Source organism: Triticum dicoccoides, chromosome 6A (genome assembly GCF_002162155.2).
Source record: "Triticum dicoccoides isolate Atlit2015 ecotype Zavitan chromosome 6A, WEW_v2.0, whole genome shotgun sequence".
Lineage (NCBI taxonomy): Eukaryota > Viridiplantae > Streptophyta > Magnoliopsida > Poales > Poaceae > Triticum > Triticum dicoccoides.
Genome location: NC_041390.1, coordinates 314,631,043 through 314,701,594, shown reverse-complemented (window position 1 = coordinate 314,701,594; position 70,552 = coordinate 314,631,043). Strand labels below are relative to the sequence as shown.

At 43.1% G+C, this 70,552-nt stretch overlaps 2 long non-coding RNA genes across 2 annotated transcripts; one reads left to right on the top strand and one right to left on the bottom strand.

Moving 5' to 3' along the window:
- The first annotated feature begins 32,447 nt into the window (after positions 1-32,447).
- On the top strand, positions 32,448-37,894 carry LOC119316835. The gene is made up of 3 exons (XR_005153344.1): positions 32,448-32,617; positions 33,461-33,574; positions 37,558-37,894. It is a non-coding gene; the product is annotated as an uncharacterized LOC119316835 (long non-coding RNA).
- LOC119316836 lies at positions 36,273-38,193 on the bottom strand. The gene is made up of 4 exons (XR_005153345.1): positions 37,925-38,193; positions 36,634-37,215; positions 36,461-36,550; positions 36,273-36,371 (listed from the first exon to the last, which is right to left on the bottom strand). It is a non-coding gene; the product is annotated as an uncharacterized LOC119316836 (long non-coding RNA).
- Positions 38,194-70,552: the final 32,359 nt, after the last annotated feature.

The following is a 70,552-nucleotide window of genomic DNA, read 5'->3' as shown; positions in this document are numbered from 1 at the left end:
ACGCCGCCTCCGCCGCATGGCTCGCCCCGCCGCCTCGGGAGTCCGCGCCGCGCCGTGGCAGCACCCGTCGCCGCCTCCAAGCTCCCCGGCGAGCTCCGCTAGTCGTCGCGCCGCCTCGCTTTTCTCCGCCGCCATCCGCGCTCGGCCGCCGCCCTTCTCCTCGCGCACCGGCGCCGACCTTCACCGCAGCGCCGTCCGGCCATCGCCTCGTCTCCCTCCGGCCCCGTCGCCTCGTCCCGCGTCGCCGGAGTTCACTCGCCGGACTTCTCACACCTCGCCGGAGCTCCACGTTCGCCGGATCTGGGAGAGGTGGACCAGATCCACCGGTTCACGAACCAAATGCCTCCCTTCGTCCCGATCCGCTCCGTCCTGGATATCCCCGTCCGCCATTGACTTTTCCGAAGGTATAATTCCACTAAGTCCCCGAGTTTTCCAGATTTAAATGCCCTTGTTCATCATGCCATAACTCATCACCCGTAACTCCGATTTGCGCGTATAGCATATCAAAATGTTCGTGTCAGAGAGCACATCATTTCATCTCATTGCATCATTTTCATTTGAGTTCATCTTCATGCCCGAAATGCTGTTGGAAGAGTGCTATTTGAGTTAATTGTCAGATCTGCTGCTCCAAATAGCTATTTGTCATTTTTGCCATGATTGAGGTGTGCGTGATATGCTCCTGAGCTCTACATGAGTTTTGTTATATGATTTGCCATCTTTCCAACGGTGCCATCCATGTAATTTTGTGATGTGTGTGGTGACTAGCACAAACTTGCAAAGTAGTGCATTCGTTAATGCTGATTTCAGGGACTTAGAATTTCACCAAGTCCTGGATCTGTTTTTATCAATATGCCATATGTTCATGTTGTTTCCTAGTGATCCGTGCCTCTTCTGAGGATGATCAGTAAGGATGATTTGTTAATCTTGTAGTGTTCTATCCATCCATGTATTTGTTTGCAATTATGGAGCACCTATCTTGAGTCAATCGAGCTCTACTTTTGCTATTTCGTGAATCTGGGCAGATTGTCTACTTGTTAGCGATTTTGCCGAGGATGTTGTAGTTGATCTGTGCATGCTATGTTATTGTTCTTGCCATGTCTAGCTTGCATTATGTGTATTCTTGATGGGTGTATGCTTAGTTTGTCATGCCTTGCTCTGTAGTGAGTGCACCAAGCTCGTAAACATGCCTACTCGCTATCTGATTTGCATGTTCCAGTTTTTCTCTGAGATCTGTTTATGTTTTTGCCATGTTCACATGCTTGCAATGATATTTTCTGATCCCATTTGTCTCAAGGTCACTAAGGGACTTTTGTTAAGCTCTTTGAGTAGCTCCATGCCATGCCTTGCTTAGCCATGTTAAGTTCCTGTAGCATATAGTTTTCATGCTCCAAAGTGTGCTACCTGACCTGAAATTCCAGGCTTGTGTTAATTTCACTAAATCTGAAACCTGTTTACCAATTGCACTTTTGCCATGCTTGTTTAAACATGTTAATGGACGAATTGGCCATAGCTCAGTGCTCATCTTTTGTCAAGCATTATGAGTGGATCCCTGCCATGTATTTTGTTGCCATGTTTGAGTGTTGTATCATCATTATCTTGATGCATTTAGATGGCTACTTGTTGTTTATCGCAGACCGGTGCCATATTTGTTTTTGCTTGCCATTTCCAAACCGTGCATCCGATTCCGGTGATCTTTATATTGATTTCAACCGGAATCACCTCACCTTTCCAGTGGCACTCTTGAATTTCCAAGTTGAGGCCAGGTTCATTCATTCCCTTGCAAATCATGCATATGCATCACATACCGCATCCCGCATATCATACCGTGTCCATGTGTTGGTTGTTCACTATGTTGTGTGCTTCTTTCCGGTGTTTGCTTCTCCGGGTTGGTTCCGTTAACGTCACGTTTGTGAGGATCTATTCGTCTATGTCCGCTTGTCTTCTTCATGGACTCGTTCTTCTTCCTTGCAGGATTTCAGGCAAGATGACCATACCCTCGAAATCACTTCTATCTTTGCTTGCTAGTTGCTCGCTCTTTTGCTATGCCTATGCTGCGATACCTACCACTTGCTTATTGTGCCTCCCATATTGTTGAACCAATCCTCTAACCCACCTTGTCCTAGCAAACCGTTATTTGGCTATGTTACCGCTTTGCTCAACCCCTCTTATAGCGTTGTTAGTTGCAGGTGAAGATTGAAGTTTGTTCCTTGTTGGAACATGTTACTTGTTGGGATATCACAATATATCTTATTTAATTAATGCATCTATATACTTGGTAAAGGGTGGAAGGCTCGGCCTTATGCCTGGTGTTTCGTTCCACTCTTGCCGCCCTGGTTTCCGTCGTATCGGTGTTATGTTCCCGGATTTTGCGTTCCTTACACGGTTGGGTAATAATGGGAACCCCTTGACGGTTCACCTTGAATAAAACTCCTCCGGCAATGCCCAACCTTGGTTTTACCATTTGCACTAACAACCTACCACCTTCCCTTGGGTTCTGCAGACTCAAGGGTCATCTTTATTTTAACCCCCCCCCCCGGGCCAGTGCTCCTCTGAGTGTTGGTCCAAACTAGAGTCTTGTGCAGCGCCCCCTCGGGGAAACTTGAGGTTTGGTTTTAGTTGTATGGAGAGCTCATCTGAGTGTGCCCTGAGAACGAGATATGTGCAGCTCCTATCAGGATTTGTCGGCACATTCGGGCGGTGTTGCTGGTTTAGTTTTACCTTGTCGAAATGTCTTGTAACCGGGATTCCGAGTCTGATCGGGTCTTCCCGCTAGAAGGAATATCCTTCGTTGACCGTGAGAGCTTGTGATGGGCTAAGTTGGGACACCCCTGCAGGGATTTGAACTTTTGAAAGCCGTGCCCGTGGTTATGGGCAGATGGGAATTTGATAATGTCGGGTTGTAGAAAACCTGAAGTTGACCTTAATTAGAATGCATCAACCGCGTGTGTTACCGTGATGGTCTCTTTCCGGCGGAGTCCAGGAAGTGAACACGGTGTTGGAGTAATGTTTGACGTAGGTTGTTCTAGGATCACTTCTTTATCATAGTTTCTCGATCGTGCTTTGCCTTCTCTTCTCGCTCTCTTTTGCGTATGTTAGCCACCATATATGCTAGTCGCTTGTTGTAGCTCCACGTCATACCTTTACCTTACCCATAAGCTTAAATAATCTTGATCGCGAGGGTGCGAGATTGCTGAGTCACTGTGACTCACATATACTTCCAAAACCAGCTTGCAGGTGTCGATGAGTCCGTGCAGATGACGCAACCAAGCTCAAGGAGGAGCTCGATGAAGATCTTGTCCTTTGTGTTGCTTCGTTCTAGTTGATCAGTAGTGGAGCCCAGTTGGGGTTGATCGGGGACCTTGTCGCAGTTGGGGTTCTTCTTTTATTTTGGTTCCGTAGTCGGACCTTTGATTGTATCTGGTTGATGTAATGCTTTATTCATGTAATTGTGTGAAGTGGCGATTGTAAGCCAACTATGTATCTCTTTCCCTTATGTATTACATGGGTTGTGTGAAGATTACCTCACTTGCGACATTGCTTTCAATGCGGTTATGCCTCTAAGTCGTGCTTCAACATGTGGGAGATATAGCCGCATCGAGGGCGTTACAAAAACGTGTGAGAAATAAAATGGGTGAATAGTTTCTGAATAAGAGCTCAAATGATTAATGATCAATTCAAAGCGCTCGATAAAATCAGCTACGGGGGATGTCTGTTTAATGGTGTAAAATTGACGAATGAGCAGCTGATGTCGATCGCGACCAAATCGCGTAGTTAACAGGGCAGAGAAGGATTCCCAATCGAAGCTATTGAGCTTCTTTTGGACTGACTATAACCAAATGGCCGCAGCCCCCGAGAAGTTGAGTGCGGCCATGGGAACCCAAAAGGTTATGTAAATGCCAAACATGGAAAAATACTGCTCGCACATCGTTTTCCACATGTTCTAGTTCTCGCCCATGAATTGGGGAAATGAAATGGAAGGGTGGGCTTGTCCCAAGCCCGCAAGCATCTGACTAGCATGCGCAAAAGGAGAAGATAAGATTTTGATCTGACCGTTGGCCGGGAGGGGCGGCGGGATCTGGAACGACACCTCCGGCCTCCCCCGATGCAGGTTGAAGTCGTCGTGGTCCTTAGACCATTGAGGGGTGTCCTCATCGCCTCCCGCCAGGCCCAAGTTGTCGGAGGGCAGCACGGGCGGTGGCGCCGTAGTGTGAAGGGTTTGCGCGCCCCCGTTGGTGTCGGTGGTGGGAGGCGGGCGCGCCTGTTGGAGGACGGTGACCGCGCCGCCCAGATCAGAGACACGACGCTCCAGATCCCGCCGCCACGCTACGAGATCGTCGAGGTGGGCGGTGACCGCGGTGAGGGCCGCGGCGTTGGCCTCCATCATCGCTGTGAGCTTGTCGAGGTAGGCCTTTGCGGCTGGATCCATGGCTTCAATGATGAAATGACCTTCGCAGATCCCTCGAGTTTCGATGAGGTGAGCCAGATTGGGCGAAGGGGTGGTGGTGTTCTGGCGATTGATACCAGATGTTAGGATCAAGCGAAGGGAGAAGTCGATCGAATATCTCTCACTGACAATATAGTCTAGTACAAGCTTCGATTACAAGAATGGATCGATCTAAGACGAACTAGGGTTCGTGCCGCCGCCGGGTTCCTGATCCACTAGATAAGGGGAAAAGCGAGGCAATGGTGGCTTAAGTAGTGGGAGTAGTTGGACCGGGTTGGTTGTGCCATTCTGGGCCGAAGTAGCATGGGTTGCTTCGCAGGGCGCGGCTGGGCCGAGCCCGCGCCTCGTTGGCAGGTGGGGCCGAGCCGTCAGGGGAGTTAATAGGATGCATTAGTTATAGGTGTGATGAGCCTCTACTACAGAAGTTACAAGTAACGACAGCCTTGACTCTTGTTAAAGGATGGCTTAGGATTCCTCAACCATTGCAGCTCCCATGACTCCTTCTTGTCTCCTTGATCCGAGTGGTAATTCATTAGCCTAGTGGCGTGTGGTCGTCCGAGTGCCTTCGAGCTGTCCGAATGGACTTCCTAATGTATGCATCCAAATGCTGGCATGGTCCAGGGACCTACCCATTGTGGTGATGGGCACCATGTGCGTCCCGAATGATGGGTCCTTGACCCTACCTGTAATAGGTGACCTCATCATTAGCCCCCAAATCGGCTGGGGTTTCATAGGACAAACAAGTCGATCCTTCAGTTGAGTCTGAGTGCTACGGGAGCATTCAGAATATGTTTCTGAGACGTGGCTCATTGTTCCTTAGACGAAAACACGACAGATTCTAGACTACAGTTTTACCTAGGTGACCAGGTGTTGTTTATCGCCGAGAAAACCTCAATGGCATTCGCTTGTTTCTCGAAGGAGATAGACTAGGGGCCCGAGTGAGCACTACAAGAAATATGTCAACTTATGACCTTCTGTCAGTGACCCTCGAAGAATTTGTCATAAATTTATGACCATTTTAGGCCAATTGGTCAAAAAACTGTTCAGGGGGCTCCAAACCCTAAACCATTGCGACCATTTTGGTCAGAAAGGTCGTAATTTCCTTACACGAAATGGTCACAAAGCAAACAGTGCTAGTCCGTTGCCTTATTTCTAGTTGTTAATGACCAATATAGATGGTCATAGCCTTGTAGATTGTGGTGGGTTGTGATGACAAGGCGCCATCTCATCAGTTTTGCCTATGTGTCATGTCCATGTGGCAGTTTTTGCCCTAGGTTGTGAAGCAACCTATATTTCTATGATTCCCAAAATTCCCAAAAAAATCTCATAAATTCTTTGGGGCATATCTTCATCAAATATGTAAAAATCCTTCCTTGCCTAGTTCAAAACTAATTCAACAATATTCATTTTCCTATTCTGTTCACAACAACACTTTATGAAGGAAGTGCTAATTATATATTCTTGATTGCCCTCGGAATTTTTGGGCACTCTTTCCTATCCAAATCATTACCGCATGACAAAATTCAACTCCATTGCCTAGCAAATTTTCCTCGGCAAATTTCCAAAGTTTTTGTCCACCTAGAAGCATTGTGAAGGAAGTACCTTTTTTATATCTCTAAATGACATGAAATTTATACAGTTCCTTCATATGCCCAAATTATCACCCTCCTCCAAATTGCAGCTCAGTCAAATCATCTATGTGAGCCCAGGTTCAATTTATATTTTATGGCCAAATTGGCACGTTGCAAAGCAAGTGTTATATAGACCCCTCCTATTACCCTCAAACTTTTCAGGCACTCTTCCATACCCAAATCATTGCCACATGATAATATTAAGCTCAATTTTCCTAGTAAATCTTTCTCAGGAAATTTCCAAAGTTTCTACCTTGAGAGAAGCTTTGTGAAGTAAGTACTAGCTAGGCTTACCCAAATGATCTGAAAATTTACCAGCGCATGACCATACCTGTGTAACTTACCTACACCAATTTTTAGCTCATTTCATTCATCCAATCTCTCTCACTAGTTTTCCCAAGTTTTTGTCCATAGAAGAGCATTGTGAAGGAAGTACTACTTTGGCATGTCAAAATGATATCAATTTTCTACAATGCTTTCCTATGCCCAAATAACCATCCTCCACCAAATTTCAGCTCAATCCATTCATTATTTGGAGCCCATCTTCAACATTCATATTTTTGTCCAGTGTGGTACTTTGCAAAGCAAGTACCACCTAGGATCCTCCTTTTGAGCTGAAAATTTGTGAATACATTCTCCTTAGTAGATGATCATCCTCGTCCAAAACTCACGCCCATTGGCCATGTGCATTTCCCGTACCGCTAATCAAACACTTGGCTGCTTATTCATGTTTGAGCATCGATCGGTCTCCTCGTGAGAATCTTATGTTGTGATTTTCTTCCTAGCACGTACCTGGGGAGTGCCCAACCCACTAGACATGCCTAGGCCTCCTAGAACACATGGCAACGCCACCGCCACGCGGTGACCACGCGGCGGGCATGCGAGTTTACGCGCTCTAGAGTTGGGGGCCTCGGCCACCGCCCAAACCTCGACGTATCGCCACCAAACCATGTATTTATGATTAAATAGATACTTATGTACCTAGAAATGATTTTTGGAAAAAATAAATAGCAAACTATGAGGCAGCTGCAGTTCAAATTTGACCCGCTTCCAGCTGAATCGTCGGAAATTTGTCTTTTTCACGAGAGGTGGATCAAAACTTTTTGAACCCAACCATTTGGTCAATTGTGCATTAAATATGGCCTAGTGTTTTATAAAAATGATTTGGTACAATTTTGCAACAATTGTTTGGGAGGTCCTTCACAAAAAAACCTCCTTTTGGGCACTCGAAAAATGAAAAATGGTTTTTTCGTCCAAAGAAAATGAAAACTTCCTTAGGAAACATTGTTTGCCATTCCAATATGCACCCTTGTGAACAATATGAGATCATTTGAACAAACTATGCCACGAATGTGGCCATAAGATTGATCATTTGGCTTGAAAGCCATTGATCTCCATACGTCATAGCTCATTTCTGAGAACACTTTTTTTAAAGAATTGCCGTATTACAAGTTTGTTATTTTTCCTAGGAACTTGGCCACATATAATGACACAATGCGAAGGTTTCCCAATTTTTTGATTTTTTTTTGAATTTTTTATGCCCGTTTCAAAATGCGGACAAAACGGCGGGAATGGCCGTTCCTAGCTATTGGTTGAATCTTGGATTTTTTTGTGTTTATCTGATTAAATAGATACTTATGTACCTAGAAATGTTTTTTGGAAAAAATAAATAGCAAACTATGAGGCAGCTGCAGTTCAAATTTGACCCGCTTCCAACTGAATCAGCGGAAATTTGTCTTTTTCACGAGAGGTGGATCAAAACTTTTTGCACCCAACCATTTGGTCAATTGTGAATTAAATATGTCATAGAATTTTAGAAAAATGATTTGGTCCAATTTTTCAACAATTATTTGGGAAGTCCTTCACAAAAAAACCTCCTTTTGGGCACTCAGAAAATGAAAAATGGTTTTTTCGTCCAAAGAAAATGAAAACTTCCTTAAGCAACATTGTTTGCCATTCCAATATGCACCCTTGTGCATAATATGAGATCATTTGAACAAACTATGCCACAAATGTGGCCATAAGATTGATCATTTGGCTTGAAAGCCATGAATCTTCAGAGATGATAGCTCATTTCTGAGAACTTTTTTTAAAATAATTGCCGTATTACAAGTTTGTTATTTTTCATGGGAACTTGGTCACATATAATGACACAATGCGAAGGTTTCCCAATTTTTTGATTTTTTTTGAATTTTTTATGCCCGTTTCAAAATGCGGTCAAAACGGCGGGAATGACCGTTCCTAGCTAGTGGTTGAATCTTGGAATTTTTTTGGCGTTTCTCTGATTAAATAGATACTTATGTACCTAGAAATAATTTTTAGAAAAAATAAAGAGCAAACTACAAGGTAGCTACAGTTCAAATTTGACCCGCTTCCAGCTGAATTGGCGAAAAATTGTCTTTTTCACGAGAGGTAGATCAAAACTTTTTACACCCAACCATTTGGTCAATTGTGCATTAAATTTGTTCTAGTATTTTAGAAAATTAATTTGGTAAAAATTTGTAATAAATATATGATAGGTCCTTCACAAAAGAACTCATTTTGGACACATGATAAATGAAAAAATGAATTAAAAGAAGTCATTTCTCATAACTCTTTATAAAAATATTTGTCTTATTTCAATTTGTGATTATTCCTGAAAACTACATTCAAATTTGCTGACACAATGCAAAGTTTTTTTTTCAATTTTTCAGGTCATAATAAAATAGCTAACATGATTTAGCACCTTACTTTTAGTCGATTACGACCAATTTAAATGGTCAAAATATCATACCTGTATAATGCGTTTTGATTGGTCCAGAGGCCTCTCACGCGGATCGTGGATAATCACCGTCGGATGCTCCTGGATCCAACGGCCCGCATGTCGCCCGTCTCACCCACGTCCCGCACTCCTCCTCTCGCACCCTTCTCTCCCTTGCACTGACGCCCCTCTCTCCTCTCCCTCACTCGGATCTGATCTGAATCCACCGCCGCCCACCGTCGCCCACCCCCACCGCCGCCCACTGTCGCCCACCCCCTCCGCCGCCCACCCCCGTCATCAAAGACCCTCACCATCGAGCCCACGCCCCGACCCGCGCCCTCTAGTACTCGCCCGCAACCCTCACCCGTGGCTAGGGTTTCGGCCGCCACCCCTAACTTCGTCGGGATCTGCCAAATCCGGCGACGGCGAGGCCAGAGGTGGCCGGATCTGGCATCGGTAAGCCCCTCCCCTCCTTATTCACGCACTATCTCCTCCTCACCTCACCTCGTCTTGTGTTCCCTTTCGGTAGGTCAACATGGTTGTGGATGGGACGACAACGATGGCAGGAGGGGCGAACCTCCATGGGATGGGTCGCCACTAAGGAGATGGAGATCCTTCTCCATCCAATTTGGCCATCTCCGGCCGCCTCCTCCAGATCCTCGCCGACCACGGGCCCCTCACCGTCGGCAACACCTGGAACCATGCCAAGGTACCCTCCTCGACCCACTCGGCTGTCCGTGCATGTGTCAACGACCCCTAGCTCTTGAGCTCCATGTATTGCTGCGACTTTGTTCGTCCATGGCCGGCCAGTAGATGCGGTGGTATTAAGAGCTGATGGAACTGGTGCCCGGAAGCGAGTAGTACAGCTTGGCCTCTTCCTGTACTTCCTTCTTTGATCAGATGATGCTTAGACCAGGAAGATTGTAGCTTCTGCCCTCTTTTTAGTGCCTTAGCTTCTTGCATTTGGGAAGAAAATAAAGTGATAGTTTTACCCTTCTTCGCGCCTAGCCGTACTCTTGTATGTCAATACCAGCTAGTCTGTTACAGACTAGTGTCATGTGATTAGATGCAATATGGTGTATGTTCAACTCAGTGATTTCAGCCTGAGTATTTTGGTGCTAGTAGGAATTTTCTGCAATTAGGATTGTATATCAGGCATCTTTTAGTCCGTTGTCACTGAATAAGCTGAATGTGTATGCTATGACAGACACCTGGTGGTGAGGTAAACAATTGATTCTTGTTCATGCCACTTCTTTTTTAGATGCTCAATGTGGTTACTACATCACTTTGTTATGCTACTTATTCAAAGTGTATGTATTCAATGTCCTCCTGGACATGCAGTTAGTCTGTATCTGTCTTAGTGAAGACACAAGAGAAGACTGTTACAACAATAGTATGTGCTACATTTGATCCCGGGTTGTATAACATATCTATTACTGCAGGTCACCCATCCTCGAGGAGCAGAAGGAGGGATGTATCTAGCTGGCCATCAAGGGCCTTCTCTGCTCCTCTTCTTCCTTGACCATCGGTACCACCATGTTCTCGGGCTTCCAAGGCGCGCTAGCACACCACCGACATGCCTCATCTGCTCTCCGGGCTCGGACCAATCGCTCGACCCTTCGGGTACGCACGTCTCCTGCTATTTATCTCAACCCTGTGAGTGCCAACTTGCCTCTTGCCTGCCAAGAGTGTTGACTGAATTGCTTCTGATACATGTATGTGTGTGTTTGTGTGCAGCACAAGCCCTTCAGCAGCCGACGTGGGTTCAGGTGTCCCCTCCCCTGATGGCTATAAATCTACCATGCTCTGCTAATTCTATGCGAGCACTGTTAGGCGTTCGTTTGTATTTGCAAATTAGCAGCAGCTTGCAGAATATGTGCTGTCCAAAGCGTTGCCTTAATACAATATGCGTATCATTAGATGGTATCCATATGGAGATAGTTTAGCAGAGGAAGAAATAAACACCTATGTTTCTTGGTCCGTGAAATTGCATTGGAGAGATGGGTCTATTATATATAGGCGATACATTACACTAGTTGAATTTGACCACGCACCAACTCCAACAAGTGATACGTGCATGCTAATTGTTATTAGCTTCAAAACCTAGTAAATGCCTTCTTGCACTAGGTACACCCCTGAATTTTTGTCCTTTACAACCTGATCAATGTACAACCTGTTTGCTTGAAAGTAATTTTAGTTGATTCTTTGACGGAGCGCTAAGACTGCGTGGAACAGTAGTTTTTATTATCTAAAACTACCGTCGTGCGATTATGCAGGTGCCTAGTTTGTTTTTATTATTTTTTATTATATAAAGTACCTCCCTCGAACATTAGTTTGTCACCTTGTTTCCACTGATACGCAGGATATTGTTTGCTGCTTATGCTTTTCTAATCGACAGTATCAGGCAGTAACACATTAATTAGTCTCGGTTACTTGAAATCAAATCCATGATTTTTTTATATACTGTTTGCTCATAGTTAAGTATAAGTTAACCTTTCATGTTAAGGAAAACCTGAGAACACTTGCTTGTGAGAACCAACTGGACTTCTTAGATATATCCAAGTGAAGATGTACTGTTACCCATGGTCTTGTTCCTTTACCCATGGTCTTGTTTGTCCTGCAGGTTAGTGAGCAGCATTAGGAGGAGGAGATCAAGCACGACCACCAAGAGGCACCACCGCAACAGTAGGTAGCACGTCCATCTCTACCTCCCTCTCCCTCTGCTCCCAAACCTTTTTATTAGAGTATATTGAGTACATTCTGTCAACTTGTGTGTCAGTAAGAACAAAAACTAATTATCTAAGGTCCTGTTATTATTACCTATATATGACATTGCTACTGGATTGCCTAGTGCCCCTGTTCATGGTGGGCTAAACTTGTATTTGCTCCTGCTGCTGCGTTTTGATGATCATGAGTGTGATGCATTTTGATGATCTCCTTGTACCAGATGAGTCCGTCGATGAAGCGGCAGCGTCTCCTCTAGAGGGTGACGGTGGTGGCGGCGCCTGTGTGCGGCTTCGACTACAACCTCCTCTCCGGTGAGTCCTTCTCCTACCTCTAGCTCCATCTCCGAGCTGCTGTAATACCATGCTCTGTTTCATGGCCGTGGCTTATTTAGTCTGTGCTTGCTATGCCTTGTGTATTGGAGCCTAATTAGCTTCTATTAGGGGATAATCTACTGGTTATACCAAGATTTTACATGACATTTTGTTCTGCTTATTCTGCTAAGGTTGTTTGCAATGGTTATACATATGTTACACAATTTTTGCTGCTGGCTAATAAGCTTTAGAGATGGTAACATGGTTCTGCACTCTCAGGATCATCTTATGACACACAATCAATTTTTGGTGTGCTCAAATTTTTAATTTTAGTGATAAGGAAATATCCCACCTAGTTTGCTGGCTCTCTCACTTGAGTTGGTTTAATAGTAGTGGCCTCCTGACTTGTACTTAGTTGGGTAGGTGCTGGCTGGGAGCAAAAGTTTATATGCATGGATAATGGACTTGCACTAAATGGACACAAATAAAGGAGTTGAGTATTAAGTGAACTTGTTCTAACTGGAAACAATTTCTGTATGGTGTACATAAATATCGAGTTGATAGCTGATCTGTAGCAAATATAGCTGCGCGTGACTTCTTTACTTGGTTCCTCTTTTACAGGAGCTCCAGGCCTAAGAAAGTTGGAAGTGCGAAGACGTGAAGAAAAGCGTGAAGCCGTGAAGTGCTACTCAGCAAAGAGTTGTCTGTTCTATTTGACTATAATATTGTAATAGCTGGTATACCTAGGTTGTAATAGTCTACAGAAATTGCAGTACACTAATATAGTGTCATTTGACGAGTTTCACATGTTCTCTTGTTTGGAATATTTGATTATGAATGTGATTTGTTTGTGTGTGAGATGGGAACCTGACCAGTGCAACCCACTTATGAAATAATATGACTAGTTCGTAACTTTCTTATGTGTGGGATCAATATATGAGATTAACATGACTAGTGGGACCAGCTTCAAAATATATTTTCCAAAAATATATAATCAATAGACTGTAAAAGGCCGAAGCCTAGAGATAAAAAGGCTGAAATATTGGGCTTGGCCCATGTAGCCCAATAGAATTCATAGGAATGATAATAATAATAAAAGGCCGAATTGTTGGGCTGGGCCCATGTAGAAAATTGAATTGGACCGGGCTGAATCTTGTGCCACGTTAGACTGCCACGCTGGATGCCTACGTGGCCTGGGAGGTTGCTAGTGACCAAAACGCCACAGTAGACGTATTTTGGTCATAAACGTCTTCGACCATTCCAGAAGAAAGGTCGCTATAGTCAGTTTATGACGGCCAGCTTTTGACCTTATGTTTTTGGTCACAAAAAGGTCACAAATGGAAATTTGTGACCATTCAGTGACCAATAGTGGTGGTCACAAGTTGACATATTTCTTGTAGTGGAGGGCATGCCATTACAACTTGAGTGGCGATGTTGGCATGTGGTCTGACTCTCCGAAGAGTCAGCACTCCTTATCCTAGGGGAATGCTAGTGTGAGACTTCTACGAGTCCAAGTTTACGAGTCATGCGCCTTGGAGCCTACTGAGAGGGCCAAGTGAACCCGCAGAGGGGCGTCTAGCTCGTCACATAGCAATCCTAAAAAATACTTTAGTCGGGTGTTTAACGTGGCCGAGTGCACAGATCCTCGCGGAGGGTGGTCAGTCGGACTAACATGTGTCCTTTAGGAAAGGGATAACAGGTAATCAATCAGATTGATTCGCCCCGGAAATCACGGGATTTGAATTTGTGCGTGCCCGTGCAGAAGCGGTGACGATGTGCGTTAGTGGGGAATGTGGGGGCATGGCTCCGTGATTTTCGTGCACAATATCCTCCACGTGTTGCGCTTGCTCTGCATGATGCTCTGTCGTGCACGTCGTTGATCCGGAGATATGCGGCGTGAGATCCGGTTCACGATTTGCTCTGTGATATAAAAGATTTGACGACCGAGGCCAAGACCTGAGATCCCCTTTCTTCTTCTATGTCTCCTCTGCTTCATTTCTCCACTCAAGTGCATAGAACATCCGCAATGATGGCGAGAGACTCCACGACCAAGGCTGAGAATGCGAAGAAGGACGGGAAGGCCACCTCTTTCGGCTCCGGTGCGGCTGCCGGAGCTGCGGTGGGGGATTTGATCTCGTCGCGCGTCTTGGCTCGGCGACTGGAGGAGCTTGCGGAGGAGGGGCTCATCCCGCTTGACGAGTGGCGTCGCCCGGGTGCAGGGGAGGTCAAATCGGCTCCGCAGGAGGACGAGTGTGTCTTGTTAGTCACCTACATTGAGCGTGGCTTCTCTATGCCTCCCCACCCCTTTTTTGAGCATTCCTCGATTACTTTGGTGCGCAGCTCCACCGTCTCCCTCCAAATGCCATCATCTATCTTTCGGCCTTCATCTCCCTCTGTGAGAACTTTCTCGGCTGTCAACCCCATTGGGGGCTTTTCAAGCATATCTTCACTTGTCGGTCGATGACCGTCAAGAAGGACTCGTCGGCCGGTGCGAAGACCCATGTCACCCAGCTGTGCAGGGGCTTGGGCATCCAAGTCCGATGGGCAGGAGCGTCTTCCCGAAGATGAGCTTCCCCGATTCCGTCAAGGGGTGGCAGGGTGCTACCTCTTGAGCACTGCGTTGGTTTTCCCTTGAAGAGGAAAGGATGATGCAGCAAAGTAGTGTAAGTATTTCCCTCAGTTTTTGAGAACCAAGGTATCAATCCAGTAGGAGACTACATGCAAGTCCCTCGTACCTATACAAACAAATAAGAACCTCGCAACCAACGCGATAAAGGGGTTGTCAATCCCTTCACGATCACTTACGAGAGTGAGATCTGATAGAGATAATAAGATAAATATTTTTGGTATTTTTATGATATAGATTGAAAGTAAAGATTGCAAAGTAAAATAGATTGGAAACTTATATGATAAAAGATAGACCCGGGGGCCATAGGTTTCACTAGTGGCTTCTCTCAAGATAGCATAAGTATTACGGTGGGTGAACCAATTACTATCGAGCAATTGATAGAAAAGTGCATAATTATGAGAATATCTAGGCATGATGTAGGATCGAAAGTATGTCTAGAGGGGGTGATTAGACTACTTGACCAAATAAAAATCTAGCCTTTTCCCAATTTTAAGTCTTGGCAGATTTTAGCAACTTAGCACAAACAAGTAATCAACCTACACATGCAATTCTAAGAGTATAGTAGCAGAAAGTAAAACAATTGCATATGAAGGTAAAGGGAGGAGTTTGGAGGGAGCAAACGCAATGTAGACACGGAGATTATTGGCGTGGTTCCGATAGGTGGTGCTATCGTACATCCATGTTGTGGAGACTTCAACCCACGAAGGGTAACGGTTGCGCGAGTCCACGGAGGGCTCCACCCATGAATGGTCCACGAAGAAGCAACCTTGTCTATCCCACCATGGCCATCGCCCATGAAGGACTTGCCTCACTAGGGTAGATCTTCACGAAGTAGGCGATCTCCTTGCCCATACAAACTCCTTGGTTCAACTCCACAATCCTGACAGAGGCTCCCAAGTGACACCTAACCAATCTAGGAGACACCACTCTCCAAAATGTAATAGATGGTGTGTTGATGATGAACTCCTTGCTCTTGTGCTTCAAGTGATAGTCTCCTCAACACTCAACTCTCTCTCATAGGATTTGATTTGGTAGAAAGATGATTTGAGTGCAACGCAACTTGAGGAAGGCTAGAGATCAAGATTTATGTGGTTGGAATGGAATATCTTGACCTCAACACAAGTGTAGGTGGTTCTCTCTCAGAAAATGTATGTTGGAAGTGTAGGCATGTTCTGATGGCTCTCTTTGCGAATGAAGACTGGGTGGAGGGTATATATAGCCTCCACACAAAATCTAACCGTTACACACAAATCACCAAACTCGGTGGGACCGAATCATATAACTCGGTCTGACCGATTTAGTTCAAAATGTGAACATTAGGATTTTCGGTGGGACCGATATGTCAACTCGGTGGGACCGATTCCATTAGGGTTAGGGCATAACGTAATCTTGGTGAGACCGATTACACAAACTCGGTGGTACCGATTTTGATAATAGGCAAATAGAGAGTTGGTCAGGCAAACTCGGTGGGACCAATTCGCTCATCTCAGTTAGACCGAAACTTTACGAAGGGGAAACAGAGAGTTTGCATTGCAATCTCGGTGGGAACAATCGCTCATCTCGGTTGGACCGAAACGTTATGAAGGGAAACAGAGAGTTTGCAATCCCATCTCGGTGAGATTGAGATCCCTATCAGTGAGACCGAAGTGACTAGGGTTTCTGGCAGTAGCCATGTCAAGTGAACTCGTTGGCGCTGGATAGAAGATTTCGATGGGGCCGAGTTTGACTTTTGGTTTGGGACATATGTGGATATGAGAAAGTAGTTGGGGTTTTTTGGAGCATATCACTAAGCATTTTGAGCATGCAACTCATTAAGCAACACCTCGCCCCCTTTTAATAGTATTGGCTTTTCCTATGGACTCAATGTGATCTTGGATCACTAAAAGTAAAATGTAGAGTCTTGTGCTTTGAGCTTGAGCCAATTTTTTGTCCTTAGCATTTTGAGGGGTCCACTTTCTAATCCATGCCATGCGAATCATTGAGCTTTTCCTGAAATATTTATCTTCAAGTAGCATTAGCTCAATGAGCTATATGTTGTTAGTAATTACCAAAACCATCCAGGGATAGTTGCACTTTCAATCTCCCCATTTTTGGTAAGTGATGACAACATATAGATCAAAGCTTCGACAAATGATTATAAGATTGAAAAACATCATTGCTTTGAGAAGTATGTGATAAGCAAGAGCTCCCCCTAAATTTGTGAATTATTTAAAATTTGCTTTTGAATGCAAATGCACAATCGATTAGGGTCATGGGTTACTCTTCCATGTCACATACATCTTGATGGAACACTCAAAATGATAGAAATTAGAAGCATGCACTCATCACCAAGCAAGTGAATGATCATATATGGAATATAAAGGATAGCATCATTCAACCAAACATTAATGTAGCATATGATCAACCACATGATCACATAAGTATCTGATAAGGACATAAAGTATCTCACACAAGCACACAAAAAGTTCAACCAAAAGCAAGAGAGATAAAAAGCAGACACTCTCTCTCGAAGCCTATGATCTATACATATTTCTCCCCCTTTGGCAACAAGTTACCAAAAAGTTTGAAAATGCATAGTGCTATACGTCTCTCAGGCTTGGTCTTCGGGAGGTGGGTAGATAGAACTCCAAGGACAAAGGCTTCCGATGATGTAGTTGGAGCTAATGGAGTGGGTGCTGGAGGTGGCACTGGAGCTATAGCTGCTGGTGCTGATACTGAAGCTCTGACATCTGAGACTGGCACTGCAGCAGACCTTGGACCTCGTGGCACATGCTGAAAAGCATCAGTGGTTGCTTTTCCTTTCCTCCCCTCTACTTCCTCCTGAAGCTGCTCAACTGCAGTCTGAATCTCAGTCACCTTCAGATCAAGATCATAGAATTTTGTCTCCACAATCCTCTCCAGGCTCTCCTGATTCTGAGTCGGGGTGGCCAAGCCCTTCTCAGTCCTCATTGTAGCTTGAATCAGATAGCCTTACTGATCTTGCTTGCTTTTTAGGAAGACTCGAGATGCCTCTTCAACACTTGGCATCTGGGTAGCTTTCTCAACCTTTTCCTTGGCTCTCTTCTCCTGGACTTGAGCTGATGATGGTTCCTCCTCATTCATCACAACGGTGTTGTCTTCAAATTCAGGATATAGAAGTAGATGCTCCCTGTCCACCAAATAAGTCCCTGTGCCCATCTTAGAGTTGATGAGCTCCTAAATAAGTGGAGCATATCCACAACTCCTCTTTTAATCAGCAGCAGTCCTCTTGACCGTTTTGACAATCAAACTCATAAATTTGAACTTCTGGGGAACCTCAAAAATTTGCAGCATGTTGATGGAGTGTCCTCGGATCATCTTCTGATCTCCTGACTTGGGTAGCAATGTGTGCCTTAGGATCCAGTTGATCGTAGGTAGACCAGATAACAAGAAATGCACAGATCCAAGCTTGTGAGTTTCCAAGGCCTTATCAGGGATCTCCTTGTACATGTTTGCCATTGAGTTGTGGTCTTTCTTCTTGGTGGCATACACATCCAAGTCATATTCATGTTCTTTGGGGGCATTGATTAGCTTGGCCCATTCTTCAACTGTGGACTGGTACCTAGTACCCTCAGACATCCAAACTATCCTTCCATCTGGATAGAAGTGGGCAGTGGAGTAAAACTGCATGATCAACTCATCTTTCCACTTGGTGAGCTTTTGTCCAACGAATTCATCAACTCCACATGCCTTAAAGCTGTCATACACTCCAGGGAAGTGATCTTCATTTTCCCGGATGAACTCCCAGTCCACCCATTTCATGTCACACACTATGGGCTTCTTGTCAAGCAAAATTATCTCATAGAAATCTTGTTGTTCCTTTGTATGGAACATGTAGTCAACTGCAGTCCTCCTCCTAACAACATAGGGATCAGACTGTCTCCACAACCTCAATCCTGCATCTTTCCTGATGTGCATGTCCTCAGCGACTGGATGAGCATCATTATGGTCAGGAATTTTGGGCTTCAACTTCCTCAAAACAAGAGAATCATCTTCCTCTTCTTCAGCTTCAGGCACTGGGCCTTGTTCTTCTCCTCAGCAGGTATACTCCTTGTGTTCCTCTTGGGTTTTGGGGGGTTTTTGAGCAGCAGCCTTGGGAGCAGATTTGAGCTTAGATGGAGCAGCCCCTGACTTGATTGCATCTCCCATAAGCTTCTGAGCCTTAGGAGCCGGTGCAACATCCTCTTCCTCCTCCTCCTCCTCCCCTTCTTCCGAATCTCTCATAATGGAGGATCTACCAAGTACTCTAGCAGTGGTCTTCTTGACCCTTTCTTTTCTCTTCTTTCCTTCTCCAGCAGCCTCTCCAGTTGGCTTGGAGGTTTTAGTAGTTGAGGCTCTAACTTTTAAGGTTGGCACCCTCTTGACAGGGGCCTTCTTGCACAAGCCAGGCTTAGTTGATGCAACTGTGTCATACTCCTTCTTCAGCACCTTCTTCTTGGAGCTGACTTCCTCCTCAACAGCCATATAATCCTCATCTTCAGAATCTGAGGTCTTCTTCTTCCTTGTTCTGGTGGCTGTCTTGGGCAAGTTGCTTGGTGTGCTCCTACTTCCCTCATCAAAAGTGCTAGAGGGAGTAGTGCCCTCACTCAATTGTACCTGTTCCTCTGACTTGTTCTGGCTGTCGCTCTGGTCAGACATTTATGCAAACTTATTGACAGCAGACCCTGTGAATAGATATGGATGAGGTAGAGTGTATGAGCATCACAAAGTGCAGAGCTTTTTGCAAAAAAATGACTTAAAACTTAGTTTTAGTTCTTCACAGAAAGCATTTCGGAGCTACGATTTGTAAACTCGGTGATACCGAAGCAGCTTTTGGAACCTAAACTAGTGAACTCGGTTAGACCGAGTCACAGTTCAGTGGCACCGAGACTACTAGGGTTTCACAAAGAATCGAACTCGGTCACACCGATTTGCAGTTTTCGGTCAGACCGAAAGTGCAACTGCAATGGCCTAAGCCAAATCGGTGAGACCGATTTCTATAATTCGGTCAGTTCGAGATGAGTCCGGCGGAGACCTAACCCTAAATTTTTAAATCAAACCTAACCTAAGGGATTTTTCAGTGGATAGATTGATTGCATGCGTGGTCATGATCATGGCAAAGTAATGTGCTATGAATCGAAGTTAAAGGAATATCACAAAAGATCGAACTCATACCCTAATTCGGCGGAGTTCGCTACGGCGGCAACGGAGGGGCAGAAATCCGTTGACGGCGAAGGAAACCAGCGGCGGGAGGTCGCTGGTGGCGAGAGGATGATCCGGAGACTCGAGGCGGCAGAGCAAGACACGCGCGGGCTAAGAGGTTTTGAAGGAATTTCCAAAATCTCACCCGTGGGTATATATATCCCGACCCTGTCGGTGTGACCGAGTGGAACAACTCGGTGGCACCGAGATGCAGAATCGCAAGCGGTTGCTGCAACTCGGTATGACCGAAAAGTTCAAATCGGTTGCACCGAGATTGAAAACCTAGATCAACTTAGTGATCTTGGTGTGACCGAAATGGATGACTCGGTCATACCGAAATGCACAAAGAGGTTTTGGAAGTTTAAGTCTATGACGAATCGGGGACTCCAAGTGCTCCTCACACAGAGTGGTTCGAATCTGACTTGATCAAACTTTGTAATGTAGCATGAATAGAGTTTGAGACGAGAAAAGCATAGATAGCTAGAGGGAGTTCTTAGGCATTCTTGTCCATCCATTTGGCAAAAGAGAAAAAGCAAAACAATCAAAGCAACAAATGGATGTCCTCGAATGAGTAAAATATGCAACCAACATGCTCACACAATAAGATGGCAAATGAAATATGTGACAAAGCATGCACAATCACTCTAGCATCTAACAAGCAATTTGGCGATGACTAGGTCATCTATATATGAGTATATTGACTTAGGAGTCAAATGAGAACATTTGATCGTAGGTCATACTCATCATTTAAGCACAAGTGGGGTTGCCACTTTTACATAAAGCATTGTTGTGTTCACACCATTAGAGTTGCTTTAGCTCAATTGATTAGAGTAAAGCTCCCCCTAGATGTGATATCCCCCCTAAGAGGGATGAACTAACCTTGGGTTTTGTTGATGATGACTTCATGTAGGTGTTGAAGATGTAGATGCTCAATGTTGATATAGATCATTTGGAGCAATCCTTTGGAGTGAGTTACACTTTCAATACCTACACGGGTTAGTCCCACAAGGAACAAACAAGAATATCCATAGACATAGAGTGATGTTCACATAGGATGATGTCCATGAAAGGATTAGGTTACCTTGTCCCTTGTCTTACCAACAAGAGGGTTTGTGACTCCTTGAACTAGTGCAAGATATGGAAGTTGTTTGCACTCGTCCTCGCCAAAATAATATGAGTGAAGTATGTTGGCGGAGTCACCCTCAAGAACTCTCTAGTTCTTCTTCTTCGGGATCCACACCATCTTGATGGGAATCCTTGGAGTTGTAGTCGTACTTGATGAAGTAGAACTTGATGTAGTCTTGGGAACCCACTTGACCAAGGCTTTGGGAGCTTCCTCAAATGCATCAATCTCCTCTTGAAGCTTGTCCTTGCCTTTTTGCTTGTGGTCTTGTGGTGGATGATCATCTTGAGCTTGTGTTCCTTGGAAAGAAGTAGGATCATACTTCTCTTGTTGAGGAACAAATTTTGTCTTGGGGTATTCATCTTCTTCCCACTCAACTCTATTGGCATTGAACTTTTGTTCAAAACCAACACCTTGATTCTTTCGGTGTCTTCCTTGCTTGCGTACAATTTCCTCAAATTGCTTACTTCCGGCAAGGCTCTTGTAAACACCTTTCTCTATAATTCCCTTCAATAAGCTATTTTCTTGCTCAAGTGTAACTTGGATAAGAGAATCATTAGTGGAATCAAGAGAACTACTAGAAGCAACATCATTGGATTTAGCATGATTATTGTTACTACTAGAAGAAGAATCTTTCTTACTCTTGTTGCTAGATTTAACTTGTGGCATGTAAGTAGACAAGAGTAAATGCTTGGCAATGTAAGAAGAACGTTTCTTGCGAAGATCAACAATGATAGCTTTTAAGAACCCATGCTCTTGCTCAAGGTTGAGCTTTTCGAAGCGTAACTTCTCATGAGTCTTTAAAAGTTCTCGATGATTTTCCAAGGTAGTTTCATGAGCTAACTTAAGAGTGTTTAGCTCTTTAGTTAGACGCTCAATCTCCTTCTTATCATCTACATTCGTTTTGTCTTGATTAGCATGATTAATAGCAAGTTCATCATAGTTTTGATCACTAGAATTGTCAACAAGTAAATCATTATCACCTAGCAAGTCATCTTACTTTTGGGCCTTTAGCCATGAAGCATCTTCCAATTCCTTCATTTGGTGACTCAAATATGTCGTAGGAGTTGGTTGACACAAGTGCTAGACCGGAAACACCTTCATCTTGAGTATATTTGGAGTCGGAGTGATAACTTCTCTCAGAGTGATTGTCAGAGTCGGAGCTGGATACCCATTCACCAACGTGAGCTTGATGTCTTCGTTTTGTGTAGCCCCTTGATGATTTGTTCTTCCTTTCCGAACCCTTGCTTCTCCGTGATGTTCTTCGTTCATAGCGGTCATCTCTACTCATTCTCTCTCTTGGTGGTGATTCTTCTCTCCTACTCCTTATTTTGGGAGAATCTTCTCTTCTTTTGTAGGGAGACGTACACTCATTGGAGTAGTGTCCGGGTCTTCCACAATTATAGCAATTGTGCTCACGACTAGAAGATCTTTTGTCATTGTAGGACCTTGACTTGGAACTTCTTTCCTTGCTTATATTCTTGTAAAACTTGTTGAAATTCTTCACCATTAGGCTCAATTCTTCATTGAAGTTTTGTTTCTCACTTGATGATGTGGGAGCATCACATGAGGCTTTGTAAGCACCACTTGACTTGTTGTGAAGCTCTTCCTTATCCTTGAGTGACATCTCATGAGCAACAATCCTTCCAATGACTTCTGTTGGCTTGAGATCTTTGTAATTGGGCGTCATTTGGATCAATGTGCACACGGTATCATATTTTCCATCCAATCCTCTTAGGATCTTCTTGATGATGAATCTATCGGGCATCTCTTCACTTTCTAAGCCGGCAATCTCATTTGTGATGAGAGCAAGCCTAGAGTACATTTCAGTGACACCTTCACCATCCTTAATTTTGAACTTGTCAAGTTGACTTTGAAGCACATCCAATTTGGATTCCTTTATGGAGTCGGTACTTTCGTGCATATCAATCAAAGTATCACAAATTTCCTTTGCATTCTCAAGACGGCTGATTTTGTTGAATTCTTCGGGGCACAATCCGTTGAAGAGAATATCACAAGCTTGAGCATTGTATTGCATCATATTCAACTCTTCCACGCTAGCCTCACGGTTCGGTTCTCTCCCATCAAAGAATTCACCTTGCAAGCCAATACACACAATAGCCCAAATGGAGGGGTTATGTCCAAGAATATGCATTTTCATCTTATGCTTCCAACTAGCAAAATTAGTACTATCAAAGTAAGGACCTCTACGGTGGTAATTTCCCTCACTAGACGCCATACTCTCCTAGGTTGTGAAACCAAGGCTATGATCACCAAAGCTATGGAAATCAAGGCAAATGGAGACCAAAGCTCTCATACCACTTGTAGGATCAAAAGTATGTCTAGAGGGGGGGGGGTGATTAGACTACTTGACCAAATAAAAATCTAGCATTTTCCCAATTTTAAGTCTTGGCAGATTTTAGCAACTTAGCACAAACAAGTAATCAACCTACACATGCAATTATAAGAGTATAGCAATAGAATGTAAAACAATTGCATATGAAGGTAAAGGGAGGAGTTTGGAGGGAGCAAATGCAATGTAGACACGGAGATTTTTGGCGTGATTCCGATAGGTGGTGCTATCGTACATCCACGTTGATGGATACTTCAACCCACGAAGGGTAACGGTTGCGCGAGTCCACGGAGGGCTCTACCCACGAAGGGTCCACGAAGAAGCAACCTTGTCTATCCCACCATGGCCATCGCCCATGAAGGAGTTGTCTCACTAGGGTAGATCTTCACGAAGTAGGCGATCTCCTTGCCCGTACAAACTCCTTGGTTCAACTCCACAATCTTGACAGAGGATCCCAAGTGACACATAACCAATCTAGGAGACACCACTCTCCAAAAGGGAATAGATGGTGTGTTGATGATGAACTCCTTGCTCTTGTGCTTCAAGTGATAGTCTCCTCAACACTCAACTCTCTCTCATAGGATTTGATTTGGTAGAAAGATGATTTGAGTGGAAAGCAACTTGAGGAAGTCTAGAGATCAAGATTTATATGGTTGGAATGGAATATCTTGACCTCAACACAAGTGTAGGTGGTTCTCTCTCAGAAAATGTATGTTGGAAGTGTATGCATTTTCTGATGGCTCTCTCTGCGAATGAAGAGTGGGTGGAGGGGTATATATAGCCTTCACACAAAATCTAACCGTTACACACAAATAACCAAACTCGGTGGGACCGAATCATATAACTCGGTCTGACCGATTTAGTTCAAAATGTGAACGTTAGGATTTTCGGTGGGACCGATATGTCAACTCGGTGGGACCGATTCCATTAGGGTTAGGGCATAACGTAATCTCGGTGAGACCGATTACACAAACTCGGTGGGACCAATTTTGGTAATAGGCAAACAGAGAGTTGGCCAGGCAAACTCCGTGGGACCGATTCGCTCATCTCAGTTAGACCGAAACGTTACAAAGGGGAAACAAAGAGTTTGCATTGCAATCTCGATGTGACCGATCACTCATCTCGGTTGGACCAAAATGCTATGAAGGGAAACAAAGAGTTTGCAATCCCATCTTGGTGAGACCGAGATCCCTATCGGTGAGACCGAAGTGACTAGGGTTTCTGGCAGTAGCTATGTCAAGTGAACTCGGTGGCGCCGGATAGAAGATTTCGGTGGGGCCGAGTTTGACTTTTGGTTTGGGACATATGTGGATATGAGAAAGTAGTTGAGGGTTTTTGGAGCATATCACTAAGCATTTTGAGCAAGCAACTCATTAAGCAACACCTCACCCCCTTTTAATAGTATTGGCTTTTCCTATGGACTCAATGTGATCTTGGATTACTAAAAGTAAAATGTAGAGTCTTGTGCTTTGAGCTTGAGTCAATCTTTTGTCCTTAGCATTTTGAGGGGTCCACTTTCTAATCCATGCCATGCGAATCATTGAGCTTTTCCTGAAATATTTATCTTCAAGTAGCATTAGCTCAATGAGCTATATGTTGTTAGGAATTACCAAAACCACCCAGGGATAGTTGCGCTTTCACATGATCATGTATATAGGCATCACGTCCGCGACAGGTAGACCGAAACAATTCTGCATCTACTACTATTACTCCACACATCGACCGCTATCCAGCATGCATCTAGAGTATTAAGTTCATAAGAACAGTGTAATGCATTAGGCAAGATGACATGATGTAGAGGGATAAACTCAAGCAATATGATATAAACTCCATCTTTTTATCCTCGATGGCAACAATACAATACATGCCTTGCCGCCCCTGCTGTCACTGGGAAAGGACACCACCAGATTGAACCCAAAGCTAAGCACTTCTCCCATTGCAAGAAAGATCAATCTAGTAGGCCAAACCAAACAGATAATTCGAAGAGACTTGCAAAGATAACCAATCATACATAAAAGATTTCAGAGAAGAATCAAATATTGTTCATAGATAAACTTGATCATAAACCCACAATTCATCGGATCTCGACAAACACACCGCAAAAAGAGTTTCATCGAATAGATCTCCAAGAAGATTGAGGAGAACTTTGTATTGAGGTCCAAAGAGAGAGAAGAAGCCATCTAGATAATAACTATGGACCCGAAGATCTTGGTAAACTACTCACACATCATCGGAGAGGTTATGGTGTTGATGTAGAAGCCCTCCGTGATCGATTCCCCCTCCAACGGAGCTCTGGAAAAGGCCCCAAGATGGGATCTCTTGGGTACAGAAGGTTGCAGCGGTGGAAATAGGGTTTCATGTTGCTCCTGGATGTTTTCGGGTTATATGGATATATATAGGAGGAATAAGTAGGTCGGTGGAGCTGTGAGGGGCCCACGAGGGTGGGGGCGTGCCCGGGGGGCAGGCGTGCCTCCCTGCCTCGTGGACGCCTCGCTCCTTTCTTGACGTCTAATCCAAGTCTCCTAGATCACGTTTGTTCCAAAAATAACTCTCTCGAAGATTTCATTCCGTTTGGATTCCGTTTGATATTCCTTTACTGCGAAACACTGAAATAGGCAAAAAACAGCAATTTGCACTGGGCCTTGGGTTAGTAGATTAGTCCCAAAAATAATATAAAAGTGTATAAATAAGCCCATTAAACATCCAAAATAGACAATATAATTGCATGGATCAATAAAAAATTGTAGATACCTTGGAGACGTATCAAGCATCCCCAAGCTTAATTCATGCCCGTCCTCGAGTAGGTAAATGATAAAAACAGAATTTTTGATATGGATTTCTACCTAGCATAATTCTCAATGTAATTTTCTTTACTGTGGAACGAATGTTCAGATCCGAAAGATTCAAGACAAAAGTTTAATATTGACATAAAAATAATAATACTTCAAGCATACTAACTAAGCAATCATGTCTTCTCAAAATAACATGGCAAAAGAAAGTTCATCCCTACAAAATCATATAGTTTGGTCATGCTCCATTTTCGTCACACAAGAATGCTCTCATCATGCACAACCCCGATGACAAGCCAAGCAATTGTTTCATACTTTAGTAATCTTAAACTTTTTTCAACTTTCACACAATACATGAGCGTGAGCCATGGATATAGCACTATGGGTGGAATAGAATATGATGATGGGGGTTATGTGGAGAAGACAAAAAAGGAGAAAGTCTCACATGGACGCGACTAATCAATGGGCTAGGAAGATGCCCATCAATTGATGTCAATGCAAGGAGTAGGGATTGCCATGCAACAGATGCACTAGAGCTATAAATGTATGAAAGCTAAACAAAAGAAACTAAGTGGGTGTGCATCCAACTTGCTTGCTCACGAAGATCTAGGGCATTTGAGGAAGCCCATTATTGGAATATACAAGCCAAGTTCTATAATGAAAAATTCCCACTAATATATGAAAGTGACCAAACAAGAGACTCTCTATCATAAAGATCATGATGCTACTTTGAAGCACAAGTGTGGAAAAATCAGGATAGTAGCATTGTCCCTTTTATTTCTTTTTGGGCCTTTCTTTTTTGGCCTTTTTTTTTATTTTGGGACAATGCTCTATAGATGATGATCATCACACTTCTATTTATTTACAACTCAATGATTACAACTCGATACTAGAACAAAATATGACTCTATATGAATGCCTCCGGCAGTGTACCGGGAAGGGCAATGAATCAAGAGTGACATGTACGGTAAATTATGCATGGTGGCTTTGCCACAAATACGATGTCAACTAAATGATCATGCAAGGCAATATGACAATGATGAAGCGTGTCATAAATGAAACGATGGAAAGTTGCATGGCACTATATCTCGAATGGCTATGGAAATGCCATAATAGGTAGGTATGGTGGCTGTTTCGAGGAAGATATAAGGAGGTTTATGTGTGATAGAGCAAATCATATCACGGGGTTTGGATGCACCGGCGAAGTTTACACCAACTCTCAAGGTGAGAAAGGGCAATGCACAGTACCGAAGAGGCTAGCAATGATGGAAGGGTGAGAGTGCGTATAATCCATGGACTCAACATTAGTCATAAAGAACTCACATACTTATTGCAAAGATCTACAAGTCATCAAAAACCAAGCATTACGCGCATGTTCCTAGGGGGATAGATTGGTAGGAAAAGACCATCGCTCGCCCCCGACCGCCACTCATAATGAAGACAATCAAAGAACACTTCATGTTTCAAATGTGTCACACAACCGTTATCATACGTGCATGCTGCGGGACTTGTAATCTTCAACACAAGTATTTCTCAAATTCACAACTACTCAACTAGCACACTCTAAATCACCACCTTTATATCTAAAAACAATTATCAACTATCAAACTTCTCATAGTATTCAATGCACTATGATAGTTTTTGTTATACTCATCCTGGATGCCTATCATCTTAGGACTAATTTTATAACCAAAGCAATTTACCATGCTGTTCTAAAGGACTCTCAAAATAATATATGTGAAGCATGAGAGATCAATTATTTCTATAAAATAAAACCACCACCGTGTTCTAAAAGATATAAGTGAAGCACTAGAGCAAAATTATCTAGCTCAAAAGATATAAGTGAAGCACATAAAGTATTCTAATAAATTTCAATTCATGTGTGTCTCTCCCAAAAGGTATGTACAGCAAGGATGATTGTGGTAAACTAAAAAGCAAAGACTCAAATCATACAAGATGCTCCAAGCAAAACACATATCATGTGATGAATAAAAATATAGCCTCAAGTAAAGTTACCGATGAACGAAGACGAAAGAGGGGATGCCTTCCGGGGCATCCCCAAGCTTAGGCTTTTGGTTGTCCTTGAATTTTACCTTGGGGTGCCTTGGGCATCCCCAAGCTTAGGCTCTTGCCACTCCTTATTTCACAATCCATCAAATCTTTACCCAAAACTTGAAAACTTCACAACACAAAACTCAACAGAAAATCTCATGAGCTCCACTAGTATAAGAAAACAAACCACCACTTAAGGTACTGTAATCAACTCATTCTTTATTTATACTGGTAGAATGCCCGTGCGTTGCCACGGGCATTTGAAATATTTTACTTGAGTTATATACATATAAATAATGCATGTTAAATTTCACTTGCGTAAAAAAGATGACAATCGGGTAATAATCGAAATCCACTTCACTTGCAATGCAAGTTGATAAAAAAGTAATTTGACGATGTATACATAGAGAGTGATGACCAGAGCCGGCGGAGGTTACGCCGCCACCGCCATGACCGGAGGCGTGACTCCGGGGATCCATCACCACCGATTGGCCACATCCTCTCCCGATCCGTCCTCCTGACGATGCCGCCGAAGCAGCACCGAACCACCGGGAAGGACGGACTCCGGATTGGTTCTCGCGCCACCAGTCCCTCCAGACCGTGGGCCTACAACCTAGATCCTCGCCGTCCCCATCACCGGTGCCCACCTCTGGGGATGACGAGGTGGAAGAAAGGGGGAGGTGGCGACGGCCGAGGGGTAGCCCCCCCCCCCCCGGCGATCGCCCTGGAGGGAGCGAACGAGGGGGTACGAGAGTTGGAGGTGGCGGCCTCGGAACCTTGTCGGTGGAACATCGACAGAATCCATCTCCATCTCTCTCATATCCTACAAAATTAAAAAAAATATAGAAATGTGCCTTTTGAGTATTATATCACGTGCAACATATAAACAAAGAAGAACAATTATTTGCATGCACCTCATCTGGTTGTGTAAAGCTCGCTGAGTTTTCAGCCCGGTCCATCATCACTACTTTAATGTCAGTCGACATTTTTTAAGCAGCATCCAAATCCATCAGCTTTTACCTACGAAGGTGGAAAAATATAAACAAATATTAGATTTTATTTAAAAAATGATGGTATTGAAAATATATATTCGTCGGTGAGCTGGTAGAAATGAGCGGTGTCCATTTTTAACCGAATGAGATGTACGGTGCTTTTGTAGTAGAGTGAATGCCATGCCAATCTTAATAAATTGTAGGCTCATTCTAAATCACCTATTGATGATTATTTTCGGGAATCTCTACTATTTAGGTATGTGGTATTTCTTATTATAAAAAAGTGTGTTACATTTCTCTAGGAGCAAACATCCGATTTTCCCTTTATATAAAAAGTAGTCATTTATCCGCAATTTCTTGAATCCTTTTAAGTTATTTATATATACATAGAGAAATCGTCCGACACATCTCAACAACCGCAAGCAGTCCAACACAAAAACCAAATCGTTTGCATGGCGAGTTTAAGACACCTCATTTTTTTCGTTTTAAGAAGATGATGTTGGAACGATTAAAGTATATTCAGTTTTTTCTCTTAAAACTATGTTTATTTGTGTGATATTCTAAACTAGATTTATAGGACCGGTCTAGCGAGCGGCCGGCTGCTCGCTACACTTTGCGAGCGGCCGACCTAAAATTGCAAGTTTTGGTCTCTAATAATCTATAAATAGTAATTACCTAGTGTGTGTCTCTTTTTTGTCAGTTAGTGGATGTTTTCATTAGCATTAAATGCGTACAGACTAGTCTGTGAAACACATTTATTTTCGCCTCTTAAATCTTTAAAAAATCATATCTTTTAAACCACACGTTGGAATTCAGATCCGTTTTCATCTTTGGATTCATCGTGACGAGATCTTCGAAACTAGATCCCGCATGGGTATGTTTCGATGAATTTTTTTATGCCAACTTTGGTGCTATATAGTGCAACTAAAGTACTACATTGTGCAACTAGAATACATTGCCGCGTCAACTGAGTATATGTGTGTGTAACTAGTCCTACCAACTAAATATCAATGCGTGTGCAACTAGTGTCCTGCCAACTAAACATCAATGTGTGAGTAACTGGACTATATTACAAGCCAACTAAGCATATGTGTGTGCAACTAGTATTCCTGCCAACTAAACACCGATGTGTGTGCAACTAGACTACGTTATAAGCCAACTAAACATCAATGTATGTGCAACTAGACTATATTACAAGCTATGACAATTCATATGCGACTATGCGGACCAGATTATGCAACTCTATGGCCATGCATGTTCCAACTAGGACTACTATGTGTGCAACTACAACTACTGTGGATGCAACTTCAAAAAACTGGGTTTGAAAAAATTACACCATGCAGTACTAAACTTGCACAAAGTAGTACTGAAGTTGTACAATATAGCGTCAAAGTTGACATCAAAAAAATTTCGTCGAAACATACTCATGGGGGATCTAGTTTTAAAGATCTCGTCGCAAAGAATTCAACAGTGAAGACGGATCTGAATTCCGACGCGCGGTTTGAAAGATATGGCTTTTTAAAAATTCAGAAAACCAAAATAATTGTACGTGAAGCTGTTTCTTTCAAATTGGACTAATCAGTGTGAACACATTAAATACTGATAACGACATAAAAATACAACTCATGCATGATAAAAAAGCCTGGCCGCTCATTCTCTCCCGTTAGCGTGCGGCCACTTTTTAGATTTTGGGAAATTTATAAGTATGAAAAACTTTTATTTGTATATTCCATGTATAAGATATACTGTACATTCTTGTGGTCTCCTCATTATTTACTTTAAAAAAATCCTGTTTTTCTGAGCAAATGCAACGCAGCCTGGTTGTCCTTTAAAAAAATACATATATGAAAGAAGTCAAGACGGCTCTCACTCGCTCACTGAACGGGCACACTCACATCTCTCTCCGCCGCACTCACTCACATCTCACTCTCCCCCGCACATGTCGCCGCAGCCATCTCTCCCGGCTACGGCGCTGCGGCGACGCCGCAGCTATAGATCACCGTCTTGGCTTGGATCTGCTGCCTCCCCCCAACTTCCCGCCGCACCCCATCCCCTCCACCGCGATATCTCCGGTGAGCAGCGGGACCGCACATCTGGCCCGGTGAGCAGCCGGATCCGGCCGCCGGCCGGGAGGTGCAGAAGGCCTGGCCGTTATTCTTTGCGCCGGCGATGTAGCTGGAGAGAGGGTCTTCTCCGGTGAGCAACCGGACCGCACATCTGCCGCGGTGAGCAGCAGGATTCGGCCGCTAGTCACGCCGGCCACGTAGCTGTTGGGACGGTCCAACAATGTCTCCAGGCAGTCCATCTTCGGCAAGAGCAGAGCCGGGCTGCTGAAGAAGGCGCAGGAGCTCGCCATGCTCTGCGAGGCGGACCTTGGCGTCCTCATCTTCGACAGCGCCGGCAAGCAGATGGACTACTGCAGCCCCTCCACCATGTCCAATAGTTCTCCTTCGTCAATCTTCTCCAACCAATCTCATGGCACGTGCATACATCTCGATTCATCCCGGTTGCAAACTTATTTTGGATATTCTGCAATGCCCTGTCTAGCTAGGTGCCCCTCTGCGACTCTAACGTGTATACTTTTAGATTGTTCTGTTTTTAGTACAAGAGTACATGCGTGTGGTGAACTGATAGATTCATTCCGGAAGATGAACTTATTAAAGTCACTTGAAATCCTTACAATCATCTAATGCCAAACGATCTGGGGCAGACACAATTGATATGTGTGAAATAGAAGATGAGAACGAACTTCAATTACCTAGAGTATGGGGATGCTCTGATTGTGTCCCGTGATGAAGTTAGTCAGGCAATGCTCATAATTTAGCTCCATGAGGCCATGGAGAAAAGGCTTGTGCCTCGCAAGGTACAGCTTTTGTCTACATGCTCAACAAAATATCGCCTACCAGACTTGCAGTATAATTCAGAAGGATGGTCAAAGGTTACTTTACGTTGTATTATTATTAGTCAGATAAGTTCAGCTAAAAAAAGTTAGATAACAAGAACCGAGTTGAAGTTGTAGATGTATACGTCCTTGCAATCAACGACCCTAGGATTTAATGGTGTGTATGAATCTACACTTTATTTTGAACACTAACTTGCAATTCATGCAATGATGATTAAACAAACTCCAGTCTAGTGGATTCATGCGACGATGACGAAGTATTTGTAAGACTAACTTGCAGTGATGATTCACTCGCAGTGTTTGAAGTGTTAGCAGATGAGCTGCTAAATGGGAAAGCTCTGATCTTGAAGTAATTTTGAGTGTGTTAAAACTGAAAGTTAATTCCTTTGTTTGTTTGATAAACTTTCTGATATGCTTCATAAGTGGGTTCATGGATATGTAGTTAAAAGTGAGTAACTATGGTATTGTATATGATATTAAAATATTCAGTACAGTAGCAATGTAGAATTTCTACCAAACTGATGTTTGATTTAGTTATCTTTGTATCAACAGCCACACAACTGTATGAAGCCCTTTTTCTTTTGCACTTCCAACTGATAGGGTGGAGCTAATGTGAGAGGAGCTGGTCCTTGTGATAATCTCTGGTCACGGCTGCAGAAAAGGGCTTAACGGAATCTACCGAGTGCCTGCTGGTAGCTGGTGCAAACTTACTTGTTTTTGACATGGTAACAACGCTCTTTCTATCACATATTATTGTGTTTTCTTGGCTTTGCAGTTTCAGACTTTCAGTAGATATGTACTGATATGCAACAAATATACTATTCGAAAAAGAGAAACAAAATGTTGCTATTTGAAAATGTTATATAACACATGGAACAAAATTTTAATATGTTAATATATAACACACGAAACAAACAACAAAAAATAACATATTTTCAGGAGGAGCATAGTCATCATAGGTTTTAGAAATGGAGCTACAAAAACCACATATTCTGAAATGCAGTTGAAAAAAGGAGTGGAAGCATAGCAAAGTAAATAAACCTGCAATCATCTAAAAGGGACATCATCGCTAAGTTTCAAATACACTGAGAGGTACATATTTTTGTCAATTGATATTCAAGTACAATCAAGTAATGGTCCAAAAGAAGGATGATGTAGCCATTACAGAAAGACTACTGACAACATGAAAACTGTCATGGATCATTAGTCATGTTCTGAAACATGAAAACAGTACTGCTCCATCTTATATTAAACAATTCTTGTTTTTCATAAAGGGATTTTATGTGAAACAAGTTAACGAGCAGCTTCCCAAAAGAGATGGAAACCAATGGAACCTATGATATGCACATAAAAAAAATGGAACCTATGTAAGTGCTCTCTGTTGACTTCTCCCTTCTATAAGCTATTGAAATCAATGGAACATTCCAGGATAAAGAATTTGGTTGTTACCAATCTAATAATCATACACCTTTTGATAATGTTATCAGCTAGCAACTGAAACTATATCACACTTTCATTTGATATCACACTCCAGTGCTAGCCTAATGCTGTTTATAAAATCCTTGCAGCCAAACATGTTGCCTTCTCAGTCGGCTGGAGCTTCATGTGGGTTATTCTATTTGGACTCCTATTTGCCGTGGTCGGATCATATGCAGTGTACAAATACAGTCTACATTCTACAGGTAAAACATCTCTACTCATTTCAACAGTAATGTTTTATTGATCCTCTCGCATGACGCTTATACTATGGTATGGTTCGGTTTTCATTGTCTGGTCAGCATATTAAGACTGCTATTGTATCCATTGTTACACTACCCTTTACCAGATTACGAGCATGAATGATTGTCTTCATTGCATGAACAGGTTGATCACAAGGACATGTGGGTACTTGTTCGATTGAATTAAATCTTTTATGAAATACAAATAACAACCTGTTCTGCTAATAATCTTGTATGGAAACTTCTCCTTTTAAATTCCTACATGATTGAACACAATAATGTTTTCGTTAATGCCATATACTTCACAATGCCCGAACCTTACACCAGGAAATGAAATTTACATAACTTGTAAATTAACTATATTTTTTAGAGAAAACTGAAATATATTCCAACCCAATGGATGGACTTGCCTTGAGCAGGAGATAGGAATGCCTTTTCTAATAACTACTACCGCATATATAAACCTAATGCCCGGTAGAGAACTGCATTCAAATTCCCAAGGAGAAGACCACTTATATAGTTCACCAAGGATGCGTTTGGTTGAAGGTGTCGTATGAATGGGTTGGGACCGTTCAATTTTTTTGGGATTGAACCATTCAATTCATGTGTTTGGCTGAATATGGGTGCGTTTGGTTGCAAGGGCGGTCATGAATGGGTTGGGATCGTTCAGAAAATAGACATGTTTGGTTATAAAGCACATGAATGGTTCGAGCCAAAAAAAGAGAATATGCCATGAAGATGCTGAACCGTTCCACCCAACCAAATCGGTCGAATCAAATGGCCACCCTTTGCATGCATGACTATGTGAGCATGACTGGTGGTCCCGTCCTAAATAATTAGCTCACCACTTATATTCAGCCAAACACATGAATTGAATGGTTCAATCCCAAAAAAATTGAACGGTCCCAACCCATTCATACGACACCTTCAACCAAACGCATAAGTGGTGAGCTAATTATTTAGGACGGGACCACCAGTCATGCTCACATAGTCATGCATGCAAAGGGTGGCCATTTGATTCGACCGATTTGGTTGGGTGGAACGGTTCAGCATCTTCATGGCATATTCTCTTTTTTTGGCTCGAACCATTCATGTGCTTTATAACCAAACATGTCTATTTTCTGAACGATCCCAACCCATTCATGACCACCCTTGCAACCAAACGCACCCCAAATAGGTTCAACAATTCGACATAACTATAGATGTCAAGTCATGTGAGTACTTGTTTGATTGAAAGCAAGTGTACTTGTGTCACTTTATGAGTGAAACTGGGCCTAGCATTCGCGTTGATGGCATTATTCTACAGAAAAATACAACGCTCCTGTAATAGAAGGCATTATGTTAGTGAATTCTCAGAAATCGGGATATGTGAAGTTACAGCAAGAAAGGCCTGAATTCAATTATGCTGCTTTATTGTATCAATCTGCAGCAGAACACACACACGAGTATATATACTAATAGTGTATCAAGCTGAATGGATGAAACCAAATATTAGACACTCGCACTGCTTGTGGCAAACTCTGGATCATAGTGGAAAACAAAGTATCTGGCTGGAAAGGCAATAACAAAACTTGATATAGTAGACCACAACGTTGAAATAATGCAATCTTATGCAATAATAAGATGGGCTGAGTATTGTGGAATTATGAAAAAAAATACCATCTTATAATCTTCAAAATTATGCCCATGAACATATTATAACCTAATAAAAGGGAGAAGGAAAATACAATACTGCAATTCAACATCTTTTATCATTGGTCAGTGAGGTATAACCAAAACAATCGTTCTGGTGAAAGTACATGCAAGATAATAAAGAACTTCTCCTTCTCAGGAGCATGCATACTTTGACCCTTTAGAGCCTACATTTATTCTTGATACCCATTAGTGATATCACCGAGAGGGGATAGGGGAACTTTTTGCACGTCTGCTTGTACATTCATGGTACCATCATCATTTTTCGTACGATATTAACCTTATATTCTGGAATGGAGGGAGTATATATACTATCATCGCAGTGCCGACACATAAAAACATTCTTACCTGATATCGTAAGGGCAGATAGATTTTCATCTTGTCGCTTGACGTTAGCCTCCTCTTTTTTCTTTCGATAAGCAGCTCGCCTCCGAGCCTTTATCATCTCTTTTTTTGTCAAGGTCCATAGAGGATGGTCGATTAGCATCAGTGATATCACTGAGAGGATGCCGTGGAACATTCTCCTGCCTCTTTTCCTCGTTATTATGTTGCATGCCAGCTAGTTATTATGTCTTTAAAGATGCCAGATGTGAGAGTAGTTGAGGCAGGAAAAGTACGAGGTATTTTTTTATCGTATTTACTAAACATTAATTAATAATACCTGTCATTGGAAAGGAAGGTTGATTTTCATCTTGGAGTTTGACCGTACCATCATTTTTTCTTCCGATAAGCAGCTCGCCTCCGGGCGTTTTTCTGCTCCCTCTTTTCGCCTGTTAAGTTTTTTTTCATGACAGCTCCTGTCTTCATGTGATCGGATGTTGCATCAGACACAGGTAAAACCTCCAAGGCATCACGACCAGGAGCATGTACAGCTAATGGAACAACATAAAAGCCATAAGCTAGGTTAATGTATGAAAATAAACCACCTTAAGCACAAATTAGATCAGATCCAAGATGTATGAGGTAATACCATTTGAACTTTGTGGTACATTTGTCGCATAATTTTGTGTCAGATTACTAGGAGCCGGCAACGTATCTCCATTATATAGGAGTTAGATCGGACGGTTGTCTGCGTCATGTAAACATAACAAATATTGGTCCGAAATAAGGCAAAGTTGTAGGCACATGGTGTTAACCCTTCAGCAAAAGAATACCTACCCGGAATCAGATGGGAAGGTTGATGAACATATGTGTTATCACCATCGGTCTGTTCAACTATGATCCGTTCCGAGGGAATAATATGGACTCCTACAAGTCACAAGTCTGTTAGGTATGATTGATCACATAAAACACATAAAATTAAGCTCTGTATATTTGCACAACCTTAATACCTGGACTACTTGGGTAAATCTTGTCAACTTTATCAGCTACAGGTATAATCTCTGGGTTATAGTCGTCAACATTTGTCCCATCCATCAGGTCTGCAACACATTCAGTCTCCTGTGATGGTGCTCGACATGTATAGCAAAATTTGTAGTTGAACATATACCAGGAGGTACATATATACCTGGAGTATCATATGTGGTATCAGTCTATCACCATCGGTCTGTTCAACTATCACCCGTTCCGAGGGAGTAATATGGACTCCTACAAGTCACATGCTTGATCCATTAGACTCGGTCGTGCCCAAGTCTGTTAGGTATGATTGATCACATAAAATTAAGCTCTGTAATTTTGCACAGCCTTATAGCTGGACTACTTGGGTAAATTTTGTCAACATCGTTGGCTACGGGTATAATCCCTTGGTTATAGTAGTTAACTATTTGTCGCCTCCATTGGGCCTACAACACATTCAGTCTCCTGGGATGGTGTTTGACATGTATAGCACAATTTATAGTTGGACATATACCTGGAGGTACATGTGACGATGTCGTCTGCTCCGTTGGCTTGCTGTGTGGATTCCCCATATGTAACTATATAAAAAAAAGACATGTCCAACAGCCTTAGGTTATTAGCAAATACTTGTAAACTGACTTTGCTGCTTACATCTTAATAATGCTAACATCAACTGTTCGTCTGATTGCAAACCGATCACGTGAAATTCCAACAGTCCTATTGTACAGAAAGTCAGTCCATAAGGGCATATATGTCCAACAGACTGCTACTTTGATATATGAGTTTTGATGTAGAGGTCAAAAAAGAAAGACATGTCTAACAGACTCTGCTACTTTGCAAACATGAACTGTTCATCTGATTGCTCCTTATTACATGTTTAAAATTCAAAATGCTAACACGAACTGTTCATCTGATTGCAGCGAGATCAAGCAAAACTGCAACAGTTCTAAAGGCTGTCGAAGATCACAAGGGCAGCTCGCTATTGTACTGGACTTCGGTCCATAAGGGCAACTTGCTGTAGATTTATGCTATACATGTCACAGAACAGGGATCAATATGAGGTGTCATTTGACTGAACTTCAGTCAGTACATGTTACAGAACTTCAGTCAATATGGGGCGTCATTGGATTGAACCCCAGAATTGTTTGACCTCTACACAACGACATTACAAAGAGAATCCGTGTACAGCATACCTGGGGCGTGCACTCCTATCGATTTGTTTAACCCCAGATTTGTTTGAGCTCTACAGATTATTGAGTTTTGTTTGTTTGATCCCGTACAGCATACCTGGGGTTGAAACCGAAATGCGTCTGCGGCGGTGATTCAGAACCGTGGCGCCCGTTCCGTAACATGGAGGCGAGATCCGGCAGGGTCTTTCTAGTGAGATCGGCGGCGGCGTCGTTGTTGTGCGTCTGCGTCAGTTCGCAGATCGCACGACGGCGGCGCTGTGTCCAGGAGATCGGGCGCCGATTCTGTAACGTGGAGGCGAGATCTGGCGGGTTTTTCCCAGTGAGATCGGCGGCGGCGAAGGGAATGAGCGACGGGGACGTAGGGACGGATGACGGCGGCGAACGACTCGTGCGTGCGAGTGCTTGAGGCAGGATGAATCGCTCGTACGTGCGAGGGACTCGTTAATTTTCGTAGGTTTTTTTTCATAGATTTTTTTCACACTGTTTTTTTAGGATCGATCGGAGGTTTGCCGCGTGGACCTTGTGGTTGCATTGTTATTTTTTTGTTTCGCGGGTCCAGAGGGAATCGCTGGGAGGTGGGAGGGAGGACGAAAATAAACTGGTGTTGATGGGATGAAACTTAACCGCGGTGATGGGATGAAACTTAACCGCGGAGACTACCAACTGAGACATTAGAAGTAGAAATTGGTGTTAAACCTATTGTATTCTAACTTCTACCATACCCTCCGATACTAGTCATAGGTGTAAACAACACATGAAAAACATAATCTGTTAAAAACAGAACAGTCTGTAGTAATCTGTAGGTTTTGAATACTTCTATAACCTTAAAAATTCTGAAATAAATTGGTGGACGTGAGGAATTTGTCTATTAATAATCTGCAAAAAGAATTAACCTAATCTCACTCTCTAATAAAAATGGCAGCAAATCTCGTGAGCGCTAAAGTTTTTTTTTACAGGAAGATCGCAAAAACTTCCTCCAAATCTTCCCAAAGGTTCTACTTGGCACAAACACTAATTAAAAACATAAAACCACATCTAAACGGAGGCTAGATGAATTATTTATTACTAAACAGAACCAAAAATCAAGAAACAAAAATAAAATTGGGTTGTCTCCCAACAAGCGTTATCATTTAACGCCCCTAGCTAGGCATTGACAATTTTGATGATGCTCACATGAAAGACAGGAATTGAAGCACAAAGAGAGCATCATGAAACACGTGACAAACACATCTAAGTCTAGCATACTTCCTATGCATATGCATTTTATAAGTAAACAAATTATCAAAACAAACAAAAACTAGCATATACATGGAAGAAAAAGGAAACAATAGCAATCGCAACATGACGAGAGGTAATTTAGTAACATGAAAATTTCTACAACCATATTTTCCTCTCTCATAATAATTACATGTGAGATCATAAGCAAATTCAACAATATAGCTATCACAAAACATATTCTTAGCATGATCCACATGTATGCAAAGTTGACACTCTTCCAAAATAGTGGGATTAACATTAACTAAAGTCATGACCTCTCCAAACCCACTTTTATCAAAAACTTCATAAGATTGAACATTCTCCAAATATGTGTGATCTAAGGTTGACACTCTTCCAAACCCACTTTCAATGTTATTGCAAACATCATTATCAATCTCATATTCATCATGGGGCTTAAATAAATTTTTAAGATCAAAAGAAGAATCATCCCAATCATGATCATTGCAACAAATAGTAGTCATAGCAAAACTAGCATCCCCAAGCTTGAGGTTTTGCATATCATTAACACAATTGACATTAAGATAATTTATGATAACATCATTGCAATCATGCTTTTCATCGAAGGAACTATCAAGTATGGGTGCAATAGCAACGATCTTATGTTTAACATAAGAAACTATAGCAAACTCATCTTCATAAATATTGGCATCATGGCTATAAGAATAGCAACCATCATGTTCATCAAATGATATTTCAATCAAATCATCGGAATCATAATTATCTATAGATTCGTGCATATCATTATTTTCTTCCAAAGCAACGGTCATTCTCTCAACAAATTCCTTAACATAGGCATTGTGAGCATAGTTTTCATAGCAATATTTAAGTATGTCAAGATTTTCAGATTTTTAGAGAGTAATATCATACTTTCCAATCAAAGAAGCAACTTCATAAGCACCCTTAAAAGCAACAAATTCTTCAATTTGTTCGATATCGTAGTAACTATAAACACCCTTTGCATAAGAAGATAAGATTTCATTTTCATTAAACTCACATAGGCAGGGAAGGTGTTTTTTAGGGTTCTTAGAGAAACAAGTAAAATCATAAATTTCACAAAGATTCCAAGCATAACACAACAATCTGTTTATTTGATCCCATAAGAGTTTTCCTTTTTCAGACAAATGGTGACGCACAAAATGAGCATGCTCATCTAAAGATTTCCCATCAACTAGGCTAGTTGGGGTTTCAGCACGAGCGCATAAGGCCCGAAGATGATCCAAGTAGAACACTTTAAGTGGATCCATATCAATAGATTTTTAGCAAGCAAAGATGCAAGCAAATAGAAGGCACATGGAAACACAAACAAAAAGACATACGGGAAGAAGGCGAAGAAAAGGCAAAGGTTTTTTGAAAAACGTTTTAGAAGTGGGGGAGAGAAAAATGAGAGGCAAATGGCAAATAATGTAATGCGAGGGATAAGAGTTTGTAATGGATACTTGGTATGTCTTGACTTGTGCGTAGATATCCCCGGCAACGGTGCCAACAATCCTTCTTGATACCTCTTGAGCACTGCATTGATTTTCCGTTAAAGAGGAAATGGTGACGCAGCAAAGTAGCGTAAGAATTTCCCTCAGTTTTTGAGAACCAAGGTATCAATCCAGTAGGAGACTACACACAAGTCCCTCGTACCTACACAAACAAATAAGAACCTCACAACCAACGTGATAAAGGGGTTGTCAATCCCTTCACGGTCACTTACGAGAGTGAGATCTGATAGAGATAATAAGATAAATATTTTTGGTATTTTTATGATATAGATTGAAAGTAAAGATTGCAAAGTAAAATAGATTGGAAACTTATATGATAAAAGATAGACTCGGGGGCCATAGGATTCACTAGTGGCTTCTCTCAAGATAGCATAAGTATTACGGCGGGTGAACAAATTACTATCGACCAATTGATAAAAAAGTGCATAATTATGAGAATATCTAGGCATGATCATGTATATAGGCATCACGTCCGCGACAAGTAGACCAAAATGATTCTGCATCTACTACTATTACTCCACACATCGACCGCTATCCAGCATGCTTCTAGAGTATTAAGTTCATAAGAACAGAGTAATGCATTAGGCAAGATGACATGATGTAGAGGGACAAACTCAAGCAATATGATATGAACCCCATCTTTTTATCCTCGATGGCAACAATACAATACATGCCTTGCTGCCCCTGTTGTCACTGGGAAAGGACACCACAAAATTGAACCCAAAGCTAAGCACTTCTTCCATTGTAAGAAAGATCAATCTAGTAGGCCAAACCAAACTGATAATTCGAAGAGACTTGCAAAGATAACCAATCATACATTAAAGATTTCAGAGAAGAATCAAATATTGTTCATAGATAAACTTGATCATAAACCCACAATTCATCGGATCTCGACAAAACATACCGCAAAAAGAGTTACATCGAATAGATCTCCAAGAAGATCGAGGAGAACTTTATATTGAGATCCAAAGAGAGAGAAGAAGCCATCTAGCTAATAACTATGGACCCGAAGGTCTGTGGTAAACTACCCAGACATCATCAGAGAGGTTATGGTGTTGATATAGAAGCCCTCCGTGATCGATTCCCCCTCCGGCGGAGCTCCGGAAAAGGCCCCAAGATGGGATCTCTTGGGTACAGAAGGTCACAGCGGTGGAAATAGGGTTTCGTGGTGCTTATGGATGTTTTCGGGGTATATGGATATATATAGGAGGAAGAAGCAGGTCGGTGGAGCTGCGAGGGGCCCACGAGGGTGGGGGGCGCGCCCAGGGGGCAGGCGCACCTCCCTGCCTCGTGGCCGCCTTGCTCCTTTCTTTACGTCTACTTCAAGTCCCCTGGATCACGTTTGTTCCAAAAATAACTCTCTCGAAGCTTTCATTCCGTTTGGATTCCGTTTGATATTCCTTTTCAGCGAAACATTGAAATAGGCAAAAAAACAACAATTTGCACTGGGCCTTGGGTTAGTAGGTTAGTCCCAAAAATAATATAAAAGTGTATAAATAAGCCCATTAAACATCCAAAACAGATAATATAATAGCATGGAACAATAAAAAATTATAGATACATTGGAGACGTATTAGAGGGGACATGGTTCTATTGCAGGGATGTCGCCAGTGCCCACAACTAGTTGGGCCTCCCACCGTACTCGGCAGAGAGGGTGAGGGCCCCCGAGTCCCTTTCGATGGCGAAGGAGGAGAAGACGGAGGTTGACATCTTGGCCACCGCCCTGGTCGGAGTTGTGAATGCCGGTGTGAATGGCATGGATCTGCTCGAGACTTTTCTCACCCGGTGGATCCAGCCGCTGATAACCCACAAGTGTAGGGGATTGTTCGTAGCCTTCTTCCATAAATAAGTGTGTCGAACCCAACGAGGAGCTAAAGGCAGAACAAATATTCCCTCAAGTTCTATCGACCACCGATACAACTCTACACACACTTGACATCTGCTTTACCAAAAACAAGTATGAAACTAGTTTGTAGGTGTGATGCTAGAACTACTTTGCAAGAATAAAACTAGAAGTAATTTGCAAGATAATAAAAGTTAGGTGTTTAGTAAAAGGGTTTTTGTCAACAGAAAGTTATTTGTCCCTAGGCAATTGATAACAAGTACCAGTAATCATTCTCACAATTCTATATTAGGGAGAGGCATGAGCTAACATACTTTCTCTACTTAGATCATATGCACTTATGATTGGAACTTTAGCAAGCATCCAAAACTACTAAAGATCATTAAGGTCGTGAAACCCAACCATAGCATTAAGTATCAAGTCCTCTTTATCCCATACGCCATAGCCCACCTACTCGGGTTTAAACTTCTGTCACTCTCGCAACCCACCATAAGCGAACCATGAACATATTGCAACACCCTACAGTGGGGGGGGGGGGAGGGGCCCTCACGTTCGCACGAGAACGGAGGGCACCATAGGACAAAACCATAAATAAAATATACAATCATACCAACCAAGATCACGATTAACCCACATAACAAAACAGATCTACTCAAACATCATAGGATAACCATATATCATTGGGAAATAATATATGGAGTTGAGAACCATGTTTAAGTAGAGATTACAGTGGGAAAAGAGGTGTTACACTGCTGCATAGAGGGGGAGAGAGTTGGTGTTAACGGTAGCAAGATTGTTGATGTAGATCACCGTCTTGACCGTTGCCCCGGCGGCACTCTGGCGCCACCGGGAGCAAGGGGGAGAGAGCCCCCTACTTCTTATTCTTCCTTGGCCTCCCCCCTAGATGGGGAGGAGAATTCCCCCTCTGGTCCTTGGTCTCCATGGAGGCGAAGGGGCGGGAGCCCCTCCGAGATTAGATCTCCCTCTCTGTTCTCTTCTGTTTCGCGTTCCCCAGATCTGGCTAAAAACAGTTTCTTATATTACCGGAGCTTCGTAAGTCCGATTGCGCTAAAATTTTTACCCGATTTTTGCCATAAATTATCTTTCTTGCGCCAGAAGAAGGGACCCAACCGACCTTCGAGGAGGGAACAAGACATCTAGGCGTGCCAGGGGGTGCCTGGCGTTCCCTGGTGGGTTGTGGGCATTGTGGGCCCCCGTTTGTGTTGATTCCACCTCCTAAAAATCACATATATTCCAAAATAATTCTTCGTAAATTTTTATCACGTTTGGACCTCATTTGATATGGATTTTCCGTGAAAGAAAAACATGCAACAAACAGGAACTAGCACTGGGCACTGGATAAGTAAGTTAGCAAATAAATCATATAAAAAGTTGCCAAAAGTATGTAAAAGTTGAATAATATTGGCATGAAACAATCAAAAATTATAGATACGACGGAGACGTATCAGCATCCCCATGCTTAATTCCTGCTCGTGCTCGAGTAGGTAAATGATAAAAAAAAGATAATTTTTGATGTGGAATGCTACCTAGTATAAACTTGATCATATATCAAATCATGGCATGAATATTAAGACATAAGTGATTCAAAGCAATAGTCTATAATTTGACATAAAGACATCAATACTCAGGCATCCCAATAAACAATCATGTCTTTCAAAATATCAACACTAAAGAAAGCTATCCCTACAAAATCATATAGTCTTGTCATGCTCTGTCTTCTTAACACAAAGTATTTATCATGCACAACCCCGATGTCAAGCCGAGCAATTGGTTCATAGTTTTTAACGCGCTTTAGCTTTTTCAACTCTCACGCAATACATGAGTGTAAGCCACAGATATAGCACTACGGGTGGAATAGAGTATGATGATAGGGGTAAATATAAAGAAGATAAAAAAGTAAGAAAGTCTCACATCGATGTGGCTAACCTACGGGCTATGGAGATGCCCATCAATCATTATCAACATGAGGAGTAGGGATTGCCATGCAACAAATTCACTAAGAGCTATAAGTGTATGAAAGCTCAATATGAAAACTAAGTGGGTGTGCATCTAATACTATAATGAAAAATTTGTTGGGGAACGTAGCAATAATTCAAAATTTTCCTACGTGTCACCAAGATCAATCTATGGAGTCATCTAGCAACGAGGGAGCAGTGGATCTATGTACCCTTGTAGATCGCGCGCGGAAGCGTTCAAGAGAACGGGGTTGATGGAGTCGTACTTGTCGTGATCCAAATCACCGATGATCCTAGCGCCGAACGGACGACACCTCCGCGTTCAACACACGTACGGAGCAGCGACGTCTCCTCCTTCTTGATCCAGCAAGGGGGAAGGAGAGGTTGATGGAGATCCAGCAGCACGACGGCGTGGTGGTGGAAGTAGCGGGATTCCAACAGGGCTTCGCCAAGCGCTGCGGGAGGAGGAATATGTGTCATGGGAGGGAGAGGGAGGTGCCAGGACTTGGGTATCGTTGCCCTCCCTTCCCCCCACTCTATATAGGGCCAAGGGAGAGGGGGGAGGCGCAGCCTTGGCCCTTCCTCCAAGGAAGGGTGCGGCCAGGGGAGGAGTCCCTCCTCCCCAAGGCACCTCGGAGGTGCCTTCCCCCTTTAGGACTCTTCCTTTCCCTCTTCTCTTGGCGCATGGGCCTCTTGGGGCTGGTGCCCTTGGCCCATATAGGCCAAGGCGCACCCCCTACAGCCCATGTGGCCCCCCGGGGCAGGTGGCCCCACCCGGTGGACGGGACCCTTCCGGTGGTCCCGGTACAATACCGGTGACCCCGAAACTTGTCCCGATGGCCGAAATAGCACTTCCTATATATAATTCTTTACCTCCGGACCATTTCGGAACTCCTCGTGATGTCCGGGGTCTCATCCGGGACTCCGAACAACTTTCGGGTTACCGCATACTAATATCTCTATAACCCTAGCATCACCGAACCTTAAGTGTGTAGACCCTACGGGTTCGGGAGACATGCAGACATGACCGAGATGACTCTCCGGTTAATAACCAACAGCGGGATCTGGATACCCATGTTGGCTCCCACATGTTCCATGATGATCTCATCGGATGAACCACGATGTCAAGGACTTAATCAATCCCATATACAATTCCCTTTGTCTATCGGTACGACACTTGCCCGAGATTCGATCGTCGGTATCCCGATACCTTGTTCAATCTCGTTACCGGCAAGTCTCTTTACTCGTTTCGTAACACATCATCCCGTGATAAACTCCTTGATCACATTGTGCGCATTATGATGATGTCCTACCGAGTGGGCCCAGAGATACCTCTCCGTTTACACGGAGTGACAAATCCCAGTCTCGATTCATGCCAACCCAACAGACACTTTCGGAGATACCTGTAGTGTACCTTTATAGCCACCCAGTTATGTTGTGACGTTTGGCACACCCAAAGTATTCCTACGGTATCCGGGAGTTGCACAATCTCATGGTCTAAGGAAATGATACTTGACATTAGAAAAGCTTTAGCGAACGAACTACACGATCTTTGTGCTAGGCTTAGGATTGGGTCTTGTCCATCACATCATTCTCCTAATGATGTGATCCCGTTATCAATGACATCCAATGTCCATGGTCAGGAAACCGTAACCATCTATTGATCAACGAGCTAGTCAACTAGAGGCTTACTAGGGACATGGTGTTGTCTATGTATCCACACATGTATCTGAGTTTCCTATCAATACAATTATAGCATGGATAATAAACGATTATCATGAACAAGGAAATATAATAATAATCAATTTATTATTGCCTCTAGGGCATATTTCCAACAGTCTCCCACTTGCACTAGAGTCAATAATCTAGTTCACATCGCCATGTGATTAACACTCAAGGTCACATCCCCATGTGACTAACACCCAAAGAGTTTACTAGAGTCAATAATCTAGTTCACATTACCATGTGATTAACACTCGATGAGTTCTGGGTTTGGTCATGTTATGCTTGTGAGAGATGTTATAGTCAACGGGTCTGAATCTTTCAGATCCGTATGTACTTCGCAAATTTCTATGTCATCTTGTAGATGCAACTACTACGCTACATTTGGAGCTATTCCAAATAACTGTTCTACTATACGAATCCAGTTTACTACTCAGAATAATCTGGATTAGTGTCAAAGTTTGCATCCGCGTAACCCTTTACGACGAACTCTTTTACCACCTCCATAATCGAGAAAATTCCTTAGTCCACTAGTTACTAAGGATAACTTTGACCGCTGTCCTGTGATCCATTCTTGGATCACTCTTGTACCCCTTGACTAACTCATGGCAAGGCACACTTCAAGTGCGGTACACAGCATAGCATACTGTAGAGAGCCTATGATAAAAGCATAGGGGACGACCTTCGTCCTTTCTCTTTCTTCTGCCGTGGTCGAGCTTTAAGTCTTAACTTCATACCTTACAACTCAGGCAAGAACTCCTTCTTTGACTGATCCATCTTGAACACCTTCAAGATCATGTCAAGGTATGTGCTCATTTGAAAGTACCTTTAAGCGTTTTGATCTATCCTTATAGATCTTGATGCTCAATGTTCAAGTAGATTAATCCAGGCTTTCCATTGAAAAACACTTTCCAAATAACCCTATATGCTTTCCAGAAATTCTACGTCATTTCTGATCAACAATATGTCAACAACATATATTTATCAGAAATTCTATAGTGCTCCCACTCACTTCTTTGGAAATACAAGTTTCTCATAAACTTTGTATAAACCCAAAATCTTTGATCATCATCAAAGCATACATTCCAACTCCGAGATGCTTACTCCAGTCCCTAGAAGGATTGTTGGAGCTTTGCATACTTATAAGCATCTTTCAGGATTGACAAAACCTTCCGGTTGTATCACATACAACCTTTCCTCAAGAAAATCGTCGAGGAAACAATGTTTTTGACATCCTATCTGCAAGATTTCATAAATAATGCAGTAATCACTAATATAATTCCAACAGACTCTTAGCATCGCTACGAGTGAGAAAGTCTCATCGTAGTCAACTCTTTGAACTTGTCAGAAAACATCTTAACGACAAGTCGAGCTTTCTTAATGGTGACATTTACCATCATTGTCCGTCTTCCTTTTAAAATCCATCTGCACTCAACAGCCTTATGACCATCGAGCTGTTCTGTCAAAGTCTACACTTTGTTTCCATACATGGATCCTCTCTCGGATTTTATGGCCTCGAGCCATTTATCGGAATCCGGGCCCACCATCGCTTCTCCATAGCTCGTAGGTTCATTGTTGTCTAGCAACATGACTTCCATGACAGGATTACGTACCACTCTGAAGTAGTACGCATCCTTGTCATCCCATGAGGTTTGGTAGTGACTTGATCTGAAGTTTCATGATCACTATCATAAGCTTCCACTTCATTGGTGTAGGTGCCACAGGAACAACTCCCTGTGCCCTGTCACACATTAGTTGAAGAGACGGTTCAATAACCTCATCAAGTCTCCACCATCCTCCCACTCAATTCTTTCGAGAGAAACTTTTCCTCGAGAAAGAACCTGATTCTAGAAACAATCCCTTATTGCTTTCGAATCTGAGACAGGAGGTATACCCAACTGTTTTGGGTGTCCTATGAAGATGCATTTATCCGCTTTGGGTTCGAGCTTATCAGCCTGAAACTTTTTCACATAAGCATCGCAGCCCCAAACTTTTAAGAAATGACAGCTTAGGTTTCCCTAAACCATAGTTCATACGGTGTCATCTCATCGGAATTACGTGGTGCCCTATTTAAAGTGAATGTGGTTGTCTTTAATGCCTAACCCATAAACTATCGTGGTAATTCGATAAGAGACATCATGGTATGCATCATATCCAATAGGGTGCAGTTATGATGTTCGGACATCACACTACGGTGTTCCAGGCTGTATTAGTTGTGAAACAATTTCCACAATGTCTTAATTCTGTGCCAAACTCATAATTCAGATATTCATCTCTATGATCATATCATAGATCTTTTATCCTCTTGTCACGACGATCTTTCAACTTCACCCTGAAATTACTTAAACCTTTCAATAATTCAGACTCGTGATTCATCAAGTAAATGTACTCAACATCTACTCAAACCATCTGTGAAGTAAGAACATAACGATGTCCACTACACGCCTCAGCACTCATTGGACTGCACACATCAAAATATATTACTTCCAACAAGTTGCTTTCTAGTTCCATTTTACTGAAAAACGAGGCTTTCAGTCATCTTGCCCATGTGGTATGATTTGCATGTCTCAAGTGATTCAAAATCAAGTGAGTCCAAACGGTCCATTTGCATGGAGTTTCTTCATGCATATACACCAATAGACATGGTTCGCATGTCTCAAACCTTTCAAAAATGAGTGAGCCCAAAGATCCATCAACATGGAGCTTCTTCATGCGTTTTATACCGATATGACTTAAGTGGCAGTGCCACAAGTAGGTGGTACTATCATTACTATCTTTTGGCATGAACATGTGTATCACTACGATCGAGATTCAATAAACCATTCATTTCAGGTGTAAGACCATTTGAAGGTATTATTCAAATAAACAGAGTAACCATTATTCTCTTTAAATGAATAATCGTATTGTGATAGACATAATCCAATCATGTCTATGCTCAACGCAAACACCAAATAACAATCATTTAGGTTTTAATACCAATCTCGATGGTAGAGGGAGCGTGCGATGCTTGATCATATCAACCCTAGAAACACTTCCAACACATATCGTCAGCTCACCTTTAGCTAGTCTCCGTTTATTCCGTAGCCTTTTGTTTCGAGTTACTAACACTTAGCAACCGAACCGGTATCTAATACCCTGGTGCTACTAGGAGTACTAGTAAAGTACACATCAACACAATGTATATCCAATATACTTCTATCGACCTTGCCAGCCTTCTCATCTACCAAGTATCTAGGGTAATTCTGCTCCAGTGGCTGTTCCCCTTATTACAGAAGCACTCAGTCTCGGGTTTGGGTTCAACCTTGGGTTTCTCCACTAGAGCAGCAACTGAATTGCCGTTTCATGAAGTATCCCTTTGTTCCCTTGCCCTTCTTGAAACTAGTGGTTTCACCAACCATCAACAATTGATGCTCCTTCTTGATTTCTACTTTCGCGGTGTCAAACATCGCGAATATCTCAAGGATCATCATATATGTCCCTGATATATCATAGTTCATCACGAAGCTCTAGCAGCTTGGTGGTAATGACTTCGGAGAACCATCACTATTTCATCTGGAAGATCAACTCCCACTCTATTCAAGCGATTGTTGTACTTAGACAATCTGAGCACAAGCTCAATAATTGAGCTTTTTCTCCCTTAGTTTGTAGGCTAAGAAAATCGTCGGAGGTCTTATACCTTTTGACGTGGGCACGAGCCTGAAATCCCAATTTCAGCCCTCAAAACATCTCATATGTTTTGCGACGTTTCAAAACTGTCTTCGGTGCCTCAATTCTAAACCGTTTAACTGAACTATCACGTAGTTATCAAAATGTGTATGTCAGATGTTCGCAACATCCACAGACAACGTTCGAGGTTCAACACACTGAGCGGTGCATTAAGGACATAAGCCTTCTATGAAGCAATGAGGACAATCCTCAGTTTACGGACCTAGTCCGCATAATTGCTACTATCAACTTTCAACTAAATTTTCTCTAGGAAAATATCTAAACAGTAGAACTGAAGCGTGAGCTACGACATAATTTGCGAAGACCTTTTGACTATGTTCAGGATAATTAAGTTCATCTTATGAACTCCCACTCAGATAGACATCCCTCTAGTCATCTAAGTGATTACATGATCCGAGTCAACTAGGCCGTGTCCGATCATCACGTGAGACGGACTAGTCAACATCGGTGAACATCTTCATGTTGATCGTATCTTCCATACGACTCATGCTCGACCTTTCGGTCTCTTGTGTTCCGAGGCCATGTCTGTACATGCTAGGCTCGTCAAGTGTTTCGTGTGTGTAAATCTATCTTACACCCATTGTATGTGAACGTTAGAATCTATCACACCCGATCATCACGTGGTGCTTCGAAATGACGAACTTTTGCAACGGTGCACAGTTAGGGGGAACACCTTCTTGAAATTTTAGTGAGGGATCATCTTATTTACTACCGTCGTTCTAAGTAAACAAGATGTATAAACATGATAAACATCACATGCAATCAAATAATAGTGACATGATATGGCCAATATCATATAGCTCCTTTGATCTCCATCTTGGGGCTCCATGATCATCTTGTCACCGGCATGACACCATGATCTCCATCATCATGATCTCTATCATCGTGTCTTCATGAAGTTGTCTCGTCAACTATTACTTCTACTACTATAGCTAACGGTTAGCAATAAAGTAAAGTAATTACATGACGTTCATGTTGACACGCAGGTCATAAATAAATTAAGACAACTCCTATGGCTCCTGCCGGTTGTCATACTCATCGACATGCAAGTTGTGATTCCTATTACAAGAACATGATCAATCTCATACATCACATATATCATTCATCACATCCTTTTGGCCATATCACATCACATAGCATACCCTGCAAAAACAAGTTAGACGTCCTCTAATTGTTGTTTGCATGTTTTACGTGGCTGCTATGGGTTTCTAGCAAGAACGTTTCTTACCTACGCAAAAACCACAACGTGATATGCCAATTGCTATTTACCCTTCATAAGGACCCTTTTCATCGAATCCGATCCGACTAAAGTGGGAGAGACAAATACCCGCCAGCCACCTAATGCAACTAGTGCATGTCAGTCGGTGGAACCGGTCTCATGTAAGCGTACGTGTAAGGTTGGTCCGGGCCGCTTCATCCCACAATGCCGCCGAATCAAGATAAGACTAGTAACGACAAGCATATTGAACAAAATCAACGGCCACAACTACTTTGTGTTCTACTCGTGCATAGAAACTACGCATAGACCTAGCTCATGATGCCACTGTTGGGGAACGTAGCAATAATTCAAAATTTTCCTACGTGTCACCAAGATCAATCTATGGAGTCATCTAGCAACGAGGGAGGAGTGGATCTACATACCCTTGTAGATCGCGCGCGGAAGCGTTTAAGAGAACGGGGTTGATGGAGTCGTACTCGTCGTGATCCAAATCACCGATGATCCTAGCGCCGAACGAACGGCACCTCCGCGTTCAACACACGTACGGAGCAGCGACGTCTCCTCCTTCTTGATCCAGCAAGGGGGAAGGAGAGGTTGATGGAGATCCAGCAGCACGACGGCGTGGTGGTGGAAGTACCGGGATTCCAACAGGGCTTCGCCAAGCGCTGCGGGAGGAGGAATATGTGTCATGGGAGGGAGAGGGAGGCGCCAAGACTTGGGTATCGTTGCCCTCCCTTCCCCCCACTATATATAGGGCCAAGGGAGAGGGGGGAGGCGCAGCCTTGGCCCTTCCTCCAAGGAAGGGTGCGGCCAGGGGAGGAGTCCCTCCTCCCCAAGGCACCTCGGAGGTGCCTTCCCCCTTTAGGACTCTTCCTTTCCCTCTTCTCTTGGCGCATGGGCCTCTTGGGGCTGGTGCCCTTGGCCCATATAGGCCAAGGCGCACCCTCTACAGCCCATGTGGCCCCCCGGGGCAGGTGGCCCCACCCGGTGGACCCCCGGGACCCTTCCGGTGGTCCCGGTACAATACCGGTGACCCCGAAACTTGTCCCGATGGCCGAAATAGCACTTCCTATATATAATTCTTTACCTCCGGACCATTCCGGAACTCCTCGTGATGTCCGGGATCTCATCCGGGACTCCGAACAACTTTCAGGTTACCGCATACTAATATCTCTATAACCCTAGCGTCACCGAACCTTAAGTGTGTAGACCCTACGGGTTCGGGAGACATGCAGACATGACCGAGATGACTCTCTGGTCAATAACCAACAGCGGGATCTGGATACCCATGTTGGCTCCCACATGTTCCACGATGATCTCATCGGATGAACCACGATGTCAAGGACTTAATCAATCTCGTATACAATTCCCTTTGTCTATCGGTACGACACTTGCCCGAGATTCGATCGTCGGTATCCCGATACCTTGTTCAATCTCGTTACCGGCAAGTCTCTTTACTCGTTCCGTAACACATCATCCCGTGATAAACTCCTTGATCACATTGTGCACATTATGATGATGTCCTACCGAGTGGGCCCAGAGATACCTCTCCGTTTACACGGAGTGACAAATCCCAGTCTCGATTCGTGCCAACCCAACAGACACTTTCGGAGATACCTGTAGTGTACCTTTATAGCCACCCAGTTACGTTGTGACGTTTGGCACACCCAAAGTATTCCTACGGTATCCGGGAGTTGCACAATCTCATGGTCTAAGGAAATGATACTTGACATTAGAAAAGCTTTAGCGAACGAACTACACGATCTTTGTGCTAGGCTTAGGATTGGGTCTTGTCCATCACATCATTCTCCGAATGATGTGATCCCGTTATCAATGACATCCAATGTCCATGGTCAGGAAACCGTAACCATCTATTGATCAACGAGCTAGTCAACTAGAGGCTTACTAGGGACATGGTGTTGTCTATGTATCCACACATGTATCTGAGTTTCCTATCAATACAATTATAGCATGGATAATAAACGATTATCATGAACAAGGAAATATAATAATAATCAATTTGTTATTGCCTCTAGGGCATATTTCCAACAAAATTCCCACTAGTATATGAAAGTGACAACATAGGAGACTCTCCAAATGAAAAACATGGTGCTACTTTGAAGCACAAGTGTGGTAGAGGATACTAACAATGCCCCTTCTCTCTTTGTTCATTTTTTCTTTTTTTTTTCTTTTTTTTTCTTTTTTTTCTCATTGTCCGGAGTCTCATCCCGACTTGTGGGGAAATCATAGTCTCCATCATCCTCTTGTCACCGGGGCACTGCTCTAAAAATGGATAATGGTGATCATCACACTTCTATTTACTTATAACTCAAAAGAAAATAAAAATTACAACTCGATACCTATGACAAAGTATGACTCTATATGAATGCCTCTGGCAATGTACTAGGATGTGCAATTATGTAGCATAACATGTATGAAAAATGATGAACGGTGGCTGAGCCACAACTACTATGTCAGCTATATGATCATGCAAAGGAATATAATAATGAATGCTCAAGTCATCAAATGGAAGCGGTGGAAGTTGCATGGCAATATATCTCGGAATGACAATGAAAAAGCCATAATAGGTTGGTATGTGTAGCGACCCGACCTCAGGCGGTCAAGTCTTTGTGCTTAAGTGTCATCCCTGGATCGGTATGCTGACACACACAATACTTGAGGATTTATAACAGAGGTAAATCACATGTATAAAGTAACGTAAATACTATTACCTCAATCCAAATAGCGGAAGTAACAACAAGGTTGTGGATTCCGATCAACAGCAACGGCAAAGTTGAGTGTAGAAATCGTAACCCTAACATATCACTTACTCGTCATAAGAATTCTGCAACATGAGACGTTACAGCCACAAAGGTTCAGTACATTGAATGTACTGGCAAATTCACACCATAGGATAAAGATGAATAATAACTATCACTACATGCATATATGGCTGGTGGAAAAGCTCTACGGTTATAATGTTTTTGCGAAAAGCCAATTTTTCCTACTGCAAAGGAATATATTTTATTTAACTACAAAGTTGGTTGATAAATATTGAGAAGGTTCCTCCAACTCAATCCCAAATTAACATCAATAACCAAACAAATTATCTAGATAACGTGATGAGATCTATACGATAATCCAAGATCTAGATACTCAAGATGTCCATAACCGGGGACACGACTAATCATGATTAGTTTGTACACTCTGCAGAGGTTTGTGCAATTTTCCCCACAAGACTCGATCTCCTCCGTTGTATTTCTCGCACTGCAGGGTGTTTGAGAAACGGATGACCGAGACACAGTCTTTCAGAAGCATTAACTCTTTACTCCGGGCAGACCGGTACACCTACAACCCCCCTACATCTGCTAGTCCACCTCTTCAAGAGCTCACACAACTTACTCAACTATGCCAGAGCCCATAATGGCATGTGGCTGCACACGGAAGTTTCTAGCATGAATAATCTTATGATCCCTTTGAGCCTGAGTGGCAAACCATAGGATGATCACACGGTAACCCCGGGATCTCCTAGGACAACACTGGTATATCCCCAGGTGTCCGGGCTAGTCCACTGGTATATCCCCAGGGTGCCCCTACCAATCCACCCAGATGTGTATTAAAGTAGCCACCTTAAGTTAAACCTTAGTTAACACTAAACTCTCACATCTTTCTTGAATTATCTCAAACCAATCCACATCTACGAGCATAGCATAACAGTATAAGCATAACGTAGTAGTAACTCCCAAGGTTTGAATGCAGGACAATAGGTTCCTACCTCATCAACTACTTCCCAATACCCACATATTATCAATCCTATTCATGCAATGTTTGAGGGTTGAAACTAATGCATAAAAACTGGTAATGAAGGGATATGATCAAAGTGTGAACTTGCCTCGTACTGTTGATGAAAATGATTCACACTCATAACTCCTGATAGTTCTATTCGTCACACTCCGGTCAATCTATCGTAAGCAAGCAATAGCAATCACACATAAGCAATCACTCCAAAGATCTGAAAGAACGAAGAAAACAATTCGAAAAACTTCAAAACCAAGCAAATAACTCTTGCAACAGAAAATAATTTATAATAGTATCAAAATTAAGTGAATTTGGCCTTATCAGAAAGTTTAGGTCAAGAACTTCGATTTGCAAAAATAATCAATTAAATCAGAGTTATAAAACTCAAGTTATGAACAAAAGAAGTTTGAATATGAATCTGAACAAATTTCGAAATTTGAAAATTTCAAAAAAGTTGATGTGACAGGTTCACTGGATAGGTGAAAACAAGATAAAACCATAGGCGTTGGTTTCATCTAATTTGGATGAACGAGTAAAAATTTATGACTATTTGAAAAATCAGGGCCAAGCTGTTTTACGGAAGAAAAATAGCTACGGCTAAAAAAATTCTAGGTCTAATGTATAAATACAGAGACTAATTGATAATCTAATTATTCTATAGTACTAGTCTAGAAATAATAAACTATGAAAGTATAAAAAGAAAAAAATGAAAAAAATACCTTTATAAGGCAGAGAAAAGACGACTTCGGAGAGAGGAGACAACTTTCAGAAGTCCCGCCCGCCGAAGAGGAGAATTTTTTTTGAATCTAGTCAAACCAAAATATTGATTTAACCCGAATCGGATGATTTTTAAAGGCTCTACGGGTCTCTATTTATAGATGGAAAAGAGGCTTAAAGGTTAAAGGCTAGGCAATGTGGGACTAAACATAGACAAAAATAAACGAAACAGAGAAGAAAAAGGCTAAACGCCTTGCACGGGCCTAAAGGTCTCGGATGGCCGCGCACTGTAGTTTTTTTCTAAACAAAATTCGGTCAAAAAAAGTTGGCTGGGCCTGGCCCATGTAGGAGAGAGGAGAAAATAAAATAAAATGATGGGGCGCCCGATGCCACTATGCTGTGCACGTAGGCGACAGTTAGTTCCAGGCGCACGTGCAGTTTTTTAAGAAACAGAAAAGGAAGAAAAAAATAACAAAAATAAAATAAAATTTTATATAGGCATATTATGTATCAAAATTTTCAGAAAAAGATTTTCTACAGCTTGAACATTATTGTAGCATCAAATAAATTCCAATTTTTTTAAATAAAGCAAAGAGTGCTATAGCTATAATAAAACCTAATAAAATCATTTTAAAAATACCAAAATAAACACAAATTTATTTCTCTCCAATTTTCTAATGTAGGGAATCATTTTACCATATTTTCCATATATTTTATTTTTGGAGAAAAATAATTTGAATAAAACCAAATAACTCCAAATTGAAAATAATTTCAAAGGAACCTTGAATTTGATTCTTTTAAACTCCCAACTCATATTTCATATGTTTATGAAGAAGTTATTTTATCTTCTCTCATGAAAATCATTGAGTTGCTTGAAGTTTCTGAATTTGAAATATTTCCAAATGAAATTCAAATCTTTTCAAAAACCCTTTTCATTTATTTAAATGGAAGAAGTCATGTCATCTTCTCTCTAAGGTTTTGTATTTGAAAAGAATTTGAATTCACGGAGATCATAAATGCAAAAAATGAAAGTTTGGGAAAGTCCTTTTATTCCCTCTCATTTAACTTTCAAAAAGTTTTGAATTTCACTCACTTTCAGTCAATCAATCACACAACAATCAAACAATCAACCAAATCTATTTATTTAATATAACATTCCAAAATTTAAAATTTTGGGATGTTACAGTATGGTGGCTATTTTGAGGAAGATATAATAAGGCTTATGTGTGATAGAGCATATCATATCACGGGGTTTGGATGCACCTGCGAAGTTTGCACCACGTCTCGATGTGAGAAAAGGCAATGCACGGTACCGTAGAGGCTAGCAAATTGTGAAAAGGTAAGAGTGCGTATAATCCATGGACTCACATTAGTCATAAAGAACTCATATACTTATTGCAAAAGTTTATTAGCCCTCGAAGCAAAGTACTACTACGCATGCCCCTAGGGGGATAGATTGGTAGGAAAAGACCATCGCTCGTCCCCGACTGCCATTCATAACGAGGACAATCAATAATAAATCATGCTCCAACATCATAGCATAACGAGAGACTATACATGCATGCTTCGGGAATCACAAACCTTAACACCAATATTCTTACTAACCACAACCTTTTACTAGTACCTTCCACATATTATCATCTCTATATCGCAAAAATATTGCAAGAAATCAAACATATCATATTCGGTGATCCACAAGTTTGATGTAGGATTTTATGACTAACCATGCAATTAACCAATTCCTTTTGACTCTCTAAATAGATATAAGTGAAGCATGAGAGTTTAATTCTTTCTACAAAAGACAATGCTCTAATAAATATAAGTGAAGCAAAAGAGAATTCTTCAAACAACGGTTTTCTATGTGAAGAGAAACAGACAATCCAAACTTTTTTTTGAAAGATCCAGCTTTTCGCTGGCATTTCATTGATAAGCAGGAAGCAGTGGGAAAACAAAAGGTGGAGAGAGGATCCAGGGGATCCAAGGGCTTGCCACAGATCGGCAATCCTTAAGCGACAAAAAAACTAGGGTTTATATCTCATGGTGGTTCCCCGAAGGGGCTCTCAATGCAGGATGCATCCGCGGCTCGCCAAAGCTCGATGCAGTTTGTGATCCTTCTGATGATGTTGGAGGCCCTTGGGGTGCTTTTCCTGAAGGTGGCGTTGTTCCGTTCCTGCCATATCTCCGAGCAAACTGGCAGTAGTGTGTTGGCGCCTTTTCGCCATCTTGGTGCGGACCTGTCCAGGGCGGCCAACGCAATGGAGGAGTGATGGAGGTCTTGCCAGTTCGCAGCTGGAGCTAGCGAGGCGCAGCCCGTCCATGATCTTATCTTTTCCCAGACACCTGGCCATTGGGCACTCCCAGAACAGATGCTTCGAGGATTCAAGGTTTGGAGTGCACAACTGGCAGAAGTACTAGTTCTTCCAGCTGCGGCGTTGAAGTCAGTCGTTGCACCACAGCCTGTTTTGCAGCATGAGCCAAGCGAACATCTTGATCTTCCTGGGGGCCCAAGCACTCCATATGATCTTGCCGAAGACCGAGGACGTCATGCCCTGGAATTGCACCCGGTAAGCTGATCTTGCCGAGTATTCGCCCGTCCGCTCGAGGATCCATCTGATGGAGTCGGGGGTTCCCGCACGTAGTTCGCCAACTACGCCATGGAGCCATCTATGCAAGATCAGGACGTCGTGGATCAGATGTTCAGTACGGCCATGGGCTAGGTCCTTGATTCAGCTTTCGTCCGCCAGGGCCTCCTTCACCGTCCTATTCTTTCTCGGAGCATGCAGAACCAGCCATGGGAATTGCTGGGCGAGCGTGCCCGACCCCATCCAATGAGAGTGCCAGAAGGACGCCGTCGCGCCATCGCCGATGCTGACCGAGGTGGCCGCCGTGAAGAGGGAGAGGTCATCGTCGTTGCAAGGCAGGACCGAGCCCACCCATGGGCGCTTAGGGTGGCGCCATGCGAGCCAGGGCCAGCGTAGGCGAAGGGCACGTCCAAACCGCGAGAGGTCAGGGATTCCTAGGCCTCCATTTTCCGTTGGAGTGCAAACCGCTGCCCAGCTAACTTTGCAACTTGCGCCGGAGATTTCCTTGTCTTGCTTCCAAAGGAAACGGCGGCGGCATCTGTCAATTTCTTTGAGGTTCTTTTTTGGCACCTTCAGGACGGTGAGCGCAAAGGTCGGCATGGCGCTGAGAACGCAGCGGACCAGCACGCGCCGTCCCGCGATGTGGATTAGGTTTCTCTTCCAGCCCGCCAGCCGGGCTTTGATCCTATCGATGATGAACTGCAGATGCACTAGCCGAAGCCGGCCAATGATAAGTGGCAGACCCAGGTATTTGATCGGAAAAGGGGCGATTGAGCCGCCGAAATTGTGCAGCACATGTGCAAGGTCTAGGTTGTTGTAGCTGACCGGCGATGCCGTGGATTTTTCTGTATTGATGCTTAACCCTGTAGCGCGTTCGAAGTGGCGTAGGCTGCCCAGGAGAGCGTCAACCTCCCGACGGGTTGGGTTGATGAAGACAACTGCGTCGTCGGTGTAGAGACTCACCTTGAGCTTCAACTCGCGGCCAGGTATCTGTTGTAGGAGTTGTAGCTCGACCGCCTTCGCCAACAGGTGGTGCAGAGAGTCTATGGCGAGATTGAAGAGAAACGGTGAGGGCGGGTTGCCCTGGCGAAGACCGCGACGGTAGGCAAAGTGGCGGCCTGGCACCCCGTTCAAAGAAACCGCCGAGGACGCCGAGGAGAGGAGCAGGGCCACCCAATCTCGCTAGCGCGCGCTAAACCCTAGCTGCTGTAGCAAATCTAGCAAGTAGTCCCACGAGGCCATGTCGAACGCCTTCTCGGTGTCGAGCTTCATGAGCAGAGCCGGCGTTCTGCGACGGTGGAGGTGGCGAATGGTGTTTTGCACATAGAGGTAACTATCATGGATGCATTTGGTTTTGAGGAATGCCGTTTGCGCCAGAGAAATGATAGTGTGGATCACCTTCACCAGCCTCATGGAGAGGACCTTGGAGATTAGCTTCGCCATCGAATGGATCAGACTAATCGGGCGATAGTCCGTGATCACGGCCGCTTCGTACTTCTTGGGGAGGAGAACGATCATTGCCCGGTTGATGACGACCACGTCCCCTCCGGCTAGGTGATAGAAATGGTGAAAAACTGGCATGACGTCTAGCTTAATGATCGACCAGCATACTCGGAAGAATGTTCCGTTGAAGCCATCCGGCCCAGGTGCCTTTTCCTGCGAAGAAGCACAAATCGCCTACCAAACCTCCTCCTCTGAAAATGGGTTATCTAGACCTACAGCCGGCAGCGATGGAAGATTGAGCAATTTCCAGGCAATGGTGGTGTCTCTGGCTGGCGCCGCCCCAAGGGAGGAGCTGAAGTGGCCGTAGATGGCGCTAGCCTTGTCGTTGTGTGACGTGACGGTGGAATCTGGCATGTGGATGGCGTGGATGAAGTTTTTCTGCCGCCTAGCGTTGATTTTGGCCTAAAAAATGCCGATCGGGCTTCTCCAGCCCACAGCCAAGTGATGCACGAGGCCTGGCGCTTCCTGGTCCTCTCGATCGCCGCCAATCCGGGGACGCGGAGCTTGAGCTTCTTCCGGAGAGCGAGCTCGCCGGCAAAAAGATGCCTATGTTCTTGGGCGGTGTCAAGGCGGAGGACAACTTCATTTGCGATCTGCAGCTGAAGGCGAGTGTTGCTGAAGAAACCCTTTGCCCAGATTTTGAGGTCCTTTGCCGCCCTATCTAGCTTGACACGGATGCGTTTGTATGCACAACTAGAGGCAACGGGGTGATCCCACGCATGCTGCACCATTTCGTGGAAACGGGGGAAACGCGGCCAGAAGGATTCAAACCGGAAATGAGCCAGTCGGCCTGGTGCGGTTGCTGCAGCGAGCAGAAGGGGGCAGTGGTCGGAGCAGGATGTTGAAGCGGGGTGCAGGAGGAAGGTTGGGAAGAGAGTGTCCCAAGCATTGCTGCAGAAGAACTTGTCGATGCTAACAAGGGTCAGATCGTCGCGCTCGTTACTCCATGTGAAACGACGGTTTTTGCATCTAATCTCCCGGAGGCCTGCGGCATCGATCACCGCGTGGAATTTGCCCATCATCCTACGGTTAATGTTGCTATTGTTCTTGTCACTAGCCTTGTAAATGAGGTTGGAATCGCCGTTGATGAGCCATGGGTCGTTTGGTGGCGGCGCCGTCCTAGCTATTTCTGCCAGGAACTTGTCCTTTCTACCATCGTCAACGGGGCCGTACACCGTGGTCAGCCAAAACGTTGTTGATGCTGACCTCAGGGTGACGCGGGCAGTGATGGAGAAGAGGCCGATGGCATGCAATTGCACATCTACAATAGAGCTGTCCCAGAAGATTGTTGCCCCTCCCCTGGTGCCGGAGGCAGGGAGCACGACGCAATCAGTTAGTCTTGCACCGCCGACGTCCTTGACCAGGGGGCGACTCCAGGTTTCGATTTTGGTCTCCTGGAGGCAGAGGATGGCTAGCCTATGAGCTTCTGCCGTTTCACAGACAACCGCGCGTCATGCCGGCGTGTTTAAGCCACGGATGTTCCAGATCATGATGGGGCAATTTGTGTCAATCATTAAACACTATGAAGCTTCTCCTACGACTACGAATATCATTAATAAAAGATGGGTACACCTCCTCGCGGTCCGGGGGTTGCCGGCGGCCACCAATAGGCCCCAATGCCATACTCAAAATATATAAGTGAAGTGCAATGAACATTTTGTAAATAAACCATGGACTATCTCATACCAGCATGGTGCATAAAAGAAAAATGAAAACTAAATGCAAAATACGCTCCAAGATTTGCACATATCACGTGAACGAAACGAATCCGAAAACATACCGATACTTGTTGAAGAAAGATGGGATGCCTTCCAGGGCATCCCCAAGCTTAGACGCTTGAGTCTCCTTGAATATTTACTTGGGGTGCCTTGTGCATCCCCAAGCTTGAGCTCTTTCCTCTCCTCCTTCTCCTCATATCGAGACCTCCTTGATCTTCGAATACTTTATCCACACAAAACTTAACCAAACTTTTAGTGGCGGGGTTAGTGAATATGGTATTGAAATCCCATCATGTACTGCTGTAACATTATTGTATAATTATAAACAAACATTACCCACTGTAAGCTATCACAATTCTATGGCCCCAAGTCAAGGAGGTTTCAACAAGAATTCAAACATATGCAAATAATGAAGCTATAATAGCAATCTGTGAAAACAAGACAGTCTGTAAAGATTTGAACATCCACCATACTTCTGTAACTCAAAAAATTCTAAAAAGTTAGGACAAAATAAACATTTTGTATAGAAAGACAGTACAAATTTTTTTAAGAACCATTTGACGTTCCGGTAAAAAATGTAAAATCGAGCACTACAGCCAAAGTTTCTGTTTTGCACCGCACAAACCAACAAGCACTCTACTCATCCTAAAGGCAAAACTTGGCACATCATTTTTATAATACAATGGAATTGTACAAGGGGATAATTATTTTTGTGAGAATTTTCATGAAAAATTCTACATTGTTTCCATGAGCATGAACACAAGTGTTCAAGGTCGACCCTCACTTCTCCAATGCATAACTTCCAATCGCTTCTCTTTTGTGAAAAAGTTTTTAAGTTTCCCTCTATATTTTTTGTTTTTTAAACTTTATAAAAGCACTCAACAGAAAGAAATGACTCTCTAAAACTTCCGTGTTGTCTCCCTGGCAGTGCTTTCTTTAAAACCATTAAGCTAGGCATAAAGTGCTCAAGTAATGAATCCACCCGGATCCCAAGGTATATCAAAGCCAATTTTAATTAACAATGATTTGGCATTTAGTAGTGAGCACAAAGTGATGTGTGTCATGTAACAACGAAGTCTAGCTCTCTTCCTATGCATAGGCATGTCATATAAGAACAATTCATTCACATCAAGTAAAGGCCAATACATAGCATAAGAAGTTTCTTGCAACTTTATTGTGTTGGAAACATAGAGAGATGGAGAAGTAGTTCCTCTCTCATAATAATTGCAAGTAGGAGAAGCAATCACATGCATATTATATTCATCAAAATCATCATGTGTAGTGGTCAAAGGCAACCCATCAATGCAATCCTTAAAAAGTGCAAACTTCTCCAATGTAGTGTAGTTTGGAGAATTCAAAAAGATAATAGGACTATCATGCGTAGGTGCAATAGCAACAATTTCATTCTTAACATAAGGAACTATAGCAAGTTCATCTCCATAAGCATAATTCATATTGGCATCTTGGCCACAAGTATAGCAAGCATCAAGTTCATCAAAAAGGTATATTTCAAAAGAATCAATGGGATCATATCAATTGTCATAACATTGATCCTTCGGTAAGAACAAAATAGTGCATAATATTTTTCACATAACGAGCATCGAGGGTTTTAGGAGGTTTCCCATCTCCATGAGTAGCAAGTACAACTATTTTTTTGTTGTTTCGTGTTCCATATCCATAACTAAAGATACAGAACAACTCAGAACAGGAAATAAAAACTGTAAGTGCATCTAGTGCCAACCCTAGTTGGTTTTGGAGTATTGACGACAAACCTAGTTGAGGGACTAATGTGTTTGTGAGAATTGCAGGATAACACAGGTAGAAGTCCCTCATTGATTCGGTTTTACTACCAGAGATGACCCCTAAAAATGTATGAAGACATTGAAGCCAAAGGTGGTATATGAAGATATTCACATTGAAGACTATGACAAAAGAAGACACGTTATGAAGCCTATGGAGCTCGAAGACTTAGATCTTTCGTAGTTCTTTTTCTTTTGTGTTGAGTCATAGGAACCACCGCACTGTTAAGTGGGGTCCAGGAGAACTAGTCAGAATGACTGAAGTGATGCCTAAATCAAAAACCTATGTCTTCGAGTGAAGACAATGAGAGCGAATCTTGTCCAGAGCCGGACAAGTCAGCTTTGCTTGTAGCCCAAGTAAAGTTGCCATGAGAGTTTGAAATCTGATCGTTGAGACACGTGTCAGTTCCTTAGTGACCCAGGGTCATTTCGGACAAATCAGGTCGGGTTGCCAAGTGGCTATAAATAGCCCACCCCCTACAACCATAAACGGTTGGCTGCTCAGATTTCAGTGCACGGCTTTTGTCGTTTGAGAGCAACCCACTTCGAACCCTTTGAGAGAAAATTCCTAGCGAGGAGAAAAGCCCTAACCACCCAGAGCCAGAGAACATTGGGCATCACTTAAGTCTTCTTGTCTGTGTGATCTGAAGACTTATTACACTTGAGGACTGTGAATCCTCCAGACGGTTAGGCGTCGCGTTCAGAGCATCCAAGAGACATTGTGGATTGCTAGTGAACGAAGTTTGTGAAGGTTTGGGAGTCTACCTTGAAGACTTACCAGAGTGATTGGGCGAGGACTATGTGACCTTAGCTCAAGGAGAATACGGTGAGGACTTGATGTCCTGAGCTGCGTGTTCAGGATTGGGTGTCCGGGACTGTGTGTCCTAAGGTTTAAATACCTAGCCGCTCCAACCAGACGTATAGTTGTCACAGCAATTGGAACTGGTTCAACACATCATTGTCTTCAACGAGTCACTGGTTTCATCTTCACTTCCTTTTTCTTACTGTTACTCATTGTGAAGCCATTGCATGCTTGCTCTATCTTTTGTCTTCACAACATGAATGTATGATCTGTTTGGCTTCATAACTTCTTCCTACCTGATCCTTATTACACTACAGCTGTTTGTCATTGTGCTTTCACTCTATTGAATACTTGACCATGGCTGGCCTAGTGTGATCTAACTTCCGCTGCATAGTAATAGGCATAATCTTTGCTGTTTGTCTTCATAACTCCCATGTTTTGAAGAATTTCATAAAAATCGCCTATTCACCCCCCTCTAGTCGATATAACGCACTTTCAATTGGTATCAGAGTGAGGTGCTCCCTTGTTCCGTGTGATTCGGTTTAACCACCTGGAGTTTTAGCTATGTCGACTGCAGGGATAATCAAAGTCTCCGCTGCGTGCCCCATCTTCGATGGAACTGAATATCCCTACTAGAAGAATAAGATGCGCATGCATCTTGAAGCCATTGACATCGACCTATCGTATGTCGTCGAGAACGGCGTTCCCAAGGCTGGAGAAGGTGTCACTGCTGCTGATGTCAAGAAGTTCAATCAACTGGACTCCACTGCCAAAAATATCATCTGTGGTCATCTGACAAAAGGACAGTATGGCCGTGTGAGTGCCTTGAAGACATCCAAGCTGGTCTGGGACTGGCTCTCCAAGGTCAATGAAGGCATCTCAACCCAGAGAGATTAAAGAATCAGTGTTCTTCGCAACCTCTTCAACCGCTTCAAGCGAAATGACAATGAGAATGTCCAGCACACATTTGACCGGCTCACTGACATCACAAATGAGCTTCAAGCCCTCGGCGCCACTGAGATCACCAAACATGAAATGGTCAAGACGCTTCTGAGATCACTTGATAGTTCGTTTGACATCCTAGCCCTGATGATTCAAGAACGTCCTGATTTCAAGACACTCGATCCGTCTGACATACTTGAGAGGCTCAACACACATGAGTTTTAGCTTTCTGAGAAAAGAGATATCTACGGTCCAAACTATGGGCGAACTCGTGCCTTGAAGGCAAAAGCTGTTTCCTCATCTGAAGAAGAATCTGACAGCAGTTCTGATGATCCTGAAGACATTGGAAGGGAACTTGCAATGCTAGTGAAGAAGTTCCAAAAATTCACCAAGAAGAAAGGCTTCAGAAAATCTTCACGATCAAGCTCAAGGAATGATGAAGCTTCTGTTCATGACTACAAGAAGAAAACATGTCACAAGTGCAAGAAAACTGGACACTTCATCTCTGAGTGTCCACAGTGGGACAATGAGAACAGAAGGAAGAAGAAGAGCAAGGAATATGATTCTGACAACAAGAAGAAGAAGAAATACTCAAAGTCTTCTTCCAAGTCTTCCTCAAAGTCTTCATCACACAAGAAGAGCTCATATGGCAAGGCACGTGCGTTTGTTGGCAAGGAAATGGATTCAGAGGAGGAGTCCGCTTCTGAGGAGGCAGAGGTGGAATCTGAGGAGGAGTCTGATTCTGGCATTGCGAGTCTGGCTACATCATACGTCGCCAAGTCCATCTTCAACACTGAAGACAATGACTTCATCACCGACACTGATGCAAATGACAAGAACGACTCCACTCCTACCTACTGCTTCATGGCACGCAGTGCCAAGGTAAACACACGCACTACTCGCTATCAAACATCTAGTGACGATGACTCTGACTGTGATTCAAAACCCAGCTACAAAACACTTGCTAAAATTGCAACTGAACAACAGAAAGCTATGGAACATATTCAAAAACTGTTAGACAGAAGCGATGATCTGTTGGGTGCTGAAATGACTCGATCTGAATCCTGAATTGAAGACATAAAAAATCTTCATGTTAAGTATCAGGAACTTGAAGATCGTCTTGATACTCTCTCAACAACTCATGAAAAGCTTTCCTATGATTATCTTCAAAGGAAGCAAGAACTTGAGAAATTGAGAGCGGCTCATGAAGATCTTCAAAAGGAAAATGAGTCACTTCGCGCCGAACAGATCAGTTCCGCTCAGGAAGGATTTGAACCACCATGTCTTAAATGCATTGAGCATGATAATGCTACTTCTGTTGCTGAATGTTCCACTGCTACTGCTGTTGCAATATCTTCAACTGTTAATGTGGTAACTAACCCCTCTGCTGAGGATACCACTGCTATTGCTGATGAGAATGCTAGGTTGAAGACATTGCTTGAAACAGGGATGTACAAAAGTCTTAAAGGACATCAGACATTATGTGATGTCCTCAAGAAGCAGATTCTGAACCGAAACCCTAGGAAAGAGGGTGTTGGGTTCGTAAGGAAAATAAATGCAGATGGCTCTTACTGGAGACCTGAGCAGTACCCCAAACCACATGGGTTGCTGCAAAGGAACTTTCAGCAGATCCATCCAATTTATCTGGCTTCACTTGTTCTAACCCCATTATCATTGATGAATCCTTTGATGTAAACTATAAACTGTTTAAGAATCAGAATGGTGAAGTGTTTGCCAGGTACATTGGTACTAACTGCAGGAATGGACCGCCTATGAAGAAGATCTGGGCTCCGAAAAAGTGTCTGGAAAATCTTCCTGTGAATGTCTTCATGATACCTCACTTGAAGAAGACAAACCTCAGACCAAAGGCTTCATACGGTCCAAAGGCTTCATACAAACAGAGGACTCACCTGAGTCACACTAACGCAAATGTTTTTTGCAGGGAAACCATACTCAGGCATATTAATATGAGAGCGGTTCATCGAACTGTCATGTTCATATGACCAAAAATTATTCTGCTTATTCCTATGAGTATTATTGTCCACCTGCAAGACTGTTTGCTAAGGCTTCAAAGCCAAAATTCTCAGATGCTGCACTTAGACTTATTGCTTCTAAGCCACCCTTGAAGATGTGGGTGGTTAAGAAAGCTTAACTCTCTTTTGCAGGGAAAGGTCTCCAGCAGAAAAACAAAATCTTCTGACGCTATTGCTGGGGACCTTAAAAATCTTGTAGGGCGCAAGATAAAATGCCCGAATGGCAGCATTATGTACTTAGTTCCTCAATCGCATGCTACTTCCCTATTAGTCCTAATCTGGATCTAAGTTTTCATAACCCACTGGTTCGTCAAATGTTTTTGCTTCACAATTCTCTTCGTGAAGCCTATCCCCCTAACTGCACTGTAGGGTACGACACTAGCGTCTTTAAAGTCTTCAGAATGGATTATTGACAGTGGGTGTACCAATCACATGACTAGCAAAAGAAGCCTTCTTATGGACTCAACCTTACGTCCATCCGACAAGAGCCACATCACATTTGCTGACACTGGTAAAAGTAAGGTATTGGGTCTAGGTAGAGTTGCAATCTCAAAGGATCAACACATGGATAAAGTCATGCTTGTTGAATCCCTTGGCTTCAACTTAATGTCTGTCTCAATGCTTTGCGATTTGAACATGATCGTAATGTTTGGAAAATATCGTTGCCTAGTACTAATGGAATCTGACAAGTCTCTAGTGTTTGAAAAGATGATCTGTACGTGGTAGATTTCTCACCAGGGCCACAACTTGCAGTATGTCTTCTTGCAAAAGCTTCAGAATGCTGGCTTTGGCATCGGAGGCTTGGGCATGCTGGCATGAGGAACCTCCACACCCTTGCGAAGAAGAAGCATGTCATAGGCATCGAGTGCGTCAAGTTCAAGAAATATCACTTATGCGGTGCATGTGAAGCAGGGAAGATGACAAGAGCAAAACATCCTTCGAAGACAATCATGACTACTACTCAACCCTTCGAACTGCTTCACATGGATCTTTTTGGCCCCACTCACTACTCAACTTTTACTACTACTGCTTGCCTCTATGGCTTCGTCATTGTTGATGATTACTCTAGATATACTTGGGTGCACATAATCCTTTACAAGACTGAAGTGCAGGATGTCTTCAGACGCTTCGCCAATCATGCTATGAACAATTTTGGCGCCAAGATAAAACACATCAGAAGTGACAATGGCACTGAATTCAAGAACACTGGCCTTGATACATATCTTGATACCTTGGGCATCACACATGAATTCTCAGCTCCATACACGCCACAGCAGAATGGCGTCGTCGAACGCAAGAACAGAACACTCATTGAGATGGCCAGAACAATGCTAGATGAATACAAGACTCCAAGAAAATTCTGGACTGAAGCCATTGACACTATGCCATACAATCAATCGTGTTTATCTTCACAAGCTTCTGAACAAGACATCTTATGAACTCCTAACTGGCAAGAAGCCAAATGTCAGTTACTTCAGAGTATTTGGCGCAAGGTGCTGGATCAAGGACCCACACCACACCTCAAAGTTTGCACCAAAAGCACACGAGGGCTTTATGCTTGGATATGGAAAGGATTCGCACTCCTACAGAGTCTTCAATCTCTTTCATTACAAAGTGGTTGAAACAGTGGATGTGCGGTTCGATGAGACAAATGGTTCACAAAGAGAGCAACTGCCAAATGTGCTAGATGAGATTCCAGCTAGTGAATCAATCAAGCTAATGGGAACTGGAGAGATTATACCTTCTGAAGCTCATCCTGAAGAAGAACTTATCATCTCAGCACCTGATCAACATGAAGACAATGCTCAGCCTGAAGACATTCGTCCCAACAACAACACAGATCAGCAAGAGCAAAGTCTTCGCCCTATACATCCTCGTGTTGCCAATGAAGTGCAGATTGACAGAATAATTGACAGCATCAATGCACCTGGTCCACTCACTCATTCAAGGGCAACTCAGCTAGCAAATTTTTGTGGGCACTTCGCATTCGTCTCAATATCAGAACCCAAGAAAGTTGAAGAAGCCTTCATGGAACCTGAATGGATTCAAGCTATGCAAGAAGAGCTTCAACAGTTTGAGCTGAATAATGTATGGGAACTGGTTAAGCGTCCTGATCCACGGAAGCACAACATAATAGGCACCAAATGGATATACCGCAACAAACAAGATGAGCATGGTCAAGTTGTTAGAAACAAAGCTCGTCTCGTTGCTCAAGAATATACTCAAGTGGAAGGCATTGACTTTAATGAAACATTTGCTCCCGTGGCTAGGCTTGAAGCCATATGCATTCTGCTGGCTTATGCAAATCATCATAACATACTTCTATATCAAATGGATGTGAAAAGTGCCTTTCTCAATGGCAAGATTGAAGAAGTGTATGTTGCACAACCGCCTGGCTTTGAAAATCCAAAACATCCTGACATGGTATATAAGCTCAACAAGGCACTGTATGGCCTCAAACAAGCCCCTAGGGCCTGGTATGACACACTCAAATACTTCCTGAAGAGCAAAGGCTTCATACCTGGTTCCCTGGATCCCACTCTTTTCACGAAGACATATGATGGTGAACTGTTTGTGTGCCAAATATATGTGGATGACATTATCTTCGGCTGCACCAATCAGAAGTACAGTGAAGAGTTTGGATATATGATGCAAGAGCAATATCAGATGTCCATGATGGGGGAGCTGAAGTTCTTCCTTGGTCTTCAAATACGACAACAACGCAATGGCATCTTCATATCTCAAGAGAAGTATCTCAAAGATTGCCTGAAGAAGTTCGGTATGCAAGACTGCAAAGGCTTCACAACACCAATGCCAGCCAAACATCATCTAGGTCCTGACGACAATGGTAAAGAGTTCGATCAAAAGGTATACCGCTCCATGATTGGTTCTTTGCTTTATTTATGTGCATCTAGGCCAGATATTATGCTTAGTGTTTGCATGTGTGCTCGATTTCAAGCGGCACCAAAGGAGTCGCATCACTTAGCTGTGAAGCGAATTCTTCGATATTTGGCTCACACCCCAACTCTAGGATTATGGTATCCAAAGGGCCCAGAGTTTGATTTGGTTGGATTTTCGGATGCTGATTATGCTGGTGACGAAGTTGATCGCAAGTCTACATCAGGCACATGTCACTTTCTGGGACGATCACTTGTATGTTGGTCTTCAAAGAAGCAGAACTGTGTATCTCTCTCCACTGCTGAATCTGAATACATTGCTGTTGGATCTTACTGCGCTCAGCTTCTGTGGATGAAGCAAACACTCAAGGACTATGGTATTCATCTGAAGCAAGTCCCACTTTACTGCGACAACGAAAGCGCCATCAAGATTGCGAACAACCCAGTTCAGCACTCGAAGACAAAGCACATTGAAATTCGTCATCACTTTCTCAGAGATCATGTTGTGAAGGAAGACATTGATATCATACACGTCAACACTGAAGAACAATTGGCAGATATCTTCACCAAGCCCTTGGATGAGAAGAGGTTTTGCAAGTTACGGTGTGAGATAAATATCCTGGAATCCTCAAATGTCCTGTGATCAGGCACACATCCTAACCCTTATGCATATTGATGACTTA